Source organism: Chroicocephalus ridibundus, unplaced genomic scaffold (genome assembly GCF_963924245.1).
Source record: "Chroicocephalus ridibundus unplaced genomic scaffold, bChrRid1.1 SCAFFOLD_308, whole genome shotgun sequence".
Taxonomy (NCBI): domain Eukaryota; kingdom Metazoa; phylum Chordata; class Aves; order Charadriiformes; family Laridae; genus Chroicocephalus; species Chroicocephalus ridibundus.
In genome coordinates this window covers 57,637-128,244 of record NW_026961208.1, presented here as the reverse complement: position 1 = coordinate 128,244, position 70,608 = coordinate 57,637, and the positions used below count along the sequence as shown (strand labels likewise).

Here is a 70,608-nt window from a genome sequence, read left to right as displayed (position 1 = left end):
TCCTCTGACCTTTCACGAGAGATATGCCACAGAAATATCACTCTTCCCCTGTACCTTCATTACCACTATTTTTCCTGGTATCTGGTGTATTTAGTTCCTCTAATCTTTCATATATTTGCCCCTGTCCTGATACAATGACCATTTCTACAGGCATCGTTTCAGATGCAGACTGTCTGGGCAAAGGCCCTTTCCATTATTCTCCAGTTGTCTCCTGCCTTTGCTCTATGCTCACTCAGATACCTCTCACCTATGCTGCTGCTTTGAGCTTCAGGGAGTTAAAAGCTTGACTGTCTTTACACTGTCTAATTGTCTCCTAAGCCTAATTGTCTCCTCTTTAATTATCTTTCTATCTATCTTTTTGTATCTACCTGCCTCAACTATTTCTCATTAAGATTATCCCTTGCAGAAAGGCAACCTCATTAGTGGTAGCTTCTACTCAGCATATGATTACAAAGTGTGTTTTATTGTTTATGCAAAGTTATTGTGCTTCGCTTTGCTTTTCTGAAGAAGAGGATAAATTCTCCTGTGCCTGTGTCTCTCAGGTGTGCAGGTGGGAGATGGGGCAATGGGGCTGTAACCTCCAGCTGCAGAGAGCAGTGGAGAAGTCTGATGCAAGGAGCAGTGATGGCAGTCCCAGGTGGGCAATGTCAGAAATGGTGGGGGGTGGGAGGTGAGGAGCAAAGCTGCCCACACAGTGTCAGACCCCAAGGCACTGCTTTTCCTCCCTGTCCAGACCTCCTGAGGACACACTCTGCATCAATAGCACTTGGAGAATGCTTCTATGACCTCTTCTTTACAATGAAAAGGAATAAAATATACCCTTGAAAATCAAGAAATCATTTTTCATTAGAGGCTCCTGGAAGTCCTCCTCCTTAACTACACCACAAAAACCTCTCTAATTAGCTGTACTAGTCTTGAAGACTTGAAGGAAATTACAAAGAGAGAAATACCTTGTTAGGGCTTTCTGTCTTTTAATGAGCCCCATGGGGTATTTGCTGCTGAGTCCATAGACCTCAGATATTGAGAAAAGATTGATCAGAGTGCTCAAGAAATCAGAAGCCAAACTCAAAGTACCTGGAAGCATTAATGGGCCCCACTGAGGGCCACTCCTGACAAAGCCTCCCCAGGGACTCGTTAGAGCAGATAGCTGGAGGCTGTGATTGCAGGTGGGCAAAGGCAGAGTGCAGGTGGCTGTAATGCTGAAGAAACCCTTGGTTTGTTTGATGCAGCAGAAAGGCCAGGCAGATCTTGTCCCTCACTTGTGGCCCAGGGCTCTTCCTGGGGCAGAGGGATGTGAGTGGGAGCAATGACAAGTGTAGGAAAATTCTGTGACACCTCCTGGCCTCTCAAAGAAGGGGCAAGGATGAAACAAAGTCCCGAGCTTCAAAAGAGTCATAGACTCATAGAATCATTTAGGTTGGAAGGGACCTTCAAGATCATTGAGTCCAACTGTAAACCTCACACTGCCAAGTCCACCACTACACCACACCACATGTGCCACATCTACACATCCTGTAAATACCTCCAGGGATGGTGACTCAACCACTTCCCTAGTCAGTGTGTTCCAGTGCTTGACAAACCTTTCAGTGAAGAAATTTTTTCCTACTATCCAATCTAAATCTTCCCTGGCACAACTTAAGGCCATTTCCTCTCTTTGTATAACTTAAGAGAAGAGACAACACCCACCTTGCTATAATCTCATGTTAGGTAGTTGTAAAGAGTGATAATGTGTCACCTCATCCTCCTTTTCTCCAAGCCAAATAACCCCAGTTCCCTCAGACACTCCTCATAAGACTTGTGCTCTAGACCCTTCTCCAGCTTTGTTGATCTGCTTTGGAAATGCTCCAGCACCTCAGTGTCTTTCTTATAGTGAGGGGACCAAAACTGAACACAGTCTTTGAGGTGGGGCCTCAGCAGTGCATAGGACAGAGGTACAATCACTTCCCGAGTCCTGCTGGCCACACTATTCCTGATACAGGCCAGGATGCTGTTGGCCTTCTCGGCCACACTGGGCACGCTGCTGGCTCATATCCAGCCATCTGTCGGCCTATGCCTCCAGGTTCTTTTCTGACGGGCAGATCTCCAGCCACTTCTTCAGCCTGTAGTGCTGCATGAGGTTGTTGTGACCCAAGTGCAGGACCCGGCACTTGGCCTTGTTGAACCTCAGGCCATTGGCCTCTGCCCATCAATCCAGTCTGTCCAGATCCCTCTGCAAAGCCTTTCTACCCTCAAGCAGGTCGACACTCCCACCCAACTTGGTGTCGTCTGCAAACTTATTGAGGGTGCACTCGATCCCCTCATCCAGATCATTGATAAAGACATTAAAAGGAACTGGCCCCAATTGTAGGCCCTGGGGAACATCACGTGTGACCAGCTGCCAACTGCATTAAATTTCGTTCACCACCACTTTGGCCACTCTTTGGCCCAGCCATCCAGCCAGATTATCACCCGGCATAGAGTACTCCCGTCCAAGCCATGGGCAACCAGTTTCTCCAGGAGAATGCTTTGGGAAGTGGTGTCGAAGGCTTTTCTAAAGTCCAGGTAAAGAACATCCACAGCCTTTCTGTCATGCACTGAGCAGGTCACCTTCTTGTAGAAGGAGATCAGATTTGTCAAGCAGGACGTGACTTTCATGAACCCATGCTGACTGGGCCTGATCACCTGGTTGTCCTCATGTGCCACATGATGGCACTCAGGATGATCTATTCCATAATCTTCCCCAGCACCGAGGTCAGACTGATGAGCCTGTAGTTCCCAGGATCCTCCTTCTGGCCCTTCTTCTTGATGGCTGTCACCTTTACTAACCTCCAGTTAACTGGGACTTCCCCAGTTTGCCAGGACTGCTGATGATGGAAAGAGGCTTGGTGAGCATCTCCGACAGCTCCCGCAGTACCTTTGGGTGGATCCCATCTGTCCCCATAGATTTGTGTATATCTTAGTGCTGTAGCAGGTCCCTCACTATTCCCCTTGGATTATGGGGGCTTCACGCTGCTCCCCATCCCTGTCTTCCCGCTCAGGGACTGGGTACCCAGAGAACTACTACTCTTACTATTAAAGACTGAGGCAAAGAAGGTATTAAGTACCTCAGCCATTCCCTCATCCATTTTCACTATGTTTCCCGTCACATCCAATAAAGGATGGGGGTTCTCCTTAGCTCTCTTTGTGTTTCTAATGTAATCATAGAAACATGGTTTAGTGTCTGTTATGACATTAGCCAGATAAAGACCTAGTTGGGCTTTGGCCTTTCTAATTTTTTTCCCTGCATAACCTCACAACATCTTTGTAGTTCTCCTGAGTGTCCTGCCCCTTCTTCAAAATGTCATAATCTCCTTTTTTCCTCTGAGTTAAAGGCAAAGCCCTCTGTTCGGCCAGGCCAGTCTTCTTCTCTGCCAGCTTGGTTTTAGGTGCATGGGGACAGCCTGCTCCTGCACCTTTAGAAGTTCCTTCTTGAAAAATGTCCTGCCTTCCTGGACTTTTTTTGCCCTTCAGGGCTGCCTCCCAGGGGACTCTGTCAACCAGGCCTCTAAAAAGGGCAAACTAAGATAACCAGGTCCGAAGCCCAGAGAGTTATTGCCATTAGGCGCTCCTGATGGTGGAGGGAGGGGAAGCCCAAAAGAAGGAACTCCTTGACACTGCTATGGTTCAATATTTTGCATCCAAGCTGTAGTGAGTAAGGGCAGACGTTCAGTGGAGGAAACAATGCTTCAGGAGGTTAAAAGAAGATGAGACAAAGCCAAAGAATATAGAAGGGTGAGAAAAGAGGTTCATGGGGACATTCAGGCAGAGGCTGGAAGGAAAACAGAAGATAGGAGAGGAGAATAGGCCAAGAACAAGAAGACATCCTTTAATGTACAAAGAACAAAAGTATGAAGTGAGTTAGAGTAGGACTGCACTATAAAAATTGCGTTTGAGCTCTTTACCCAAGAGCCTCTTTATAGTTGATGGAGAAAAAAAATTGGTGTTTCTTAATTGTTCTTGAGAACATCCACCCACCACAGCGATGCCCATGTTCTGCCCTCTTGTGCTGGCCCTTCAGCTCTCAGTTGACTCATCTTCCACCCCCAGGCAGAGCCCCATGTGTTCCTGCTGCTCTCTCCCAGAAAGGGCAACTTCCCCTCTGGGTCCAGACCTATGGCTTGACCAGTACCAGACCCAGAGTTTCTCTAGGAGGGGCTATTTGTAGTGCCCTGCAACTCCTCATGCTGTTCTCTTGTGAGACACCCCTGTCAAGATGAGCCAGCTGCATGCAAACATTAAAAGCTGGGCAAATGGTGCTTCAGGCCATGGATTCCTTGAGAAGCTCTGGGATTCGGCCAATGGAAGTCACTTGAAGTTTTACAAGGAGAAGTGTTCAGCCCTGCCTTGGTGGGTGCCGGGAAGAAAGGGGGAGAATAAGCCCATACATCAGGACAGGCTGTGTCCCAGTTCCTTAGCCCAGCACTGTGGGGGCTCCAAGCAGTATTGCAGTAACCTGGGAGTGCTTGAAGGCTGCTTTCAGAGGTGATGGACCTTTTCTTTCTCGTAAGGTACAGCATGAGAAAGAAATAGCGATGCAACGTGCAGCTGGGGAGGTCCAGACTGCACATGAGGAAAAAGAAATGTCACTCGAAGGGCAGTGCTGTGGTGTAACAAGTCACCCAGAGGGAGATGGGATCAGCCCATGGCTTTGTGTTTCAAGGAACAGCCAGGGAGGATGGAGAGATATCAGTAAAGGAAGGAAGATGCTGAGGTGAGAGCAAGGTGTGGTAGCAGGGTGGATGTCTACAGCCTGCAGAGAAAGAGGTGCAGGTGTGGGACACTGTAGGACAGCCTGTGGTGGAGCTGATAGAGGGATGAAGAAAGCCTGAAACGCACCAACAGGGATGAGCTCTTTCTGCCCTTGGCTGTGGCTGTTGCCTCTGCCACTGATGCCTGTGAGGAAGCACTTTATCCTGACAGCATTAGTGTCTTATTCCCTCCCCTGCCCCACCCAAGAGCCTGGCAGCTGTTGTTCTGTAGTCCTACCATTGAGCATCCCCACATCTCACTGCCCCGGGAAGAGCCCTGAGTTACTTTTGAGGGACAGGATCTCCCTTTCAAGGGGCTGAGGGTCACGGCTTGGCCCTTTGGCTGAATGGAACCCATCCAGGTTTACTCCGAATGTGCTCCACCTGTACATTCCCTTTGCCTATCTGTCATCTCTGCCTCCAGTTGACTGCTCTAACCAGCCACTGGGGAGGCTTTGTCGGTAATGGTCCTCAGTACGACCCATTAATGCTCCAGGAAACTTTGGGTTTTGAATCTGACTTGGACTTCATCTTCTTCTCAGGGTCTGAGATTCATGGACTTGGTACCAAACCCACCAGAGGGGTCATTAAAAGGCCTTGGGCTGGTCCTCTGCATCTGAGCTGGGCTGGGCTCCTGGCATGGAGGGAGCTCATGGCAAGCGGGCAGCGCTGCAGAGAGACAGCTCTGCCCAGGAGCAGCTCCTCTGCCAAGCACAGCAGGGCTGAGGGCACTGCCTGCAGGCAGCGAGGGCAGAGGAGGGAGGCAGAAAAAGGTTTAAAGGCAGTCAGGAGTGGGAGGATGCTGAGTGCTCAAGAGAGGAGAAATCTTTGCAGTCCTTGACACAGTAAGTCTCTGGGTGCAGGGCAATGCAGCTGCAGTCCATGGAGGGATCTCCTAAAGCTGGCATAACCCACAGCCTGTGGGCTCTCTCTCTTCTACAGAGGAGGAGGACGTGCTCCAGAACAGGGCTTCCTTGATGCACCATCAGAGGGACAGGGCATGAGAGGGACAGGGACGGCTGCAGGGGTGTGAAGGTGGTTGTGCAGCCAGGGGTGCCCAGGGCTGTCCCTCAGAGCAGGGTCCCTGCACTGCAGAGATCTGTTTGCCGGGGCAGGGAGTCTGTCGCCTGCCTGGGGAGCTCCTCATGGCACTGTGGGGAGAAGCTGTGGGTAAAAGGAGTGACCTCTGCCAGAGCAGGGTCCTTCTGTTTTTGAAAAGGTGCTGTGTGGACCAGGGCAGCTCACAGCTCCAAGTCACACCAGGACATTGGCAGAGGCAGCATTTCAAGAGCAATGCTCAAGGCAGTGCCTTGATGAAAGATGAAGATCTTTCCAGGATTTGTGATCTCAGCTTGCTTCTAAGGGAAAGGGGCTCTAAAGGTTAAGACTGAGCCTCCTGAACTGTTACACTGAGGGATCAACAGATCTGCCAAAAGCCTCATAAGTGCCTTTCCCAAGTCCTCTACCTACAGACAGCACCAGCATCACCTTTGCTTGCGGCATCAGTGCTTATCTGAACTACTCCTTAGGACCTGCTGACAGGGAGATGCCTCTGAGCAGTGCCCTTCTGCCAGGAGGTGCCTGCAGGGCAGAGCTGAGCACAGAGCAGGTGGGATGGGGTCTGTGAGCACTGGCAGGGAGGAGACTTGGAGACAGAGAAACAGCTCCCAGCAGGGAGAACTCCAGGCAGCAGAGAGCCAGGCCACCCCTCTGCATCACTCTCTGCTCAGCTGCACAGGGAGAGGGAGAAGAGTTTGGAGAAATGGACTTTGAAACTGGACTCTTCTGAGCTCCCAAAAGTCCATTTCTTCTTCAAGAAAGTTTCTAGTGAGAACAATCTCTAACAGAGAGATGTGTATGCAGAGGGCACCTGTGTGGTGACCAGCAGGTCACTCATGGGTAGACCTGTTCTCCTGACTCTGCATTAGGGCACAGGGAGCCCATTTGTTGCTCAGCACTCACCAGTGATCAGGCTGAGAGCAATGCGAAAGATGAGGATTTTTGCCCCTTCAAAGAAAGCGCCGTCACTCAGCAGCAGAATTCTGAGCTCACAAAAAGAACTTGAATGAAGTTCCCTTAGAGAATTATTTTTTAGGGGATTTTTTTGGGAAATCATTTTGCGTTTGCTCAAAAAGTCTGCCGTAACTTGTCAATGTCTTCTCCTCTTTCAATGGTCAGCCATGCCCAGAGTGAATGTCCAACAGCAGTTCCATCAGCCAGTTCCTCCTCCTGGCATTCGCAGACACACGGGAGCTGCATCTCTTGCACTTCGGGCTCTTCCTGGGCATCTACCTGGCTGCCCTCCTGGCCAACGGCCTCATCATCACCACCATCGCCTGTGACCACCGCCTCCACACACCCATGTACTTCTTCCTCTTCAACCTCTCCATCCTTGACCTGGGCTCCGTCTCTACCACTGTTCCCAAATCCATGGCCAATTCCCTATGGGACAACAGGGCCATCTCCTGTGCAGGATGTGCTGCACAGGGATTTCTCTTTCCTTTTCTGATGTTAGCAGAGGTCTATCTCTCACCATCATGTCCTATGACCGCTACGTTGCCATCTGCAAACCCCTGCACTACGGGACCCTGATGGGCAGCAGAGCTTGTGTCCACATGGCAGCAGCTGCCTGGGGCAGTGGGTTTCTCAATGCTCTGCTGCACACGGCCAGTACATTTTCCCTGCCCCTCTGCCAGGGCAATGCTGTGGACCAGTTCTTCTGTGAGATCCCCCAGATCCTCAAGCTCTCCTGCTCAGACACCTGCCTCAGGGAATTTCAGCTTCTCGTGTTTAGTGCTTTTGCCTTTTTGGCATGTTTTGTTTTCATTGTGCTGTCCTATGTGCAGATCTTCAGGGCCGTGCTGAGGATCCCCTCTGAGCAGGGACGGCACAAAGCCTTTTCCACGTGCCTCCCTCACCTGGCCGTGGTCTCCCTGTTTCTCAGTACTTCAGTGTTTGCCTACCTGAAGCCCTGCTCCATCTCCTCCCCATCCCTGGATCTGGTGATGGCAGTTCTATACTCCGTGGTGCCTCCAGTTGTGAACCCCCTCATCTACAGCGTGAGGAATAAGGAGCTCAAGGATGCAGTGTGGAAATTGATAATGGGATGATTTTCAGAAGCATTAACCTGATTGTTGTCTTCTGCAAATAACTCATTACATTTCCAGGCAGTCTTTGCTAGTTTTTGTTGGTTTTGTTTGTAAGTTTGTAGAGTTTGTTTGGATTGTTTTATTTATTATAACATTGTCCACAAAAAAATGTCATTATTTTATGCCATTTCTAATTATGTATCTAATCACCTTCTGTGTGACCCACAGACTGTGTGAAGGAGGAGACATGCTCTCTCTGTGTTTTAAGAAAATAAAGGACCTTCAATGTATTGTTTGATCCTTCCTTTGAGACCTTCTCTTGAGCTGCAGGGGCAGATCCTGTGTGCAGAGGTGGAGGGGAAAACAGTCCCGGCACCGGAGCACTAACAAGGAGCACCAGCGCTTGGTCTTCCCAGAGCTGCTCACTTTCCACTTCAGCGCTCCCCTTCTTAGCTTGTCTCTTGGTATAAGGCCTGAGTGCTCTTGAAGCTTGGCAGCAGTTTTGCGGTGTGGTGGTCCTGTAGCTGCAGGCAGGGACAGGGAATGAGCACTTCTGTGACAGAGCTGGCCTCCAAAACAGCATTTCCATCATACCAGGGGATCTCCTCAGGGCAGTGCCTGAAGGCTCAGGTCTCTTTCCAAAATGTCTCTCAAGCACGTGGACAGTAACATGCCCAGGAGAAAAAACATCAGTAAAGAGTGAAAGTGAGTGAGTGTGTAGGGTGGGAGCACACAGCAGTGTCCTTGCACAGCCAGGCTCCTGGGAGGGACAGGAAGGTCCAGCAGAGCAGGGTCTGGTCTGTGCCTTTGCTCACTGGACACCCTGGGGATGCTTCCCCAGGGCAATCATCACAGACCAGCCAAGAACCACCACCATTTCCAGCACTGGCTGCTTATCCCTGCTCGGAGATGTTGCTTATCCTTCCATGTAGGGACACGGAGTGACTGGCTCAGAACTCCGTGTTTGCATTGTACAGACGAGGCGTAAGCATGCCCATCGTGTGGGGGTGGTGGGAAGAACCTGAGTCACTGACTCCAGTCTGGGACTTTCCCAGTGCCTGACGGTGACATGATCATCATCCTGGGAGTTTGATATGGTTTTGTACATATCGTATATATTTCATTGTTTTCTTATTAATATTTGTTAGGGATGGAGCAATACACTTCACTTGTAGAGAGAAGCAGCAATACATTTATTGACATAAATCAGGGATTTAACAAAGTTTGATGCTAAATGCGACAGTGTTTTAACAAGATTTGAGATGGCAAGGCACACATGGTTATTTACTGCACAGAGGGCAGGGTCAGACAGAGCTCTCAGGGAGACCCTCCCATTGAGTCATGAGGTTCAGAGAGGACCCCCTTGCTTTCTGAACTCCTTCTCAGAGAGGAGTCTTTGGGCACCTAGTCCCAGACTTGGTCAATGGTTTATGCCTAAAGGATTATACATGCGCAATCAATCCTTTACATCACTTAGCTAAGATTTCAAAGATTATATGCTATTAGTCACTTACTGAGGATCTGTTGTGGCATGGAATCTTTCAATCTTGAGAAGTAAACGTAGCCTTGAGTGGGCGTTTCTGCTCAAGGGGAGATCCTGGCGTGCAGCCCACTCAAAGGGCTCTTGGACTGTTCCCTACTTATGGGGGTAAGATGATTGACCTATAGTCATATTTGCATATTGACCACCGTGCCAGTATTGCTCAAGTTAGCCCTTGGCTATTGTGTTGCTATCTGTCTCACCGAAACCATGTTGAGCCTGGTCCTGGAGAACAGGAGAGGCGCCTGAGGACTGGAGGAAAGACAATGTCACGCCAGTCTTCCAAAAGGATAAGAAGCAAGACCCGGGAAACCACAGGCCAGTCAGCCCCCGCTCCATGCCTAGGGATGTGAGGGAACAGCTCATTCGGGATGTCACCTCTTAGCACGTAGAGGAACAGAAGTTTATGGGGAGTGGTGAGCATGGATTCATATAAGGGATGACTAGTCATTTCTCCTAAACAAAGCAGCCTGAAGAGACTTTTCATGTCTCAAACACTCGCAGTACCAGACCTTCTGTCATGGAACTGATAAGGCCAATACCTGCTTATCTCTTGTGCGACTCATGAGAAAGAAAACTGGCGCCTGGACGACCAGTTTTAAAGAAACACAACAGCCCTGTTTTCTCTCCCATGAACAACGAGCTGTTTCTCCAGAAAAGACACTATGCCCGGTGTTGACCTTTGCCTCATTGTGCGTCAAATGCATATTAAAGTTCACACCCCTGCATATGCTAAAGAAGATTATCGAGATCATATTGGATCAATTGGATTTTCCCACCCTGACCCAAATAAACGTTCAGCAGTGGAAATAGCAGATTGCCTTTGCCTGAAATAACCATTTGCTCATTCCAGGGGGATGTCAGCTGAGTGATCCTCACTTCTCTGGACCAGTTAGACCTTGCAAAGTTGTCCCCTCTTCTCCCCGAACTCTGAGGATCCAGTTGCATCCAAGTTCCACCAAAGTTGGTGGAAAGTCTCCATCTGGCTCATGAAGATTTTTAAAAATCCCTCAGCCATTAAAATGCTGAAAAGGATGGGTGGGTAGAGTCCAGACAATTCTGGCCCCCCACAGGAAAAGTGCTGCCTGCGTTTCAGAGCCAATCCGTGAAATGCCCCTCCGTTAGGAATGGACCCAGGGGAGCGATCACCAGGAAAGGGGGCCTCAGCTCCCCCCGACCCTCCTCTTCCTCAGGTACACAGTACCTTAAAGCTAAAGGGTAGGGTACCTTTAAGGCCACAGGCCCCCCAGCTGCCAGAATAGCCATGTTTGGTTATTTGCATAGCCATCACAACGGCCTCCTGATGCCTTGAGCTACCTCACCGTGTTCTGTTCCGGACCCTATAAATACCGGCTCCCCAGCAGTTGCCCCCCATTCGCTGAGCTTCTGGGTCCTCAACTTCCAAGACAGTTGGCAGACAGAAGACCCAAACGGGCAAAGCGAGCGGGTGCCTGCTTCTACGCGGGCGAGAGAAGACACTGCGAGAGGTGCGGAGGCAGAGGAGGCGTCAGAGGGGAGGCACTGTCAGCTACTCGGTGGTGATGGCCTTCGTTCATGTAGCTGGTGGTGTGGAGCCCATGCAGGTGGATCCTCCTCGAGATGAGGAGGAACCCATGCAAGTGGATCCTCCTCGAGATGAAGAAGAACCGATGCAGGTGGATCCACCTTCAAGATGGCTCTCCCGGCACCACTCCATCGTGCCAGGGCTCCCCTCCTCACCACCATCATCACGGGGCCGCAGGAGTGCCTGGCCAGCGCCCTACCGTCGGCCCGGCCTCCGCACCTGGCACTAGCTGGGAGGACCACCCTCTGCACCTGGCCATCCAGCCGGCTCACCTTTTCCACCTCTCCAGCATCAGCAATGATTTGTTGATGACTGCGGGTCTTGTGAGCCTTTCCTTCCCGTCCCTCACCTTCTCCCAGACGCCCACCCCTTCCGAAGGGGTACCATCTCCTCTGCTCTGAGCTCCGAGAAAAGGGGACAAGACAACATGGCTTCATCAGGCTGCTGCACCGGGAGAAGTCCCTCAGAGGGCCACTGAGGTCCCTGGGGCCTGGAGGTGGGGTTTCTTTGGCCTGAGGACGAGGAGGCTGCTCGACGGGAGGTTGGAGATGAAGCCAGACCCTCCACGGCAGCACATGGAGAACACCACCACATCGAGCAAAGACGCCAGAGAGACAGCCATTCCCCTGGAGAAGCAGAAAGCCACAGGTCTGCCGGGAGCAAGTGCTGGCCTTCAGCAGTAACGCCCCTTTTACCTCCCTTGTTACTTCTTTTCAAGGCTCACAACCACCATTTTTTTTTTTTAACAAAACATACCAAGAAAGTCACAGTAAAAATGCTTTCCCTCTCTCTTGTTTGGTACTTTCGCAACTCTGTCTGGGCTCCTCTGGCCCTTGTGGTCTCCCCAGCCCAGGAGAGACGTGGGTGTGGGTGGTGGGGGCCCAGCCCTGGGCCTTGGGGACAGTGAGGGGACGGGGCACAGGTGGGCAGGCCGAGGGGGACTGCCTCGGGTCTTGAGGGTGGTGAGACCCTGGAGCAGGAGACCTGGAGAGGTTGCCCCATCCCTGGAGGTGTTTGAGGGGAGATTGGCTGGGGCTTTGAATAACGTGGTCTAGTGAGAGGTGACCCGCCGTATCCCCCAACAGTTCCCCCTTTTTGTATTTGTGCTACAAATGCCGCCCCCATCACCCGCTGCAGGGCCCTTTGCAGCAGGGAGATGAGACACGGCACCATCCTTAGCACAACTACAACTATCAACAATATTATTAATCCTGCTTTGACTATTGAAACCAGCCATCCCGAGAGTCCCCAGTTTTGCAAAAGGTGATCAAGAGAGAAGAACCCATCCTCTTCCTTTAAAGCTTTTTCGTTCGTTACATCAACTCTTGTATGCATGCATGAATAGATCGAGAGTGGTCTGATAAGTTCATGCAGCACATCCCATCAAAATCTTGGCAACCATGACCTTGAGCCAGCAACAAAAAAATCTATTGCAGCTCGATTCTGCAGTGTGGCATGTCTAACTGAGTCTACATCTAACAGTAAACTACTCAAAACTAGAGAAGTAGCATTAGATTGCTCAGCCAGCCAACATCCAAGCTTGTTAGGCGTAGCGAGCGCTTCAGCTGACGCCACCCCAGGGGCTAAAAAAGATGCCGCAATTATTTCTCCAGGGTTCCAAAATTGTACACTGTCATTGCAGCTGTTTCTGAATGCATGAGCACTTTGTTTTGGGCGCCTATAGTGCTGCACAATCATAGATGTATTTGGTGTTAGTAGGGTTAATCTTCCTAAACTACAGGGGCCCCCTTTAATATGAGAGGGGGTACCAGGCCATGTTCTATCTCCGCAGATGAGAAAGATTCCTGCTGGCAAGCTAAGAGGGTGATTAGTAGATTTAGAGATATTGGTTGATGTGTAGTTGCACCAAGCAGATTCATTTCTATAAACAATCAGGCTAGAATTAACACATTGAATGTTTGACTAATTTTTGCCACTATAATTAAAATATAAGCAGTAATCCATTTCAACAGAACCCAGTAATTCTAGTTCTTGCGGTTCGAGGTTACTGTGTTGCAGATAGGGTACCCAATCATCCCAGTTATCAACTACCTCACCCCCTTTTGCAAAGTGCTGCAGAGACTCCAGCACAGGCCAGGCGTCTAAGGGCTGTCCCACCAGACACGTTGAGAATGGATTCTCCGGTGATGAGGCTGACAAACAAAGCGTGTCCTGGCCCGTTAAGTTAGCCAGGGTGACCCATACATTATTCTTTGGTTGAGGTGGATTCCAAACCCTTGAGGAGAGTGCAGTAAATATGTTAAGGCAGATGGTGAGCAAGATAGCCGGAGTCATCCTGCCGGTTCGCTTTGTTCCCCCGTCCCAGTTATCTTCAAATACAGGTGGACGTATCTTGCGGGCACCCACCGTGGTCCGTGATCTGTGGAAACACAAGCATAACCCCTTCCCCACGTGATTAAGTCATGCGGGCCCAACCACTGTCCTGTCCTGAGGTCCCGCATCAGCACTTTTGCTCCAGGACCCACCCGTTCCCGGGTCACAAGAGAACAAAAGTGCCGAAGGAGAGGTGGCATCACAGCAGGAGTATCATCAGCAAGCCGCAAAAAGTTCAAGACATATACAGCTTTAGCTAATCGTGCTTCAGGGGTTTCCCCTAGCATTCCCCCTTTTTGTTTGTGTAAAAGGCGTTTCAGGGTACCGTGTGCACGCTCAACAATACTCTGACCCGTGGGTGAGTGGGGGATGCCTGTGACATGTGTCACGCCCCAGAGTTGTAAAAAACAAGCTACTTTTTGTGATACATAAGCAGGACCATTATCAGTTTTGATCTGTGGTGGGACACCTAAAACAGAAAATGCTGCCAATGGCTGGCATAAGGCGTCCCAAGCTGATTCTCCAGCGTGAGCAGTGGCAACGAGGGCAGAAGAAAAGGTATCAATTGATACATGTATATCCCTCAAACGGCCGAATTCAGTAATATGTGTGACATCAGTTTGCCAAAGCTGTAAAGCACGTAATTCTTGTGGATTGGTGCCATAATATATAGGTACATGTTGATCTTGACAATCGGGGCAGGCTGCAATAATATTGCGAGCCTCAGCGTTACTAAGATTAAACTGACGTTTTAAAGCACGATATCCCTGATGATAAAAACTATGCGATGCTATCACTTGCTATTTAACATTGGGCACAGGTCCCAGGGCCACTGCAGACACTAAAGGATCAGCTTGTGCATTGCCTTCTACGGTAAATCCTGGCAACTGGGTATGACTTTTAATATGCATCATGTAATATTCTTGCTGTCGCTTTTGTATTGTTATACATAACAGTTTCAATGCACCAAACAGCAATTCATTGGTTACATTACCTAAAACAGCCTTATCTAAACGTTGTACCAGTCCAGCCACATAAGCCGAATCTGTCACAATGTTGACAGGGCTGGGGAAGTTCTGAAACATTACAGTCATCGCCCGTAATTCTACGACTTGGGGCGAACCTTCTTGATGTTCGATCTTATGTTGCCACTGTGTTCCTTGTCTCCAGACAGTGGCAGCTTTTCCAGTTTTTCCTGATCCATCTGTGAACACCGTGGGGCCCTGCACTGGGTTTCTGCGACTGAGATTTTTCTGTGCAAAGGCCATTTGGGTGCCCAATTTGATCAGTGGGTGTGAAGGTAAATGGTAGCTCACCTGCCCTGTATAATTGGTCATGGCTGCTCGTAGGGCAGTGCTGTTAGCTAAGCACCGTTCAAAATAATCCCTCTGGACAGGGACTACAAGCTGTTCGGGGTCTCTTCCCATCAGTTCTGAATATCGAGTTCTAATTTTTATCATAACTTGTGCTATTAGCTCAAATAGACCAGGGGCTGTTTTCTTCATCTTGTTAGGCAAAAAAATCTATTTTAAAACATGTAAGGGATCATCCCATTGTTCACACCATTGAGCAATCACAGCAAATGACACTAATTGATCTACTAACACAAAGGCCTGCACCGAAACCGCTAAGTCAAGTCTCCATACGTGTTTACTACTAATAGCTTGTTCTATTTCAGCTACCACTTTTTTTGCTTCCTCAGTTAACATTCGTGGGGCTAAAATATTAGTGTCACCTTTTAATAGCTCAAAGAGAGGTTGTAATTGGGAAGATGGAATACCAACATAGGGCTGAATCCAATTAATCATTCCTGCTAATTTTTGTACATCATTCAATGTTTTTACTTCTATTTGTAGTTGGATAGGTTGTGGCATGACTGTCTGAGCTAATGCTTTCATTCCCACGTATAATCACGGTTGTTGCCTTTGTACCTTTTCTGGGGCGATTATTAAGCTATATTGACACAATGATTCCCGTGTTTTCTGTTCCATTTTTTCTAACTCTTGCGGTGTTGCAGCCGCTAGCAGAATATCATCCATGTAATGGTAACAGCAATCAGATGGGAACAGGGCACGTACTGGACTCAACGCTTTTGCTACAAACCATTGACAAATTGTAGGTGAGTTTTTCATACCTTGTGGCAACGCTTTCCACTGATATCTTTTGGTAGGCTCCATGTTATTCACAGATGGAACAGTAAATGCAAATTTTTCTTTGTCTTGTTCTGCCAGAGGGATGGTAAAAAACCAATCTTTTAAATCCATTACAACAATTTCCCACCCCGTAGGTATCATAGTAGGTGAAGGTAATCCCGGTTGTAGTGCTCCCATTGTTGCCATGACATCATTAATCTTTCTCAAATCATGCAACAATCTCCATTTCCCCGATTTCTTTTTCATAACAAATAATGGGGTATTCCAAGGGCTATGTGAGGCCTCTGTGTGTCCTGCAACAAGCTGTTCCGTTACCAGAGACTGCAGGGCCGTTAATTTCTCTTGGCTAAGGGGCCACTGATCAACCCACACTGGTTTTTCTGTTAGCCATTTTAGAGCTAAAGTGGGACAAGTCCTCTGAGTCCTGCCACTCCCAAGGCATTGGAGGTTAATGGCCAAGCAGCAGGCCACTCCCGTAAAGAGACGATCGTCACATCTGCTCCAGTGTCTAATAATCCAGCCAGTCGGACCTTCTTGGGAGTGGCATCACTAAGTTCAAGAACACAATGCATTTGTGGGCGTTGATCAGATACCGTCTGCACCCAATAGACTTGTGGTTTTCCTGTAGAGCCAAAACCACCGTTACCACGTGTAACGTTGTCTGTTTGTGGAACACAACTTCAAAATGGGACTAACTGAGCAAGTCGAGTTCCTTTCTCAATAGTCACAGGTGGTGTAGCTGTCGATACCATGGCACATATTTGTCCTGTGTAATCAGCATCAATCACTCCAACATGTACCATGAGGCCTTGTAAGGTGGTACTAGATCTTCCTATTAGTAAGGCACTTAAACCTTTGCCAATTGGCCCCCAAGCGTCCGGGAGCACCTTGTGTACGATGGGGGTGGCTCCCCAGAGTCCACCACTTCAGTCCCTTCCTCACCCGTTATACGACTGCCCTCCTCATCGTCTGACTCAGGTGGCAGGGATGGAAAACATAGACTCGAGATGGGGTTAGTAGAAATAGGAGGAGAAGGCCATGCCTCTGTTTCCCCCAAGGCTGGAGCAGGGGGTGTGGAGGGACGCACCAGTCCTTCAGGGTGGATAACACCCAGCCCTCTTTGAGTCTCTTTTACAGCTGCTATTTGGTCACAAGGCAACACGTACTTATATTGTTTATCTTTCGTGTTCATCGGGAGCAGTCCCTTATTTTCTTTAACAGCAATCTCCCGCCCCTTCATATCATCAACGGGAGGTTTTAAGACCAAGGGCTCAGGGGCTGCAGGCGGCTGTTCACTCCCTTCCGCTAAATCTTTCTGCTCCTTAAAGTTCTTTAATGTCTCTAACAAAAGTCGCCATGTAGTTAACAGTTCAATAGCCATTTTTGAGCCACGCGTAGCTTCCTCAAATAATGTCTGCCCGAGGTTCATCCATTGCGTTACACTAAATGCCGTAACCGACGTTACTTCTACTCCCTGTTCCTCTCCCCACAATAGCATTTTTCGCAAAGTCACTTCAGGGAGGATTACATCCTGTCGCTTCAACAGCAGCGTCCATGTGGAGAGTAGAGTCTGCTCTTCCTTAGTTAACTTCTCTCCCATGTCCCCAGTGGCTCACCTACTACAGGTGTCTTCTTAAATATGATCCGGATCCGTCAACAGCTCTGCCCACTGTCTTCACCTTCACTGGGCTCCATCCCCATGACTATTCCCAGTCGTCTTCTTCCTCAGCATCACGTCGGGGTCACCAATTTTTGTTTCAGTCAGGACGGACAAACGACAAGACTCTCCTTGAAGGGTTAAGTTAAGCTCTCTTTTATTGCAAACTCGGCTGTCTTATATATCTAATCTTTTGTTCACGCTCCATTCACGCGTTCTTTTTATGCTTTCAATTGGTTAGGTTACATAGCACACGCGCTTGTAGCTACAATGCGATTGGTTATTGAAATCCTGTTCACATTCCTCAAAATCCGTCTTTCTCACAGCCTAGTTTCTCCTTGTTCTCTGAAGCGATCTTCTTCTTTCTCCTTTTTGTTACATTGTCCTTATATGACGCAACTCGCAGCCTTCTTATGGGTACACTGCAATCTCTGTCTCTTCTGTGAAGGCGTCTACGGACCCGCCGTATCCCCCAACATGCAGCAAAGGTGGCCAATGGCTTTCTGGGCTGCACTAGAAGAGCACTGCCAGCAGGTCAGTGGAGGTGATTCTTCCTCTCTACTCAGCCCTGCTACAGTTTGTCTTTCTTGTTTTCTACCCTATTATCTTCACTTAGAGGTAGCCGTAGGGCTTCAGGTTACTGGTTGTAAATAGGATAAAGGCCTCTCATGAATGTGTTCACAGTCAGTGTCACAGAAGTCTAAACATCATCTGAACAGGTCTTAGCTCTTCAAACCTTCCAACCCCTACTGTTCTGTGATGCTGTGATTCTTTGATTCCATTGTCATTGCCCAGAGGGGCTACCACAGATGTAGACTGCTCCAGTGCAGGTATTTATATTTAAGCCGATCAATGATGTTTTGCTTTAGTGGTTTTTCGTTGTGGTATATGCTGCTGTTGTTAGGGAAATCACAAAACACTTGAAGGACAATGGAAGGATTACCACCTTAGTGGCCCTCCAGTGAGCTGGTTCCTGTTTGCCCTTGTCTCACTGTCACTGGGCAGGGTGTGGTGTAAAAGGTGCTGAGCAGAGCAGGATAATCACTTCTTCTGGCTGTGCTCCTGCTCATAGCGCCTCAGATGCTGTTGGCCGCCTTTGCTGCTGGCTCTTGTTTGGCCTGATAAAACTCAAGGAGCCCCAGGGCCATTTCCACAGAGCTGCTGCCCAGCCACGCAAAATGATCCAAAATGGATCAGAGCAGCCCTGCTCTGACATCAGCCTGGTCCCTCAGCTGCCTTGGATTCATCCCATCTGGTCCAATGGACTACCAAAAGTTGACCTTACCCATGTAGCCCCTGACTTGATCTGCATCCACTGCTGGATTTCATGTGGGGTTCTTCCCCTTACGCACGTGGAACTGGGAGACCTTGCTGGTGAAGGCTCGGGCCAAGAGTACCTCGTACCTATCTACACCTACTCTTTGCAAATTCAGCCATGACCACACATTATCATTGTTTCTTCTTTAGCTGTTCCTGAAAGAGCAAGAGCTCACCGTTGTGCCCCTCAAGTCCCTTGCAAGTGTCAACTCTACGGGAGTTCTGGCTTTTCTAAAACCAACCATATTTCTGAATTCCTCCTTTGTTTTCATCCTTGCAGCCAGCTCTTGATGCTTCTTTTTTTTCTATGGAGCTTCCCCGTGAGTGTCTTGTTTCCCCCAGCTCTTCTTCTGATAGCTCTGCTTGTTGTCCTGACAATGGGTATGACCACAGTCTCGCACTTGAAAGACGCTGGCCTTGCAGACCACTGTACTGCAGACCCTCTGCTGCCCTTCTGTGCTGCTCACGTGGGCTCCCTTAAAAAAGTCACAAGACTAGGCCAAAGTCTGCTCCTCTGAGGTCTGTCATCTGCATTCTTGTATTCTCCTTCTCCCTGGGAGGTGAGACCCCACTATTTCATGGTCACGACAGCCAAGGCTGGCACTGGTTTTCGTAAAACTTGTGGGTACCAGTGCTGATGGAGTGAAAGATGGAGCTACAGACTGCAGTGGAGAAAGCTCGGACTTGAACAAGGCTGCTGTAGTCCCAGGTGGCTGAAGAGAGAAATGTGGGTTGGGACAAGGACTGCCCATAGAGTGTCTGACGTTTGGGGTCTTTACTTGTTTGTATTTTCATCCTCCATTGGAGATGTTGGCTTTCAATACCATTTGGAGATTGCCGCTATCACTTAATGTGTAAGAAAAGAAATGAAGAAAACTGGAGCAAAAGGAAAAACCTTTCTTACTGTTTTCTATTACTGAAATATTTTAACTTCTGAAATTTCTCTGATTAACCAGAAAACAACTATAGAGTTAAGAAAATCATGCCTACAGGCTTGGCTTGTCAGTGAGTTTTGCGTGTTAATGAGCCCTCTGGTGCCAAGTTCCTGAACTGCAGATCCTGAAAGCCCAAGCCTCTGGAGAAGTAAAGTCAGCAGCAAACCTCCAAGTTTCTGAGGGTGCTACTGGGCCCCAGCGAGGCTAATCAATGGAGAGAGACCATGGAGGGAATGACCAGGAAAGGGAACCTCCCTGGGAAGGGAACCTGTGGCTGGTGATGCAGGAAGTCAGGGGCATTGGTTACAGGTTGAAAATCAAATCTGGAGGTTCCTGTGAAAGCCCCTGATGTGTTTCATCAAGCAGGATGTTCAAGCGCTGATGGCCATCCCCTAGCAATGGGGATCCTTTCCCTCATGGGATGCTCAGGGCTGCTTCTGGGGGCAGGGAGGTGTGGGGATGTGTGATGCTGAGTGCAGGACAGTGGTAGGAGTCTTCCCAGGCTCTAGGCAGTGAGTGGGTGGGTGAAGAGGCAAGAAAGCCCTGGAGCTGTAGTGATCTGGTGTCTTCTCAGGCACCTCAATTGAAGATAAGTTAGCCACAGTAAAATACACAAGGATCTGGGCAATCCCAGCCCCCACAAAGGGCCCCCCAAAGCCCCCCCTCACAAAGGAGAGTGGGATCCCACCACAGGCTGCCCTACACTGTCCTATGCCGGTGACTATTCCCCTGTACCCTTGAACTCCTTTGCAAGTGTTCTAGCTCTTTGTGAGCTCTGGCTTTCCTAAATCCAACTCTATTTCTGAATTCCTCCTTTTTTTTTTGGTGTTGTGTTGTGTTGTTTTTTTTTTTTTAAATCCTCGCATCCATGTCTTGCATGTTTCCTTTCTTCTGTGGAGCTTCCCCATGACTTTCCTGTTTCCCCAAGCTTCTCTCCTGATAGCTCTGCCTGTTGCCCTGATGATTGTTCTGCACACTCTCATACTTGAAGAATTGCTGTACCAAGCTCCGCTGCCCTTCTGTGCTGCTCACACGGGCTCCCCCCTAAAAAGTCGCAAGACTAGGCCAAAGTCTGACCCTGTGAGGTCTGGCACCTGGCAGGAGAATAAAATTTCTCCTTCCCTTTGGGAGGTGACCTAACAATGTCATGATCACAATAGCTAAGTCTCGTTGCTGATGGTTTTCACATCCATGTCCAGCTCTTAGAATGATAGAATCATAGAATCTGTAAGGTTGGAAGGAACCTTGAAAGGTCATCTAGTCCAAGCCCTCTGCAGTAAGCAGGGGTATCTTTAACCAGAGCAGGTTGCTTAGAGCCTCATGAAGCCTGGCCTTGAATGTCTCCAGGGATGGGGCCTCCTCCACCACCTCTCTGGGCAACCTGTACCAGTGTCTCACCACCCTCAGTGGAAAGAACTTCTTCCTAAAGTCTAATCTAAACCTGCCTTGCTCTAGTTTAAAACCATTGCCCCTCATCCTATCGCTACATGCCCTTGCAAACAGCCCCTCCCCAGCTTTCTGATAGGCCCCCTTCAGGTTCTGGAAAGCCACTATAAGGTCTCCCCAGAGCCTTCGCTTTTCCAGGCTAAACAACCCCAACTCTCTCAGCCTGTCTTCGTAGGAGAGGTGCTCCAGCCCTCGGATCATCTTCGTGGCCCTTCTCTGGACCTGCTCCAACAGGTCCATGTCCTTGTTTTGCTGAGAGCTACGGAGCTGGACACAATACACCAGGTGGAGTCTCACGAGAGTAGAGTAGAGGAGGAGATTCCCCTCCCTGGGTCTCCTGGCCACAGTTCTTTTGATGCAGCCCAGGATGCGGTTGGCCTTCTGGGCTGCAAGCACACATCGTTAGCTCATGTCCAGCTTTTCATCCACCAGGACCCCCAGGTCCTTTTCCACAGGGCTGCTCTCTATCACATCATCCCCCAGCCTGTATTGATAACGAGGGTTGTCCCGACCCAAGTGCAGGACTTTGCACTTGGCCTTGTTGAACTTCGTAAGTTTGCTCAGGCCCACCTCTCTAGCTCGTCCAGGTACCTCTGGATGATATCCTGTCCCTGTGGCATGCCAACCATACCAATCAGCTTGGTGTCATCAGCAAACTTGCTGAGGGTGCATTTGATCCCACTGTCTATGCCATTGATGAAGATGTTGAACAGCACCGGTCCCAGTACGGATCCCTGAGGGACACTGCTTGCCACCCCTCTCCATCTGGACATTGAGCCATTGACGACTCTACCCTCTGGAGAAGACCATCCAGCCAGTTCCTTATCCACCGAACAGTCCACCCATCAAATCCATATCTCTCCAACTTAGAGAGAAGGACGTTGTGTGGGACTGTGTCAAAGGCCTTGCAGAAGTCCAGATAGATGATATCCATAGCTCCCCCTTGTCCACTCATGCAGTCACGCCGTTGTAGAAAGCCACTAAGTTGGTCAGGCAGGACATGCGCCTGGTGAAGCCATACTGGCTGTCTTGAATCACCTCCATGTCTTCCATGTGCCGTAGCATAACTTCTAGGAGGATCTGTTCTATGATCTTCCCAGACTTTTCATTCTGAAGCCTGAATCAGCCTCATGTCCATGGTACAAGACACAAAGACAAGAGGCAATGGGATGACAAAAGAGAGGGTCAGGGCAGATACAGGGAGAAACTTTTCTTCCAGCATAAGGATAATCAAGTGCTGGAAGCTGTTTCCCAGGGAGTGTGCACTGGATCTCTTCTAGCAAGTGACCAGGATGTGTTTGGAGAAAGCCCTCGGTAATCTTATCTGGCCCTGCAGGAGGCTGCTTGAGACACCTCCCGACGTCCCATCCAGCCTAAATATGACTGTCCTTTCTTCCCCTTCATTTTTTCAAATTAGGGAAAGCCCTCAGGTTGTCTCTGACCACAGAAGCAATTCACATCAGGTGCCAGGGTGCTTCACAGGTGCCCCCAGACAGCCCTGACCACATCCTTTTCATTCCTGGAAACCACAGTTGCTTCTCTTCTTTTATCCAAATCCCCTCCAATATGAACGGCTTCCTTGTTCATCCATTCCCCCTTGGCCATGCTTTTCTTTTTTCTTACAACCTTGGGGTATATCTGAGGTGGTTGGTGTGCTGATTTTCAAACTCAGGTGGCAACTCCATTAAGCAAATCATTCTCTTTCATTACCTGTAGCATCCTGCAATTCCCCATATTCTTATCTGGTTTGAGGCACTGTCCAAAAAACCTGCAATGTTGACCATTTGGACTTTGAGTCCAGAGGGACCTTGACACAGCTGGGGACTTGGCCAAATGAAACCTCCTGAAGTTTCATAAGGCAAAGGGGGCAAGGTGTGCACTGGGAGCAGAACAAAGGCGGTGCACTGGGACAGGCTGTGACGCGACTGGCTGAGGAGTGTCCTGGGCAGAAGGGTGTGGGAGTTATGGTGGATGCCATAGATGGATCCCATTGTGAAAGGAGGATGGAGAAACTGGAGAAAGTCCAGAGGAAGTCTGTCGGGATGGGGTTAGGGGCCTGAAGCACATGAGCTGTGTGGAGAGGCTGAGACAACTGGTCCTCTTTAGTCTGATGAAGGGGAGGCACAGGGCAGCCTAAGAGCAGGTGACATCTTCCTGGAGAGATGAAGGTGGAGACAATCCACCTCCAGGATGTTTGGCAGAGGCAACAGCGGCAAGCATCCTCCATGGAGATTTATACTGAATATTAGGAAAAACGGACTAGGCAGACGTTGACCTGCAGCAGGACACCCATCGACTCTCTGTTATCTCCATCTTTGGAGGTTTTCAGCTCCCCAGAATGTCACCCAACCAGACCCGGGGATTGACAACCCTACCTTTTGGTGAGAGGCTGGACCGGAGGCTTCCCCATAAACCCCTTTCCCAAAAACCCTTCCATGAGCCTATGCCTTGCAGTGTGCCCCAGGAGGACAGATTCAGCTACAGGTGAGGGTTTCTTCAGCTTCTGGGACAATTCATTGTCCTGTGCTCTGTAGGTGTCTCATCCTACCTTTGATTATTTACATTTCCTGGCCAGGCTCCTTACCCATGCAGTGCTTTAGGCTGTGAAGAAGCTCAAAACCAACTCTTTGACTCGGTTACTTTCATTTGACGTGCTGAAACGCAGGGCAGACGAAGGCAGTTCTGAGCTTCTAGGATCTCTGCTGCACGGTTAGGACTCAGCAGACTGGAAATGCAGGTAGCGGTGTTGTGTCAGTGTACTCCAGGGGTCAGGAGCAGTGGGTACCGGTCACAACACCGCATGAAGAATTTGCCTTCCTTTGTGCCTTTCCAGAAATCTGGGATCTGTACCTTGGCCTCTACCAAGTACCCTATCCCCCCCCTCCACCTCTTACTGGAACCAGGGAGAAAATATATGAAGCGGGCATGAATTCAGGGCAATTCTGTCTACAAGGTGTCATCTTTAAATGATAACAAAGAGATAGCAGTGAGAGCAAAACCACCGTTAGAAGAACTTCATGCCAGAGGCCAACTACTGAAAATGACACCCACTTTGACAAGTAATAGTAACTGTCAGGAAGGAAATAAAAGAACTTTAGTTCATCATCATGAAGAATAAGAGTTCCCTTGCAGCAATGTCCAATTTCTCTTCTTAGTGATACTACCACGAATTCCAAAACATGCTTGAGAGCTTCTCTGTTTTCCCTTGTCTCTGAAACTCAGCCTTCTCAGACCTGGAAAGGACTACTTCAAATCTCTGCCACCCAAATCTCTCCCATTGTTTCTCATGCTTTTACCCCAAGACCTTTCTTCCCATCACTTCCGCACACTGTGGAGTCTCTTGTTTATCTGGGTGAAGTCAGGGTCCTCTCTCGCACAGCCTTGCCTAAAAATCTTCTCTAGTTCGTGATCCCACTTCTATCACCTCATGTTATGTACAGCTCCAGACCCCTTCTGCAGAGCTCTATGGACTGGTCAGGTTTCCTTTTTTTCCTGCTTATTCACCTTCAATCTCTTTTTTTGCTGTATTCATACCAGTTGTTGTCTGATGTAACGCATTTATCTCCTCACAACTTCACCTATTTCCAGTTGCAGGCTGAGACATCCATCATGAGATATCAGTCATGACCAACCTATGTCTTTAAAAAGTGGAGAAGCTGAAAAATGAGATTTAGCTACTCAAAGGGAAACTGCTAAACTCGTGGAAGGGGAATAAAAAACAAACCCCAAAAACCCAGGGAACCAGAAAATAAGCCAATTCAATCTGGGTTTACCTCGACGGCGCAGCAACAGAAAAAGCTTCTCCGCACCTCCACTTCTCTGCGTTCAAACCTGTGCCTGTGCCCCACGTGTATCCCCGTGTTAGACAAGGTTTGCCCTGAGAGGCTGAGCTCACACTGTTTCTGCTGTCTGCATGATGGTTCACATCCAGAAGGGGCCTGGAGACAAAGCTTGTATTTGAGCTGCGTGCATGAGAAGGAAAAAAGGACTGGGTCATGTCACTACACTGCAAATCTCTGTATTTGTACAGATTCATTTCACCTCAATGCCTAAAACCTGGTTGAGTGATTCTTACCACAGCTGCCTTGGGTGGCTGTGTGGCCAATAGCACAAATAACCCCTTCCAGCGGGAAGTATCTCCTGCCCTTGTGTGAGGTTAATGCACTCCCTGATTTCTCTGAAGCCCTACATATAACCCAACAAAATCAGGATTAAGACAATAATATCATCTCCCACCAGGACCGAAAGACCGAAGTCAGAAAGGCTGTGAGGAATCAGTGCTATGGCTTGGAGTAGCCATGGACAGGGCCAGGCGCTGCAGGGTGATTTCCTCCTCTCAAAGCTGTAGAATGGCAAATACGGAGTGAGGTCAGTAGAGCTACTCCAAGCGGTCATTGCATGAGAAATATGCCATCCACAGCCTGGATATCTGGGTAACTCAGCTCTTGTCAGAGTTGATGGAGAAATAATGAGTATATTCTATGAGAACTGAAAAATGGTTCATCTGACCCAAGGGTCTGACTTGGTCGACAGACAGTAGTGCCTCCAGATGATGAGGAAGCAGAAGGCAGCTGCTCAGTCCCTGAGGGTGATATCAGTGTGCTAGTCTGTCCATCCCAGTTGTGCTCCCACTATGTTCAGATTTTTGTTGGGTTTTTTTTTTCTGTTTTCTTTTGTTTGGATTTTTTTTTCTGATGCTTTTACCATGATATCCATTTTTAAAAAGGGTAGAAACGAGGACCCTGTGAACTACCGCCCTGTCAGCCTCACCTCTGTGCCTGGCAAGATCATGGAACAGATCCTCCTAGAAGCTATGCTAAGGCACATGGAGGACAGCGAGGTGATTCGAGACAGCCAGCATGGCGTCACCAAGGGCAAGTCCTGCCTGACCAATCTAGTGGCCTTCTACAATGGAGTGACCACATCAGTCGACAGCAGAATAGCTACAGATGTTGTATATCTGGGCTTCGTAGGGCCTTTGAAATGGTCCTCCACAACATCTTTCTCTCTAAATTGGAGAGATATGGATTGAATGGATGGACTGTTCAGTGGATGTGGAATTGGTTGGATGATGGCATCCAGAGGGTAGTGGTCAATGGCTCGACATTTGCAAGGGCATGTAGCGATAGGATGAGGGGCAATGGTTTTAAACTAGAGCAAGGCAGGTTTAGATTAGACTTTAGGAAGAAGTTCTTTCCACTGAGGGTGGTGAGACACTGGTACAGGTTGCCCAGAGAGGTGGTGGAGGAGGCCCCATCCCTGGAGACATTCAAGGCCAGGCTTGATGAGGCTCTGAGCAACCTGATTTAGTTGAAGATGTCCCTGCTTACTGCAGGGGGCTTGGACTAGATGGCCTTTAAGGGTCCCTTCCAACCCAATACATTCTATCATTCTATGAGTCTGTGATTCTATGAGTCCATACCCACCCATCACCCTCCTTGTGGCCCAGTCCCTGAGCAGATAAAAGGGAGCTTCATTCATCAAATTTCTCTCACAGATTTCCTACCAATATTTTGAGGGGAGAAATGTTCCTCAGAGGAACTTCTATATTTATAACGGTGCATTTTGCATCTCTACTTCTGCTGCTCTGTTTCTTCTTCTTCTTCTGTATATTCTGTCTTCAAAGAGCTCTCCAAGGAAAAGATCCATTGAATCCTAGAATGGGGCAGGTTGGAAGAGACCCCTGAACAGCATTGTACTGGGTCTGGCTGGGATGGAGTTAACTTTCCCCATAGCAGCCATACCCTGCTGTGCTTCCTCCTCGTGCCTGGAACGGTGTTGATCCTGCACCAGTGTTTTCGCTATCGCTGAGCAGTGCTCGCACTGCCTGAGGGCTGTCTCTCCAATGCCCTCTAAAGGTAGTACACTCGGGGTGGGCAAGTGGTTGGGATGGGACAGCTTTACTGAATTGACCAAAGGGATATTCCATGCAATATGGCAACATTCTCAGCAATAAAGGCTGAGAGAAAGGAATTCGGAGGACATTCGCTATTAAGACATTTGTCTTCCGTAAAACCCGCTACATGTACTGAATCCTTGCCTCCCAGGCGGTGACTTGACATTGTCTGCTGATGGGAAATAGAGAAAAAAAATCTTCCTCGGTTTGCCTTTTCTTCTGCATGTGGCCTTTGCTTTTAAGTTTTTTCTTTTTTTTTAATGTTTTTTATTAGTTGATTTTTCCCTCCTTCTACTTGCTTTTATTTTGACCCATTATTTTTTTCACCTTGTTTTGTCCTCGTCTCTTGCTGAGAAGCACACAGGTTGTTCCTGGCATCACGCACAGCACTGTCAGGGCTCTGGCAGGGCTGTTCAGAGACACGAGTCCTTCCCTGGCACAGGCAGAGGCCCTGCAGCAGACTCCCTGGCCTCCTGTTGCCACTCCCAGAGGCCGGCAGCACCTCAGCCCCGCGCTGTGTCTCCCTGCTCGGCACCTCTCTGAGATGCCCCACGGCGTTAGGAACGGACACAGGGACCTGGGGTCAAGGAAGCCCATCCCAGTGCTGCATTCAGGGGGTTTCCCTGGGGACGTTACTCTCCAAATGAAGTGACCTCCAGACACTGTCTGTCCCACAGGCCTTCATTGAACCCCTGGGAATAGCTGATGGTGTTTGGGCTTACTCGGGTTCATCTCCCCACACGCACATGATGTGCATGCTTACATCTCATTCCTACAATACAAACATGAACTTGTTCAGAAGACCAACCAACCTCTCCAAGCTGGGACGAGAGGCCAGTGGTGGTTGTTACTGGAGAGGTGTGTGAGGATTGCCCTGGGGCATCTTACCCCTGGTGTCCAGCACACACAGGGACAGAGAAGAACCTGCTCTGCTGGTCCTTCCTATCTTTCCCAGGAGCCCTGGCTGAGTGAGGAAGCTGCCGCTTGTCCCCAGCCTGCACACTCACACAGTTAAGCTGCACACAGGTGTTTTCCCTTGCAGGGCACTTTCCTGGGCATTTTCTTGACAGCAACTTTGGAAGAAGGCCTGAGCCTTCAGGCACTGCCCTGAGGCAATGCCATGGTGTGAGGGAGGAGCTGTTGGGGAGGCCAGCTCTGCCAGAGAAGCACCCGGTGCCTGTCCCTGCCTGAGGGGACAGCACACAGCAGGAGTATGAGCTGCCAGAGCACTCGGTCCTTACAGCAGCGCCAGCGCTCAGCAGGAGAGTGTGGAAACGGAGAATAAGTCTGAAAAGAAGGCGGCTGGTGCTCCCTGACAGTGCTGCTGTGCTGAGACACTTTCCCCTCCACCTCTGCTCACAGGCATAGCCCTGCAGCTCCAGAGTGAGTTCCAGAGGGAAGATCTTGGGCAAACAAGTCACTAGAAGGTTCTTTATTTTGCTTAAATACACAGAGAGCACAGGTCCTCTTTTACAATGTCTGTGGGATTCACAAATTAAGACAGATGCATAATGAGAAAGAGCAAAATGATGAGAATTCTTTGTGGACAGCATTATACAAAGAAAACCAATGCCAAAATCACAAACTGAAACCAAAACTAACAAAAGCTACAGAAGAAGGGCTTGCCGTGTAACAAGTTACATTCTGAGTGGTTTCCAAAACAAGACCCAGAAAGTTTATTGCTTCTGAAAATCATCTGGTCATCAGTTTCCACAGGGTATCCTTGAGCTCTTTGTTCCTCATGCTGTAGATGAGGCGGTTCAGTGCTGGAGGCACCACTGAGTACAGCACTGCCACCACCAGGTCTAGAACATGGGAAGAGATGGAGGGGGGCTTGAGGTAGGCAAACATGCCAGTGCTGACAAGCAGGGAGACCACGGCCAGGTGAGGGAGGCACGTGGAAAAGGCTTTGTGCCGTCCCTGCTCAGAGGGGATCCTCAGCACGGCCCTGAAGATCTGCACATAGGACAGCACAATGAAAACAAAACAACCAAATGCTAAACAGACACTAACCACAACAAGTCCAACTTCTCTGAGGTAGTCTGAGTCTGAACAGGAGAGCTTGAGGATCTGGGGGATCTCACAGAAGAACTGGTCCACAGCATTGCCCTGGCAGAGGGGCAGGGAAAATGTACTGGCCGTGTGCAGCAGAGCATGGAGAAACCCACTGCCCCACTGCCATGTGGACACAAGCTCTGCTGCCCATCAGGGTCCCATAGTGCAGGGGTTTACAGATGGCCACATAGCTGTCATAGGACATGACAGTGAGGAGAGAAAACTCTGCTGACATGAAAAAGAGAAAGACCTGTGCAGCACATCCCCTGGTGTCACACAGGGAATTGTCCATGGATTTGGGAACAGTGGTGGAGATGGAGCCCAGGTCAAGAAGAGAGAGGTAGAGAGGAAGAAGTACGTGGGGGTGTGGAGGCGGTTGTCATGGGCGATGGTGGTGATGATGAGGCTGTTGGCCAGGAGGGCAGCCAGGTAGATGCCCAGGAAGAGCCCGAAGTGCAAGAGCTGCAGCTCCCGTGTGTCTGCAAATGCCAGGAGGAGGAACTGGGTGATGGAGCTGCTGTTGGACATTTCCTCTTTCTTGGCATGGGGGCCTTGTCCAAAGGAGGAAAACAACAGGATAATAATTAGGACAGGCACCTTATAGCAAAGACAGTCTCCTTTTCTTTGTGTTTTTAATTTTCTACCATCACGCCTGGTAACTGTTCTTTTTAGGGGAAGAAATCCTCATTTTTATGACTGAAAATGTGGAAAATGTGGACTCTTAAGACAGGACAGGACACAGGGCTCTAATCCCTGTGGTTTAGTACAGAGTCAGGAGAGCTGCAGTGTCCATCAGTCTTTTTTCCATCTGCCCTGTGCTTCTGCTTGTGCTGCCTTGAAGATGACTTCACACACAAATTCCGCTCAAAAAAACCCCCAAACAAATAACTGAACTCATATGGGAACAGCGGAGCACTGTTTGAAAGGACAAATATACAAATTCTTCTCTTTCCCAAAGCAGAGTTAGAGCTGTGATGGGGAGAGCAGGACACAACCCCTCACAGAGAGAAGCAAAGGACTCTGTGAGGAGAGTGCCGACCCCCGAGGAAAGGCTCAGCCCTCCCTAGGATCCCACAGGAGAGCTCTGCCTTTCTGGGGGCAGCTGGCAAGCCAAGAGGACAGGCAAAGCAGAGAGTCTGGGGTCCCTAGGATGGGATGTTCTGAGGGGAGAGTCAGCTCATTGCCCAGCAGAGAATGCCCAGAAGACATCCCCAGTGAAGGACCAAAGGAGAGCTGCCTGAGCGCCCCCTCCCCAGTGTGTGTTGGCAGTTTCCCCCAGCCCTTGCCCATGTCTCTGCTGCCTGGAGCTGCCCCTGCCAGGAGCCGCTTCTCTGTGCCCAGGTCTCCTCCCTCTCCCTGCTCCCACAGCCCATCCCACCCGCTGGGGGCTCAGCTCTGCATTGCAGACCCCTCCTGGCAGCAGGGCACTGCCCAGGGCCATCTCCCTCTTTGTGGCTCCTCAGGAGGAGATGAGAGAAAGCCTGATGCTGGAAGCAAAGGTGCTGCTGGTGCTGTGTGTAGGGAGAGGAGGGGGTGAAGGCGCTTTGTGAGCTTTCTGGCAGATCTGCTGGTTCCTCAGTGGAACAGTGACAGCTCCTTTCCCTCAGGAGACAGCTGAGAGCACAGACCCTGCAATGTCTTCATCTTCCAGGCAGCCCCTGCCTTGTCTTTCCTCTGTAAATGCTGCCTCTGCCAGTGTTCTGGGGGTGATCTGCAGCTGTGGGCAGCCCTGACCCACACAGCACACTCTCAAAAGAGCCAAAGGACCCTGCCCTGAGGGGAGTCTCTCCTTTTCCCCAGAGCTTCTCCCCACAGAAGCTCGGGCGGGGGGGAACTCCTTGGGCAGGCTGAGAGCTGACCCTGGCAAGCAGCAGAGTCCCTGCCCCGGCACAAAGCCCCCTGGGGTGCAGGGACCCTGCTCTCAAGGACAGCCCTGGGCACCCCTGCCTGCACACCCACCTGTCTTCAAAACCCTGCCACAGTCCCTCGCAGAAGGCAGCCCTCCTTCATTGTCGCTGCCATGGTGCAGCAGGGCAGCCCTGCTCTGAAGCACGTCCTCCTTCTCCACACCAGAGAAGCCAGGAGAGCCATCCTGACAGCTCCTCTCAGTCAGCCCTAGAACATCCCTCCAGGAGACTCCCCTGCCTTGCCCTACAGCCAGAGACTGACTGTGTCAACAGGGGTGAAGATTTCCCCAAGAACAAGCTCAGAACTCTCCTCCCACTCCCGACTGTCTTTGTCCTCTCTGTGCCTGGCTCCTCTCGGGTGCCTGCAGGCAGTGCCCTCAGCCCTGCTGCGCTTGGCAGAGGAGCTGCTCCTGGGCAGAGCCGTCTCTCTGCAGCGCTGCCCGCTTGCCATGAGCTCCCTCCATGCCAGGAGCCCAGCCCACCTCAGCAGCAGAGGACCAGCCCAAGGCAGCCCTTTCTCTGCCCCCTCGGGGCTCCCTCCAGGTGTCCCTGGGGCTCCAGGGGAACCTGCTGGAAAACAGGCTGAAGCAATCACTAAGCTGGGGAGAGGTTTTCCTTCCTGAACTGTCATTTCACATATCCGGAAAACAAGGAGTCTCAGGAATCATATTTTCTTTCCCTGTCATTTGGCAGGACACACAGACAGGGATGGGAAGTCATCACCTTTCTCCCTCCTGCTGAGTGAAGGGATTCAGCCAAGTCAATTGAAGCATCTCATCCTGATCTGTAGCCCTGGGGCCAAAAGGGGACTCAGCTCCCTCCCATTCCTGCCACAAACCCACAGGAGGTGGGATTCTTCTTGCCTCAGTTCAGGTGTGCACAAGATGAGCACCTGCATGTGAGCTGTTTGTGTCCACTCCCTTGCTAATTAGTGGAGAGTGAGGGTGTTGTTCAGGTGGGAACACCTGGTGAAATTTGAGGTGACACCAGAGTTTGCCCAGGATATGTGCAGGTGACTGCAAGCTCTAATGCCGCAATGCCGAGATACAAGGCAGCATCTGGGGGCACCATCATGGAGCCTGGTGAGGAATTCCTTTGGTAGATGGAAATGAAAGAAGATGTTACATTTAGGACAGCTAAAACCTTCACTATTCCTTACATCCACAGCACCTACAGAGGTAGCCAGCTGACCAAATGCAGCTAAGTCCCTCTCTTTCTCTTCTCCACCAGCTGTATTTCCTAGATCTCCACTGACTGTAATGGCAGACGTCTCATGAACATTCCCCCATTGCTCAACCTAATTCAGGACAGCTCCTCAGTGGCCATATATGGCTTGTTGTGCCACCTGAGATGCCAGCGCCCTCCAGAACAACTGCAGGTTGCTGGCACGGACAGCACAGCACCTACAGGAAAGCTGTTCCTGATCAGAGCAGATGCATGACAGAGACCCCAGAGAGCTTTGCAGATTTGGTTCCTTTGGGCAAGCCTATGTGGCAGCCCAGGCAGGTTTGGTTTCTGTTGATCAGCAACTGAACCCCACCACTGCAGTGAGACCCAGTCTGACCCATCTCCACCCAGTTGATGCAGAGCTGTAGGAATGTATCTGAGAGAAAAAGGCCATGTGAGCCAGCCTCCCTACTATGAGAGATTAGATTAAGAACAAAACAGGTGGTAGAAGAAGGAATTAGTACGTGGGAAAAACGGGAACTGAGAAGGCAGAAAACATGTTGTGCCAATGACTAAGCAATTTATGACGCGAATTCTTGTAACCAACCTGATGTGTGAACTGCATGCACAGCGTGTGGACAGTGTAACTAGCTAATCAGAAATAAGCGACTCACGTGTACGGCTACAATGCAGGGTATAAAAGATGATGATCTGTGCTTAATAAACGGCTTCTGTTGATTCACATTGGATCGTCTGGAGTCCAGTTATTTCTCCTGACAGAGCAGGTCATGAACAAGAAGCCCATCACACCGAGGGCTCAACCCATTTGGCTGCTCCCAAACTCTGCTCATTCTTCTTCCAATAATCCTTTGCTGAGCCCCTTGGTGATACAACCAAGGAACAGGCAAATGATTGTCACAGTGCTCCTCAATCACAGCATCTTCACACCCAAGGACATTTTCAGCAGCACCTTGTCCTCCTGGAGACCAACTTCCCCTCCACCACAGACCTTTAGGTGCAGCAAAGCCTTCTCCTGGCAGGGCTACGGAGCCCAGCCCTGCTTTTCTGGCCTTTTGGGGAACAGGATTTTCTCCTTTGGTGCTTTCACATTGCTGCCCTCCGTCCCCTCCAGCACGTTTCTGGTCTCATGCAAAGCACTGCACATACTGGGTCTTGGGGACTTGCTACTGGGTTTGCCTGTGACAAGGCCCCAGTGCTACAGCTGAGGGGATGCAGACCAAAAGTGCACCAACACCCTCAGCCTGGGGCACAAACCGGAGGAGCTGGAGTCCCATGTACTACCACAGAGTTTTGATATTGGTGGAATAAATGGTGAGGAGTGCTGGGAAAGCTCAGGCTGCTTGTTGTAAGAGACGGACTGTAAATTCCCTGATGAGGGGCAGAAGGTCCTCCAAGCCTTCAATGGAATGCCTCCAGCACTCGCAAGGAGATGAATAATGCAGGCCTGGCCTTCAAAGAACTGATAAGGCTCACACTCCTGGCACCTGAAAGTGTGGGAGAACTGTCTTGTGAAGCCAGTGTCACTCGTGTGGTGAGCTTGCTAGTTCTCAGTTCTCAAGGCCATTGTGTCTGATAAGTCACCTTTGCTTCATTATCCATGAAATACATATGAAAGCGCACACCCTGCATATGCTAATGAAGATTGTAGAGATCAGGCTAAACATGTATGACCATAGTTCTTCTCTCCCCACCCAAATCATGCTACACGTCACCCGGGAGGGGAAGATATCTGAGATGGAACTGCCCCATAATGAGTGGGGTGGGCCATGCTAATTCAGCAAATATAAAAGGGGAGGAAGATGAGTATGATGGGGGATTCACAGAAAAGCACTCCTGCAAGATCTCCCCCTCCCTGAGTTTTGTCAGGCTCAATGCTGGAACTGGGATTGGTGAACTCTTCATCTTTTCCCGCTATCTTTTCTTTTCTCTTAGAGTTGTTAAGTAGCAATTAGAGTAATTAATGGTTAGAGTTGTTAAGTAATGACCTTAAGTACTGCTTGTCATAAGTTGTTGTCTATCTGCTGTTAACTAACACATTGTATACTCCACCACTTGCCATAATTTGTCATATACCTAACTAATTATCATGGACCTGTTAAGACCTATACTAATCACTTTGGGAAACTAATAAGTGTTTGTATACGGACCTTGAGATATATCTCACCTTAGTCCACGCCACTGGGGATTTACAAATCTGGGTCACTTACCCGCCCTCCTTCCTGAGAGTGGGATGTGACACTAGTGGTGCTGCCATGGTGCATACGGGCTTTTCAGGAGAGACAGGCCAGGAAGGTGTGGAGACAAATGCCCTCCATGTGCAGGATCTTGCTGTATTTATGGAGCTCCTCTATGGGATGTGCAAGAGGTTGGGTGAGCCCTTTGTGGGTGAGGATCAGAGGAGAGGCCTGTTAGTGTGCCATCCTGGTAGGAGACATAGCACCTGCAATCAGGGTAAGGAAGCAGAGAAAGGCTTATTCAAGAAACCCAAAGAATCACCAGGTCTTACTGGGGATTTTAATGACCGTGGCACTCACTGGAAGGGCAGCACAGCAAGGCGCATACTGTCCAGCAGGTGTCTAACCCTAATCCCACCCTGCCCGAACCGTAACCTAACCCTGCCCTAAACATAACCCTGACTTTATCTTAATCCTAACCCTAATCGTAGCCTGGCTCTAGCTCTACCCCAACCCCAGGTCATAACGCTCAACTCTAACTGTAACCCGCACCCCAACCTTACCCTTACCCTAACCAAACCCCAACCCCTTTGAAATCTAACCCTAAACCATCCGAACTCTAGCTCTAATTTAAACCTGAACATGAACCTTAACTAACCCTCACCTAACACTTTTCTTAACCTATCTCACATGGCCAACAGCACGTGTGCAATGAAATCTGGTATCAGTGCTGGCTCAAGGCCTGAGCAGTCACCTTTTGCTTCCTCATGATCTGGAGGCTGGAGGCACCACTGTGTGTCACCCAAGTCAGACCCTTGGGTCAGATGAACCATTTTTCAGTTCTCATAGACAATGTTCCTTGTTTATCCATTGACTCTGACAAGAGCTGAGTTACCTAGATATCCAGGCTGTGGATGGCATCTTTTTCATGCAATGACTGCTTGGAGTAGCTCTACTGACCCCGATCTCAATCTTACAGCTCTGACTGGAGGAAAGTACCCTATAGCGTCTGGTTGCTCCAAGCCACAGCACAGGTTCTTCATAGCCTTTCTGACTATTCAGTTGTCTGCTCCTGGTGAGAGATGGCATTACTGTCCTAATCCTAACTTTGTTGGGTAACCCAAAAGGACAGACTGGAGGTTCTTGGGTTACATGTAGGGCTTCAGAGAAATCAGGGAGTGCATTAACCTCACACAAGGGCAGGAGATACTTCCCGCTGGAAGGGGTTATTTGTGCTATTGGCTACAGAGCCACCCAAGGCAGCTGTGGTAAGAATCACTCAACCAGGTTTTAGGCATTGAGGTGAAATGAATCTGTACAAATACAGAGATTTGCAGTGTAGTGACATGACCCAGTCCTTTTTTCCTTCTCATGCACGCAGCTCAAATACAAGCTTTGTCTCCAGGCCCCTTCTGGATGTGAACCATCATGCAGACAGCAGAAACAGTGTGAGTTCAGCCTCTCAGGGCAAACCTTGTCTAACACGGGGATACACGTGGGGCACAGGCACAGGTTTGAACGCAGAGAAGTGGAGGTGCGGAGAAGCTTTTTCTGTTGCTGCGCCGTCGAGGTAAACCCAGATTGAATTGGCTTATTTTCTGGTTCCCTGGGTTTTTGGAGTTTGTTTTTTATTCCCCTTCCACGAGTTTAGCAGTTTCCCTTTGAGTAGCTAAATCTCATTTTTCAGCTTCTCCACTTTTTAAAGGCATGGAATTATGCTGGAAGTTGTTAATCAGGCTAACACCCATGATTCTGACAGTCTTTATAAAATTGCTCCTTGTGCTGTGGGTGTCCGGGGAGGAGCAGTGGCAGCACCAACATGCCCACCTGCTCTCCTGGGGCTGCTTACGAACTGACTTGTGACCAGGTGAGAGTGGCAGAAAGGTGTCCAGAGAACAATATCCAGGTGGTCTCCAGGGGAATGACAGAGAGGAAAAGGGAACACCGCTGCCTCCTGCAGCATCACAGACTGAGAAGCACGTTCCTGCCTGTTGGCTCCTGATAACGGTAAATCCCTTTTGGCGTGCCCTGAAACGCTGAGGTAGCGTGGCAGTACAGCTACTGCCAGCAGCGGCTGCAGTCCTCTGTCCAGCTGGACTGGGGTCACTGGAATGGGCTTCCTTCAGCTTTGAGAAATGCTGCCAGTCAGAGAGCCACCACAGAAGTCACCCTCGGGCAGTTCCCCGTGAGCAAAGCTGGCCTGAACTGTGCTCTACCTGCGATCTTGCCAAGCGCGGAGACATCTGAGAGCTAAAAATAACAGGCTGTATGTTTGAGGATGTTTTGAAACAAGCAGGAAATGCTGGTATGTGGATAATTTGCAGTCAAATGGTTGCTTTGAGTTAAAGACTTAATTTAAAATAAAAGTGGGTATCTCACAGTTTTGCTTTTTTCTTTTTGTTTTAATAAAGCATTTCAATTTTGTGTACATTTATATGAATAAGTAGGTAGATTAGAAAACAATCATTGTGACTTTTCCCTCACGCAAACCCTAACAGTATCTTGGAAATTTTGAACTGAAATCTATCTCTCTATGAAATAGACAAAATTCACAGGGAGAAGGCAGGAATGCCTTGGGAAAAAGAATCAAACTATTAGGACCCCATGGTTTTCTGAATTCCTCTGGAGGAAACTGCCTTACGTTTTTCGCTTGGCTAATCCAAATGCTTTTGTCACATGCTTTATGACTGGCTGCCCTTCTCATCAGAGCTTAAGAAGGCTTCTCAAAGGGAGTTAGGGAGAGCTGGAGAGACAGAGTCATCACCCTCAGCCCTCTGCCTGAACCTCAAACTGAGATTCTTAAACATCTCTCAGCTGAGAGCCTTCTCCATAAGAAGCCACTGGCTGTTGTGGTGCTGCTTGATTGTAGCTGATGCCCTTCAGGTGTGCCCAGTGGGAAGCCTTTCTGCTCTGGGAAGGGGGGCAATGCAAAGGGAAGGCTGGGTTCCCCAGGCAGCAAGAGCACTGCTCTGCTTCTGCAAGGGATTGCAGGGTTGGGATTGGAACGAATGCGCCCTCGGCTGAATTTGTAAGCTGTCAGAAATCCAAGTGACAGAGCAGCAGGTTTGGGAATGTTGAATTATTCATGACTCATTCAGAAGCTATAGATGCCTGACCTGTGCAGGAAAATTGGGTGTCATGGGGATATCACATGCTTTTAATCACTTTCTTCTCCTTATGATTGAAAACTGCATAAAGCAGTTTGATTGCTTGCACAAAAATCTCTTTTAGCACCCTGAAAACTGGTAATTTAAGCAGAAACTGCTGCTTCTCTGTCTTGTTAAAATGTGCCATGGATGCATCAGTGTCACTGGATTCTTTGGCAGAGAGAAGCCTGTGTTACTTCTGATGGGATTCACCCTTCACTAGGCAAAAACTGATGATTCGGATCTAAGATAGTCTTCCAGATCTTAGCGTGTGGACGCAGCGTCAGGGGATGAGCTCTCCCACGTGAGAAGAGTTGGGATTAATCTCTCTCTCTAAGGTCTAAGAATCAAGTCATACCTTGCCTTACTTTGGTTTGTTTGCCTCTCCTTGCCTAGCCTTGCCTTGCTTTGTCTTCCCCTTTTCATCCTTCCCCACTTTTAACCCTATTCCTTCTTAATGTTCTTACATTAAATGCACCTCTTATGGACTCCGGACAAGGAACGTAAGCAAGGCTGTTCTTAAAGGCATTAGTATTTGTCTCTTTTCTTCCTTTTTTCTCATCTTGCACTAGGTGTTCTATTTAATAAAATCACCTCTAAAGGAGAAAGTCAAGCTTCTTTTACCCATATGACAAAAACAACCCAGTCATTCAGGCTCAAGGACTCTGTTCTCTCTCTTTACAAACTTCCCCTCCGCAAACGACCCACATTAGATTTCCAAACATTCGTGCATACCTTGGTCAAACTCGCCTAATCCTGCAATCGCGCGTATGCTGATGTTTGTAGTCTTTCTCTAAGCTTGAAGTGTCTGTGATGGTGGACAGGCCACCAGCATGCTCTGAGAGCCTGTTATTTGAATTGCTCTGTGCAGAAAAAATGCCCCAAAGAAAAGGCCTGGAGAATCACACCGGTGGATCTGGATTCATTCTTCTGGGATTTTCTGACCACTCCAGCCTGCAGGGCTTGTGTTTCACAGTATTCCTGGTCATCTACCTCATGGTCCTCACAGGGAACAGCCTGATTGTGCTCATCACAGTGGTGGGCTCAAGCCTCCACAGCCCCACGTATTTCTTCCTGAGGAACTTGTCCTTCCTGGAGATCTGCTACACAACAGTCACTCTGCCAAAAATGCTGGTGGGGTTCCTGCTGGAGGATGGCAGGATCTCCTTCCTTGGCTGTGCTGCCCAGCTGTATTTCCTGGTTTTCCTGGGCAGCATTGAGTGCCTTCTGGCTGTCATAGCCTACGACCGCTACATAGCCATCTGTGACCTCCTGCACTATCCCCTCCTCATGAGGAGGGGTCTCTGCATCAGACTGGTGGTGGGGTTGTGGGTGGCTGTCGTACCAGTGCAAGTAGGACAGACCTACCAGGTGTTCACTTTGCCCTTCTGTGCATCCCATGACCTTCATCACTTTTTTTGTTATGTGCCCCCTGTGCTGGAGCTGGCCTGTGCAGACACGTACTGGAACCAAGTGACGCTGTACACCATCATCCTGGTATTTGCAATCTTTCCCTTCTCCTTAATAGTTATTTCTTACATTAAAATTATCAGGACAATTCTGAAAATACCTTCAGTTCTGCACAGACACAAAGCCTTTTCCACCTGTTCCTCACACCTCGCGGTGGGGACACTCTTCTATGGCTCGGCCACAGTCATCTACTTAAAGCAACGGTCAAGGGATTCCATAGACACCGACAAATACCTTGCCCTGTTTTACACAATTGTGACCCCAATGTTTAACCCTGTCATCTATAGCCTGAGGAATAAGGAAGTGAGAATTGCCTTGAAGAGACTCCTATGGGCTATGTGGATTTCTGTCACCTACAGCAATCATTTCCTTCTTGTCCCAGATACATGTTGTGGTCCCCATGTCCTGGACCACTTCTTCCTTGTGGGGGTGAAACACTGGAACAGGTCACGCAGAGAGGTTGTATGTACCCAGTCTCTGGAGACATTCAAAGTCTGGTTGGACAGGGCTCTGAGCAACCTAATTGCAGATGTCCCTACTCACTGCAGGGGGGTTGGACTAGATGACCTTTAAAGGTCCCTTAAAACACAAGCCTGTTTATTATTCTGTGATTTGGTGGGTTTGCACCAATGCTGAAACTCTCCTGACATGAAACCACGACCCTCATAGGCTTTGCTTTCATAACCTGCTTCTAGGCTGTCTTCCCCTTCCTGTTCATGCTGGAATGCTGTGTATGCATCAGAGCTGCACTTGGGGGTAGCTCTCCTGCCCAGCATGGGCAGGCAGAAGGCCTTCTCCACCGTCTCCTCTCACCACACTGGAGCCACTCCTTTCTACGGCACCCCCAACACTGTCAGTGGGATGCCCAGAACAGCCCTTATGAGAGAGTTTAACAAAGCCCTGTTTCAACACGCACCTCACCCCTGCTCAATCCTCTCATCTACAGCCTGAGGAGAAGGAAGGATGGGGGTTGGGAGGAACTGACAGAAACAGCTTAGGAAAGCTGTCAGCTGCAGAGAGATCCCATTGGAGTTGAGGGCTTGTAGGAAGAAATCACTTCTGGTTCTCTTCTGAAGTGGCCCTGAGGGCCTGGACAGGTAAGATTGTCTCCTGGGCACTCCTCTGGCAGCGTGCCATAATGAGAAGACTTCTGGTGTCATGGAGAGGGGGAAGGCTGGCCACTGCCATTGTGAGATCTCTCTCCAACACCTTGGAAAGGCCAGAGTCATCTGAGAGGTTCCTGGGGCCTTGGAAAAGGCAGACGTGAAACCAGTGTTCCAAAAGGGCAGGAAGGAGGATTGGGACAATTACAGACTGGCCAGCCTCACCAAGGAAGGGGATATGACAAGTCCTCCTGCAGCCATCTGCAGGCATTTGAAGGAAAAGAAAGGGATCGCAGAAGACATGTGGGAGGGAAAAGAAGGGGGTGTTGTGGACCCGGACTTTAGCAAGGCCTTTGACATGGTTGTCTGTAGTCTCCTTATAGCCAGGTTGTTGACAGCCGGGCTGAAGAAGTGCACGATGTGGTGGGTCGGAAGCTGTCTGAATGATGAGGGATTGGTACAAAGTCCTTCTGGCAGCCACTTACTAGTGGCATCCATCAAAGACCAGCCCTTGACAATTACTATGGAACATTATTATCTCTCTGTATCATGGCAGAAAATGCACTTTCACCTCCTTTGTAGATGATGCCAAGCTGGGGGAGCCCTTGAGGAATCCCACCCTGTTAGCACTGTTGGTAGCAGGAGAGTTGTGAAGGATGACTGTGGTGGGTTAAACATGGCAGGGCACGGAGGGTTGGAAGGGAGAAGCGTAGAGGGATGGCACCTTTGGGGAGGAGCGGACAGGAGAGGTGACCCAAAGCTGACTAACAGAGAACTCCATCCCACCTGCATCATGCTCAGTATAAAAGCTGAGGGATCACAGGGCTCAGGCTCTTTTTCCAATGTCAGATGCCAGCTGGAGGAGCGGTGCTAGAGGAGGCTGGGAAGCAAAAGCGTGGTTGTGATGTGACAATTCAGGGCAGCACTTGGCCAGGGGCTGGTCCCAGGGAAATGGTGCTGGAGCCCCGGTGGTCCTGCTGTGGCCGGGACATTAATGGCCCCTCCGAGCAGGGCGGGGGCTGGTGCACAAGGAGATGCCCTGAGCAGGAGAGGGAAAAAACTAAATGCCCCAAGTGGGGCAGGAGCGAAGCCAGTCACCCCGATTTCAGCAGAGACACAAAGAGCCACCTTGAGTGGGGCAGGAGTAAATCCAGGCACCTGGTGTAGGGCAGGGGCAAAAGAGCGGGGAAAAAACATCTGTCCTGAGATGACATGATGAAAAGAAGCCACCCAAGAATGGCTGAGGCCACACTGGATGCCCAAAGCGAAAGATATAAAGAAGAAAGCCTCCCTGAGTGGAGCAGGAGGAAAACTCCCTGCCCTGAGCTGAGCAGGAGGAACCCATTGCCCTGAGCAAGAGTGGGGAAAACTAGAGGACACAGGCGGTGCAGGGGCCCAACTGGTGAGCTCAAGGGGGGCCGGAATAGCAACCAGCTGCCTCGTTGGGGCAGAAGCAACACTCATTGCCCTCCAGGCAGGTCATGGGGTTAAACCAGATGCTGAAAAGCCACCCAGAAATTTTTTTTTGGAGCTGCAGGGTGGGAGAGCAGCTGGGTGGGGGCCTGGCGGTCACCCAAGGTGCACCCAGTGCAGTTGCTCAAGGTGGTGCTTTGGTAGCACTAGTTCAGAGTCAGCCTGTGGCTGTATCTTGGGGGTAGGTTAAATTGATTGGAAATGAAACTGTAAGAAACCAGGTGCTTTGCTGCACGAGTCTTGCAGATGCAGTCCTGTAGCTGGGAAGAATGGAAAAGAAGCCCTCAGCCCCCCGACTGTGGCAGCCAAAGCTGTGAGGGGGCTCGCTGGCAGCTCTGGGCAGGTTTTTATGCCTGGGGCTGGTGCGGCTCCAGGCAGAGGTGGGAGCTCCACGGGCAGATGAGCAGCCCTTGGCCAGCAGTGCCTGGGGCAGCCCAACAGCTGCTGGCTGGTGGCTGCAGGAGGTGCCCAGGCTGTGGCAGCTGCGGGGCCGCAGTGTGTCCCCGTGTGTGGCGGGGTGGCCCCTGTCACAAAGGGGCAGTGATGCGGCACCCGCCTGCTGCTTGTGAGCTCACCTGGCCAGGGCTTGCCATCCTCAAGAGTGGGCCAGCCAAAGCTCCTTGGGCTGAGCTGGCCTTGGGACAACTCAGCTCCTTCCTTTGCCACTTGCTTGGCTGCTTTTTCCCAACCATTCATCATTTACTGCCCACTTCTCCTCACCTTCCATCCTCTTCCAAAGGTAGCGATGATTTGACCTTCAGGACAGATCATACGGGAGGTAGATATGGTATCAAAGTATCGGCTGGTCTATACCTTCGGAGCTTTAGGATGAGCTCTTACAGCTTTATAGGCTGGCCAGATACACACTATGGGTAGAGTTCCTATTTGCTAACTGTTATTTCTTTACCATATGCTAGGGTGGGTAAGCAGGGGTGGCAGTGTACTGTGAGGCTTTGGGCTCCATATGGAATGAGAAGAAGCCCATCCTGATGGATGTGGTAGGAAGAGAGACAGAAAAGGAGCACAGCAAAGGCAGCTGTTAAGGCAGTGGCTGAAAGCCGGTCCCTCCTGCGTCCAAGGGGTTTAAGTGTGGGCTGGAGAACCAGAGGGCTCTGCTGCTAATGCCAGCCAGAGGGAAGCAGCAGGTCCTCTTCAGAGAAGGTGACACCCAGTGCAGTCTTCCCAAAGGGCCTTGGTAACTGCTGTCAGTTGGATTCCTGCGACAGGGACAGCAGGGCCATCAGCTGCAGCTCTGCAGCGGTTGGAACTACCACTGAAATAGTTCTGGTGGCGGATGCTGTTCTCTGGGTTTAGTTTGGGATTTTTTGTAATTTAGTTTGTTGAGGTGCAGCTATTTCTTTGCACTCAGGTGTCAGGATTAGCACTGGTCTTCTCTTTCTGGAGCGTGTTCTGGCATCCTTCGTCATCCAGAGCTTTCCCTGCTGTTCCTGAAGAGGAGCAATGGCCTCAATGGGGCCACCCATCATTCCTGTGAGTGACGACTTCACCAGCAGGCTTGGACTTTGTGAATCCCCAAAGGCAAGGGATGTGGCTGGTGCTCCGTCTCTGAATGTTGATGTACTGACAATCAAGAGGGAAGTCTGGGATGAGTCAGTCATGACTTATGAGCCAGTTTTGACATCTCATGTCATGGCTTCTCATCATGATGAGACATGAGGGATGCCCTCATCCATCCCCCAAGTCCATTCAGCACCCAAGCACATCATAAAGGCCTTTCAGCCTTCAGTTCCCTGACTGTGTTCTGCATTCCAGTTTGGGAAGAAAAGGCCTATTTTCACCCATGGCACTGAGGAAACTCCCTTTTATTGCAGAGATACCACAAAGGAGGCCAGCATTACCATGGTTCCATCCCATCTCCCGAGTGTTCCATCCCATCTCCCGTGCTCAGTGTAAAAGCTGAGGGATCAAAAAGTCAGCTCTTTTCTTTAATGGCTCTCTTTATTCAGTGACTGATGTCTGAGGAGGACCCTGTTTGTCTGCCTTTGATCCTGATCTGTGCATTCCTGAATCTATATCCGATATCCAGTTCCTATCTGTTGCTGAGTCCAGTCGTTGATTTCCCCAGTGCCTGCCATTGACATCTCCCTGGGAGCTTGAAACGGTTTTGTATACATTGTATCTATTTCATTATTTCCTTTATATTTTATTATTAATATTTCATTAATATTTGCCTGTGCAAAGAAGTTGTCCGAAGAGACCCCCAACACCAGCTGGTCAGTATGCATCCTGCCATGCTCACCTGTCAGTGAGTGTCATTAAAGTCTCCAATAGCACTTGGGGTCATGGATCTGAGGACTTCCATGGCTTGCTTAAGCAAACCTTTCTCCACTTCCTCACCCTGATTGCAGGTGCTTTGTCTCCCACGAGGGTGTCACACTAACAGGCCTCTCCTTTGACCCTCACTCACAAGGGCTCACGTAACCTGCTGCACATCCCATAGAGGAGCTCCACACATATAACAAGCTCCTGCACATGGAGGGCATCTCCCTCCTCATCTTCCTGGCCCGTCTCTCCTGAAAAGCCCCTATGCACCATGGCAGCACCACTGTGAGCTGTCCCACCACCCCTTGCCACTTATTCCACCAACGTACAAACTCTAGGATGGCACATGGGACTCCAGCTCCTCCTGTCTGTGCCCCAGGCTGAGGGCACTGATGCACATTTGGTCTGCAGCACCTGAGCTGGAGCACTGGGGCCAAGCTTAGACTTGTCACAGGCAAACCCAGTACCAAGTGCCCAAGACCCCACACCTGCTAATGCTGTGCTCGAGACCAGAGACATACTGGATGTGATGGCAGGCGGCAATGTGAAGGCACTAAACGAGGAAACGCTGCTCCCTACAACACCATAAAAGCCAGGCTGGGCTTTGTAGCCCTGGAAGAAGCAGGCTTTGTTGTCTGTACTGTTGCTGAAGACTTGTGGTGGAGGTGAAGCTGATCTCCAGGGTGACAAGGTGCTGCTCAAAATGTCCTTGGGTGTGGATAAGCTGTGATCCAGGAACACTGTGAAAATCATTCACCTGTGTCGACTGTATCATCAAGGGCCTCAGCAAAGCATTGTTGAAAGAAGAACTGGGAGAGTTTGGGAGCAGCCAAATCATTTGAGACCCCAGTGTGATAGGCTTCCTGTTCATGACCTTCTCTGCATCAGCTGAATGGAGATGGGTGAGACCGTGCCTCACTGCAGTGGTGGGTTTCAATAGCTGATCAACAGAAACTGAACCTGCCTGAGATGCCACATAGGCTTGCACAAAGGAAGCTCCTGTGGGTTTGTGGAAGGAACAAGAGGGAGTCCTCTTCTAGCCCAGGACCTCAAACCCAGGACGAGATGCCTCAAATGATTCAGCTGCATCACTGCACTCACCAGGAGTAAAGAACTCTCTGGGTGTCCTGTGTAATGGTGCGACAAGGAAAGGCTATTCTCATGCCTAACTCTGCCTCTGATAATAGAAATGACACAGCTGGAAAGAAGTGTCTCTCCCCAGCTGAGGAAGGGAACATCAGTGCTGACGTCAGCCTGTTTCCCAGCAGGTTCTCCTGAAGCCCCAGGGACACCTCAAGGGAGGCCAAAGTGGGCAGAGAAAGGGCTGCCTTGGGCTGGTCCTCTGCTGCTGAGCTGGGCTGGGCTCCTGGGACAGAGGGAATTCATGGCAAGCGGGCAGCACTCCTTCCACAGCACTGCAGAGAGACAGCTCTGCCCAAAGCACAGCAGGGCTGAGGGCACTGCCTGCAGGTGCCAAGGGGAGAGGAGCAAGGCAGAGATGTTAAAGGCACTCTAGGAGTGGGGGGATAGCTGAGCTCTCACTGCGGGAGGAATCTTCACAGCCCTCTGTATGGTAAGTCTCTGGCAGCAGGATACCGAGTTTGGTGTTCTTTGGAGGAGACCTGGTTCATCCCACAGCCTGTAGGACCTGGCAGGATGATTCTCACAGATTCTCAAGTAGAGGAGGAGGACGTGCTCTGGAGCAGGGCTTCCCTGCTGCACTTCAGTAGGTCAGGGCACGGTGGTTTCCTTGTCTTTGGGATGACTGCAGGGATACAAAACTGGGTGTGCAGCCAGAGGAGCCCAGGGCTGTCCTTCCGCAGACGGTCCCTGCACCCCGGGGGATCACTGCCAGGGCATTTCCAAGGAGACTTTTCAAGAGGATGGTCAAAGTGGGGATTACCTGAAAGGAAAGGAGTCTGTGCTTTGAGATGAGTCACCTTGTTTGGCTGGGTGGACAGTGGGAGATGGGACTTTGTTTTTCCACTCTTGTGAAGGCACGGGGTCGCCAACTCCCTTTGAGTTATCTGAGCTGCTCCTTTGACCCTGTGCAGGCAGAGATGCCCTGGAGCAGTTCCCTGCTGCCAGGAGGTGTTTGCAGGGCAGAGCTGAGCACATCGCAGGTGGGATGGAGTTCTCTTTCTGTGAGCACTGAAAAGGAGGAGACTTGGGCACAGAGAAGTGGTTCCCAGCAGAGACAGCTCCAGGCAGCAGAAACATTGTCAGAGAGGGAGAGGGAGGAGATCCCAGAAACGTGAGGGGAGGGGGGATTCAGGCACCCCCCTGCCATCCGCTGCAGTGCAAGCACCTTTCCTGCAGCAGCTCCCAGGTCTCCTCTCCCACACAGTGTAGCCCCCCAATCTCAGCGTCACGAACACTTGGCCATCAGTTTCCTTCCCAACAGCTCAACCAACAAAGAGGGAGATGGGGATTCAGCTTCAGCTGAGACACAAGCACTTGGGTCCTGCCATGCGGCTTTTTCCATGGAGGAAAAGCAACAAAATCCTCTCGCGGACTTTGGAGCTAGGCACTAGAGTGTGCCTGACTGGAAAAGACCTTTTAGGACACCCCATCTTAAAGACATTTGACTCTTTCCCTGAGGGGGCCCTGCTGAGCTGCAGGCTGCCCTCCAGAAGGTCACAACTCTCCCATGGCATCTCTGTGTTTTCTAAGTACCGAACAGAGAAGACACCACAGCGCCAAGGCCAAGGAGATGCCACGGGACGGCTGTAGGTCAGCAGCTGCAATGAGGCCTCTGTGTCCCTGGCTGGGAGGGGAGAGATGAGATTCCTCTGCTCTCAGCAGTGTCTGGTCTTTTGGGGGGAACACCTGAGTGTTACTGTCCTCAAGCTCAAAAAGGTGCCTGCCCAGGGCAGCTGGGAGCAGGGCTGAGGGACAGGTCAGCTCTCCACACTCTTCACTTAGGGATAGTCCCTTTGCCTGCCAGCACCCAGAGGATTTCACTTGGAGTGCAGCAGGAATGCTCCAAAACTCCTCAGCTCTTGTGTGACAACTGGAACAAAATCCACAAAACAAATTCCCCTCAACTTTGCTCTGCAGTCAGGTCAATTAGGAGTGCCAATGCTGAAAAGATCTTCGATATCAAAAGTGGATATAGGCTAAGATCACCCCGTCTTCCTATCGACCAATTGCTGTAGGCAGGATTGAATCCTGCAGAGCCCCCTGCTCCCAGTGGCACCCTCAGCCAGCACCAACCACAGCTCATGAAAGGGACCTGCCAAAGGTCGACTTGAAAGGGGAGAGGAAGTTTCAGAAGTTTTTCTGAGAAACTGAATAGACTTTGGTCTCCTCCTTGAACAGGTCCCCATGTCCAGAGGACAAAAATGTCCAATGACAGCTCCCTCACCCAGTTCCTCCTCCTGGCATTCGCAGACACACGGGAGCTGCAGCTCTTGCACTTTGGGCTCTTCCTGGGCATCTACCTGGCTGCCCTCCTGGCCAACGGCCTTATCATCACCACCATCGCCTGTGACCAGCGCCTCCACACCCCCATGTACTTCTTCCTCCTCAACCTCTCCCTCCTCGACCTGGGCTCCATCTCCACCACTGTCCCCAAATCTATGGCCAATTGCCTCTGGGACAAAAGGGCCATCTCCTATGCAGGATGCGTGGCACAGGTCTTTCTGTTTGTCTTTTTCATTTCAGCAGAGTTTTATCTTCTCACTGTCATGGCCTATGACCGCTACGTTGCCATCTGCAAACCCCTGCACTATGGGACCCTGATGGGCAGCAGAGCTTGTGTCCACATGGCAGCAGCTGCCTGGGGCAGTGGGTTTCTCCATGCTCTGCTGCACACGGCCAGTACATTTTCCCTGCCCCTCTGCCAGGGCAATGCTGTGGACCAGTTCTTCTGTGAAATCCCCCAGATCCTCAAGCTCTCCTGCTCAGACTCCTTCCTCAGGGAAGCTGGGCTTCTTGTGGTTAGTGTCTGTTTAGGCTTTGGATGTTTTATTTTCATCATGCTGTCCTATGTGCAGATCTTCAGGGCCGTGCTGAGGATCCCCTCTGAGCAGGGACGATGTAAAGCCTTTTCCACGTGCCTTCCTCATCTGTCTGTCATCTCCCTGTTTCTCAGCACTGCCATGTTTGCCTACCTCAAGCCCCCCTCCATCTCCTTCCCAGTTCTAGACCTGGTGGTGGCAGTGCTGTACTCAGTGGTGCCTCCAGCACTGAACCCCGTCATCTACAGCATGAGGAACCAGGAGCTCAAGGATGCCCTAAGGAAACTGGCTCCATGGACGTTGTTTCACCATTAATAAATTGTCTCCCCTTCTCTGCATGTTTCCTAGACTTTCTGTTAGGCAATAAGCCTGCTTTTTTCTCTTGCAGTAATCCTGCTTCTATATAATTTTCTGTGTTTGTACCACTTGTCTTGAGGTTTGTTCCAGTTGTGGCTGACCCTTGCACAACACTGTGTCACAGGTGACCTGCCTAATAGCAGCTCTTCAAGAAAAAGGCATCTCCTAGGTGCAGTGCCTGGATGCTAGGTGCTTCCTCCAAAGGTGCTGCCAATAAAATGTCCAATGAACGGGTCTTTCAAAGAGTCTGTTTTCCCTGTGTTTGGGGTTAAGGTCGCTGTACTATTGGGTTCCGTTGGACCAAAAGTTCTGGTTTGAAAGGCTCTCTTCTTGTCTCCAGTGGTAGTGGAGATGGTGCATGAGCTCCCGATTACCTCCTCAGGCTGCTTCACATGCGTCAGAACTTTTGGCATACAGCAGATTCTATGGAAATGAATTTGGACATGTGAGGAGAGGATGGGGACTATCCATGTGCCCTCAGTTGGGAGTGAATGAAGATACAGGGGATGAAACATCCACAGAGGTGAAGTACCCCACAAGCCAAACACTAAATTGAGGTATGCACAAACAAGGACTCTGCAATGCCCAGAAAGCCAGTGTGGATCCAGTAGGCATGGGAAAGGGAGGCTGGAGAGGTGTGGGAGCTGCCTGAGGACCCTCAGGGCCAAGGAATGTCATGCTGTCCTGGGGAGTGGGACTGATGGGAGCAGAGGAGGGGGCAAATTCAGTCAGGGTTGGGGGTCACCTAAAAAGGTTATCAGGAGAGGCAGAGAGTGACTAGCCTGTTTTCCTCATTCCCTTGAGGCCAGCACTAGCCTGGGGCTGATGGGGAGGCTGAGATCCTTGTCTGCCCCCCAGGAGCTGTGTGCCCTTCAGAGGAGCGGGGGCTGTGGAGTGAGTGCCGAGAGCTCTGCAGCAAATGTGGTGGGCACTGCTGTGGGACCAGCCCAGCCTGGGCAGCTGTGCTTGGCTGGGCAGAGGAGAGGGCAAGGGATCTGCAGAGAGATGAGGAAGAGCTGGGATGGGCTGGTAAAAGCCTGGGAGAGGAAAGCATCAGTGTACAGCTAAGTTGTGTGAGTGTGCAGGGTGTGGGCACTCCAAGTGTGGCCTCACCAGTGCCGAGTAGAGGGGAAGGGTCACCTCCCTCCATCTGCCAGCAATGCTTTTCTTGATGCAGCCCAGGAGGCTGTTGGCCTTTGTCATGGTGGTGCATTGCTGGCTCATGCTCAGCTGTTTGTCCTCCAGGACCCCAAGGTCCTTCTCTGCAGAGCCACTATCTAGCCAGTCAGCCCCCTGCATGATGTCCACAGTGTGGCTAGATCACAAGTTGTTCTCCCCCAGGGACTTTCTCAGCAGCAGCTTGTCCTTCTTGCAGATCAGCTCCACCGCTGCCATAGGTCCCACAGTGCTTCAGAGTAACCTGGGACAGCAAACCCCTCTCCTGCCAGGGCTGCACAGCCAAGGCCTGTTTCTCTCTGGCCTTGGGGACTGCAGCTTTTACTCTAGTTGTGGGAATCTCATTCATCATTTTGTGTTCACATGCCATCTACTCCAGCATGCCTCTGCAGGGTTTCTGGCAGGAAGTGTGGCCTGTGGGGGACCCACACCGGAGCAGGCTGCAAGTGCACATTGCTGGCTCATGTTGATCTTCTTATCCACCAGCACACCTAAGTTCCTCTCCTCAGGGCTGCTCTCAAGCCATTCTCCACCCAGCCTGTATTTGTGCCTGGGATTGCCCCGACCCACGTGCAGGACCTTGCACCTGGCCTGATTGAACTTCATGAGGTTCACACAGGCCCATCTCTCAAGCCTGTCCAGGTCCTTCTGGATCACATCCCATCCCTCCAGCTTGTCAACTGCTTCACACAGCTTGGTGTTGAAACAAAGAACTCTACTCAACAGCACTTGGATACTATGAAGTCCGTGTACTTTATTCGGCACCCAGGTCAAACTGCATTACGGACAAGTTCCCTAAGGGTGTTCCCACCGTTATCGCAAGCTTTTCATGAGTCTTTCCCCCTTGGCGCGGCGCCAGGCTCCAAAATAGCCATATGTCTGGAGACTGGTCCCACGCCCAATGAGCCAGGAGGGAAAACTGTACCTTTTTCTAAAGGCCTTTGGGAACTGCTTGCATAGCCCCAGAGAACGTGGGACTGCAGGCTTTCCTGGCGCCTTCAGCCTCAAAACCACCCTTTCCCACTTGGCGCCGCGACAGGTTCCAAAACGAACATATGTCTGGAGATTGGCCCCACGCCCAAAGAGCCAGGAGGGAAACGTGTGCCTTATTCTAAAGTTCTTTGGGAACCGCTTGCGTGGCCCCACAGACCCTGGGGCTGCAGGCTTTCCTGCTGCCTTCAGCCTCAAAACCACCATTTCCCACTTGATGCGGAGCCAGGCACAAAAATAGCCATATTTCAGGAGGTTGGTCCCACGCCAAAAGAGCCAGGAGGGAAACCTGTGCCTTGTTCTAAAGCTCTTTGGGAACCCCTTGCGTGGACCCACACATCTTGGGGCTGCAGGCTTTCCTGCTGCCTTCAGCCTCAAAACCACCCTTTCCCACTTGGCGCCGCGCCAGCCTCCAAAATTTCCATATGTCCGAATGTCTGGAGATACCACCCACGCCCAAAGAGCCAGGAGGGAAACCTGTGCCTTCTTCTAAAGCTCTTTGGGAACTGCTTGGGTGGACCCACAGACCTTGGGGCTGCGGGCTTTCCTGCTGCCTTCAGCCTCAAAACCACCCTTTTCCACTTGGCGCCGCGCCAAGTGGAAAATTTCCATATGTCCCGAGATCGGGAGATTGCTCCGACACCCAAAGAGCCATGAGGGAAAACTATGCCTTGTTCTAAAGCTCTTTGGGAACCGCTTGCGTAGCCCCACACACCTGGGGGCTGCAGGCTTTCCTGCTGCCTTCAGCCTCAAAACCGCCCTTTCCCACTTGGCGCCGTGCCAGGCACAAAAATGGCCATATTGCTGGAGATGGGTCCCACGCCCAAAGAGCCAACAGGGAAAACTATGCCTTGTTCTAAAGCTCTTTGGGAACCGCTTGCGTAGCCCCACAGACCTGGGGGCTGCAGGCTTTCCTGCTGCCTTCAGCCTCATAACCACCCTTTCCCACTTGGCGCCGCGCCAGGCACAAAAATGGACATACGGCTGGAGATGGGTCCCCCGCCCAAAGAGCCAGCAGGGAAAACTATGCCTTGTTCTAAAGCTCTTTTGGAACCGCTTGTGTAGCCCCACAGACCTGCGGGCTGCGGGCTTTCCTGCTGCCTTCAGCCTCGACACCATCTTTTCCAACTTGGCGCCGCGCCAGACACAAAAATGGCCATATTGCTGGAGATGGGTCCCCCGCCCAAAGAGCCAGCAGGGAAAACTATGCCTTGTTCTAAAGCTCTTTGGGAACCGCTTGCGTAGCCCCACAGACCTGTTGGCTGCAGGCTTTCCTGCTGCCTTCAGCCTCGACACCATGTTTTCCCACTTGGTGCCGCGCCAGGCAAAATGGCCATACGGGTGGAGGTGGGTCCCCTGCCTAAAGAGCCAGCAGGGAAAACTATGCCTTGTTCTAAAGCTCTTTGGGAACCGCTTGCGTAGCCCCACAGACCTGTTGGCTGCAGGCTTTCCTGCTGCCTTCAGCCTCGACACCATGTTTTCCCACTTGGTGCCGCGCCAGGCAAAATGGCCATACGGGTGGAGGTGGGTCCCCTGCCTAAAGAGCCAGCAGGGAAAACTATGCCTTGTTCTAAAGCTCTTTGGGAACCGCTTGCGTAGCCCCACAGACCTGGGGGCTGCAGGCTTTCCTGCTGCCTTCAGCCTCAAAACCACCCTTTCCCACTTGGCGCCGCGCCAGGCACAAAAATGGCCATATGGCTGGAGATGGGTCCCCCGCCCAAAGAGCCAGCAGGGAAAATTATGCCTTGTTCTAAAGCTCTTTGGGAACCGCTTGTGTAGCCCCACAGACCTGATGGCTGCAGGCTTTTCTGCTGCCTTCAGCCTCAAAACCACCCTTTCCCACTTGGCGCCGCGCCAGACACAAAAATGGCCATACGGCTGGAGATGGGTCCCCCGCCCAAAGAGCCAGCAGGGAAAACTATGCCTTGTTCTAAAGCTCTTTGGGAACCGCTTGCGTAGCCCCACACACCTGGGGGCTGCAGGCTTTCCTGCTGCCTTCAGCCTCAAAACCACCCTTTCCCACTCGACGCCGTGCCAGGCACAAAAATGGCCATATGGCTGGAGATGGGTCCCCCTCCCAAGGAGCCATCAGGGAAAAATATGCCTTGTTCTAAAGCTCTTTGGGAACCGCTTGCGTAGCCCCACAGACCTGGGGGCTGTGGGCTTTCCTGCTGCCTTCAGCCTCGACACCACCCTTTCCCACTTTGCGCCGTGCCAGGCACAAAAATGGCCATATGGCTGGAGATGGGTCCCCCGCAAAAGAGCCAGCAGGGAAAACCAAGCTGGGTGGGGTGGCACCAAGCTGGGTGGGGTGGCTGACACACCGGAAGGCTGTGCCGCCATACAGAGAGACCTGGACAGGTTGGAGATCTGGGCAGAGAGAAACCTTATGAAGTTCAACAAGGGCAAGTGTAGGGTGCTGCACCTGGGGAGGAACAACCCCATGCACCAGTACAGGTTGGGTGCTGACCTGCTGGAGAGCAGCTCTGTGGAAAGAGACCTGGGAGTCCTGGTGGACAACAGGATGACCATGAGTCAGCAATGTGCCCTTGTGGCCAAGAAGGCCAATGGCATCCTGGGGTGCATCAAGAAGAGCGTGGCCAGCAGGTCAAGGGAGGTCATCCTCCCCCTCTACTCTGCCTTGGTGAGGCCGCACCTGGAGTACTGTGTCCAGTTCTGGGCTCCCCGGTTCAAGAGGGACAGGGAACTGCTGGAAAGGGTGCAGCGGAGGGCTACAAAGATGATTAGGGGACTGGAACACCTCTCTTATGAGGAAAGGCTGAGGGATTTGGGTCTCTTCAGTCTGGAAAAAAGACGTCTGAGGGGTGACCTTATCAACGCTTATAAATACTTAAAGGGTGGGTGTCAGGACGATGGGGCGAGGCTCTTTTCAGTGGTGCCCGGGGACAGGACAAGAGGCAATGGGCACAAACTGGAACATAGGAAGTTCCACCTAAACATGAGGAGGAACTTCTTTACCCTGAGGGTGGCAGAGCACTGGAACAGGCTGCCCAGAGAGGTGGTGGAGTCTCCAACTCTGGAGATATTCAAAACCCACTCTGGAGACATTCAAAACCCACCTGGACGTGTTCTTGTGTAACCTGCTCTAGGTGACCCTGCTCTGGCAGGGGGGTTGGACTAGATGATCTCCAGAGGTCCCTTCCAACCCTATGATTCTATGATTCTATGATTCTAAAGCTCTTTGGGAACCGCTTGCGTAGCCCCACAGACTGCGGGGCTGCAGGCTTTCCTACTGCCTTCAGCCTCAAAACCGCCCTTTCCCACTTGGCACCGTTACAGGCACAAAAATTGCCATACGGGTCACGGTGGGTCCCCCGCCCAAAGAGCCAACAGGGAAAACTATGCCTTGTTCTAAAGCTCTTTGGGAACCGCTTGCGTAGACCCACACACCTGGGGGCTGAGGGCTTTCCTGCTGCCTTCAGCCTTGACACCACCCTTTCCCACTTGGCGCCGCACCAGGCACAAAAATGGCCATACGGGTGGAGGTGAGTCCCCCTTCCAAGGAGCCTGCAGGAAAAACTATTTCTTGTTCTAAAGCTCTTTGGGAACCGCTTGCGTAGCCCCACAGACGTGGGGGCTGCAGGCTTTCCTGCTGCCTTCAGCCTCGACACCACCCTTTCCCACTTGGCGCCGCGCCAGGAACAAAAATGGCCATAAGTCTGGAGATTGGTCCCATGCCCAAAGAGCCAGCAGGGAAAACTATGCCTTCTTCTAAAGCTCTTTTGGAACCGCTTGCGTAGCCCCACAGGCCTGTTGGCTGCAGGCTTTCCTGCTGCCTTCAGCCTCAAAACCACCCTTTCCCTCTTGGCGCCACGCCAGGCACAAAAATGGCCATATGTCTGGAGACTGGTTCCACGCCCAAAGATGTCGTAGGTCTCTGGGCAATGCAAGCGTCTTAGCAGAGATGTAGCCGGGGTCATGAGAACAATTCTGAGAGACACTGGGAACAAGCCCTAGAATTCCCTCCTTGCACTTTCCATGTTGGAGACACAGCAAGATGATTTTTTGATTGTTTTGCACCTATCTCTTTGAAGAATGTAGCCAAGGAGATAACAAGGTGACTTGAAGCAGATCCTATTGAGTCTGAGAACAGTCCCCATTTTTCCCTGCTGGCACTTTCCATGTGGGAGATATGTCAAGATGTGTGTTGGTTTTGAGGGCAACTCCCTGGAGAGAATGTTAGCAAAGACTTAACCAGGAGAGTAGAAAGCAGTATTCAAAGATAGGCAGAGCAAGTCCTATATTTCCCTCCTGACACTTTCCATTTAGGACATATAGCGGGATGCTTATTGGTTTTGAGGAAATCTCCCTGGAGACTGTAGGCAGGAAAGTTTCTGGCACATTGAATGCCATTCTTGGAGCACTGCGATCTATTCCTGCAATTCTCTCCTGGCACTTTACATCTTGGAGATAGCGTAAGATTTTTGTGTATATAGGTCACAGCGCTCTACAGGGTGAGAGACACTGAGAACAAGCTCGACAATTCCCTCCTGGCACTTTCTTTGTAGGAGATACCGCAAGACGTTTCTGTAGATTGGGCACTGCGCTCTGCACGGTGTTAGCAGAGACTTTCCCGGGGCAGTGAAACCCTATGTCAGAGACACTGAGAAGAAGCCCCAATGTTCCTTCCAGGCACTTTCAGTGTGGGTGCCTTCTCCACGTGGTTCCTGGTTTCACTGCAGCGCTGAAGAGAATGTTAGCAAAGAGGTAACCGGGACAGTGAAAACAGTACTCAAAGACAGGGAGAGCAAGCTCTCTCTTGGCACTTTGGATGTGGGACATACAGCGAGATGTTTGCTGCTTTTGCGTTTGGCTGTTGGGAGATTTACAGCACAAAGATATCTAGTTGATTTGAAGCAGTTCCGAGAAAGTCTAAACATAATCGCCACTTCTCCCTCCTGGCACTTTCCATGTGGGAGATATAGCAGGATGTATATTGGTTTTGAGGACAACTCAATGGACAGTGTAGGGAGAAAAGTTCCTGGCTCCTTGAATGCCGTTCCTGGAGACACTGCGATCAATGTGGGAGATATGTCAAGATGTGTGTTTGTTTTGAGGACGGCTCTCTGGAGAGTCTTAGCAAAGAGGTCACAGGGATAATCAGAGCAATTCTCAGAGACACTGAGAACAAGCTCGACAGTTCCCTCCTGGCACTTTCCCTGTAGGAGATACCGCAAGACGTTTCTGTAGATTGGGCACAGCGCTCTGCAGGGTGTTAGCAGAGACTTTCCCGGGACATTAAAACCCGACATCAGAGACACTGAGAAGAAGCCCCAATGTTCCCTCCAGGCACTTTCAGTGTGGGTGCCTTCTCCACGTGGTTCCTGGTTTCCCTGCAGCGCTGAAGAGAATGTTAGCAAAGAGGTAACCGGCACAGCGAAAACAGTACTCAAAGACAGGGAGAGCAAGCTCTCTCTTGGCACTTTGGATGTGGGACATACAGCGAGATGTTTGCTGCTTTTGCGTTTGGCTGTTGGGCGATTTACAGCACAAAGATATCTAGTTGATTTGAAGCAGTTCCGAGAAAGTCTAAACATAATCCCCACTTCTCCCTCCTGGCATTTTCCATGTGGGAGATATAGCAGGATGTATATTGGTTTTAAGGAACTGTCCCCGGAGAGTGTGGGCAGAAAAATTCCTGGCTCCTTGAATGCCGTTCCTGGAGACACTGCGATCAATGTGGGAGATACGTTAAGTTGTGTGTTGGTTTTGAGGACGTCTCTCTGGAGAGTCTTAGCATATAGATCACATGGATAATCAGAGCAATTCTCAGAGACACTGAGACCAAGCTCCACAATTCCCTCCTGGCACTTTCCCTGTAGGAGATACCGCAAGACGTTTCTGTAGATTGGGCACAGCGCTCTGCAGGGTGTTAGCAGAGACTTTCCCGGGACATTAAAACCCGACATCAGAGACACTGAGAAGAAGCCCCAATGTTCCCTCCAGGCATTTTCAGTGTGGGTGCCTTCTCCACGTGGTTCCTGGTTTCACTGCAGCTCTGAAGAGAATGTTAGCAAAGAGGTAACCGGGACAGTGAAAACTGTACTCAAAGACAGGGAGAGCAAGCTCTCTCTTGGCACTTTGGATATGGGACATACAGCGAGATGTTTGCTGCTTTTGCGTTTGGCTGTTGGGAGATTTACAGCACAAAGATATCTAGTTGATTTGAAGCAGTTCTGAGAAAGTCTAAACATAATACCCACTTTTCACTCCTGGCATTTTCCATGTGGGAGATATAGCAGGATGTATATTGGTTTTGAGGACAACTCAATGGACAGTGTAGGGAGAAAAGTTCCTGGCTCCTTGAATGCCGTTCCTGGAGACACTGCGATCAATGTGGGAGATATGTCAAGATGTGTGTTTGTTTTGAGGACGGCTCTCTGGAGAGTCTTAGCAAAGAGGTCACACGGATAATCAGAGCAATTCTCAGAGACACTGAGAACTAGCTCCACAATTCCTCCTGGCACTTTCCCTGTAGGAGATACCGCAAGACGTTTCTGTAGATTGGGCACAGCGCTCTGCAGGGTGTTAGCAGAGACTTTCCCGGGACATTAAAACCCGACATCAGAGACACTGAGAAGAAGCCCCAATGTTCCTTCCAGTCATTTTCAGTGTGGGTGCCTTCTCCACGTGGTTCCTGGTTTCACTGCAGCGCTGAAGAGAATGTTAGCAAAGAGGTAACCGGGACAGTGAAAACAGTACTCAAAGACAGGGAGAGCAAGCTCTACATTACTCTCTTGGCACTTTGGATGTGGGACATACAGCGAGATGTTTGCTGCTTTTGCGTTTGGCTGTTGGGAGATTTACAGCACAAAGATATCTAGTTGATTTGAAGCAGTTCCGAGAAAGTCTAAACATAATCGCCACTTCTCCCTCCTGGCACTTTCCATGTGGGAGATATAGCAGGATGTCTATTGGTTTTGAGGACAACTCAATGGACAGTGTAGGGAGAAAAGTTCCTGGCTCCTTGAATGCCGTTCCTGGAGACACTGCGATCAATGTGGGAGATATGTCAAGATGTGTGTTGGTTTTGAGGACGGCTCTCTGGAGAGTCTTAGCAAAGAGGTCACAGGGATAATCAGAGCAATTCTCAGAGACACTGAGAACAAGATCGACAATTCCCTCCTGGCACTTTCCCTGTAGGAGATACCGCAAGACGTTTCTGTCGATTGGGCACAGCGCTCTGCAGGGTATTAGCAGAGACTTTCCCGGGGCAGTGAAACCCTATGTCAGAGACACTGAGAAGAAGCCCCAATGTTCCTTCCAGGCACTTTCAGTGTGGGTGCCTTCTCCACGTGGTTCCTGGTTTCACTGCAGCGCTGAAGAGAATGTTAGCAAAGAGGTAACCGGGACAGTGAAAACAGTACTCAAAGACAGGGAGAGCAAGCTCTCTCTTGGCACTTTGGATGTGGGACATACAGCGAGAGGTTTGCTGCTTTTGCGTTTGGCTGTTGGGAGATTTACAGCACAAAGATATCTAGTTGATTTGAAGCAGTTCCGAGAAAGTCTAAACATAATCGCCACTTCTCCCTCCTGGCACTTTCCATGTGGGAGATATAGCAGGATGTATATTGGTTTTGAGGACAACTCAATGGACAGTGTAGGGAGAAAAGTTCCTGGCTCCTTGAATGCCGTTCCTGGAGACACTGCCATCAATGAGGGAGATATGTCAAGATGTGTGTTGGTTTTGAGGACGGCTCTCTGGAGAGTCTTAGCAAAGAGGTCACACGGATAATCAGAGCAATTCTCAGAGACACTGAGACCAAGCTCCACAATTCCCTCCTGGCACTTTCCCTGTAGGAGATACCGCAAGACGTTTCTGTAGATTGGGCACAGCGCTCTGCAGGGTGTTAGCAGAGACTTTCCCGGGACAGTGAAACCCTATGTCAGAGACACTGAGAAGAAGCCCCAATGTTCCTTCCAGGCACTTTCAGTGTGGGTGCCTTCTCCACGTGGTTCCTGGTTTCCCTGCAGCGCTGAAGAGAATGTTAGCAAAGAGGTAACCGGGACAGTGAAAACAGTACTCAAAGACAGGGAGAGCAAGCTCTACATTACTCTCTTGGCACTTTGGATGTGGGACATACAGCGAGAGGTTTGCTGCTTTTGCGTTTGGCTGTTGGGAGATTTACAGCACAAAGATATCTAGTTGATTTGAAGCAGTTCCGAGAAAGTCTAAACATAATCGCCACTTCTCCCTCCTGGCACTTTCCATGTGGGAGATATAGCAGGATGTCTATTGGTTTTGAGGACAACTCAATGGACAGTGTAGGGAGAAAAGTTCCTGGCTCCTTGAATGCCGTTCCTGGAGACACTGCGATCAATGTGGGAGATATGTCAAGATGTGTGTTTGTTTTGAGGACGGCTCTCTGGAGAGTCTTAGCAAAGAGGTCACAGGGATAATCAGAGCAATTCTCAGAGACACTGAGAACAAGCTCGACAGTTCCCTCCTGGCACTTTCCCTGTAGGAGATACCGCAAGACGTTTCTGTAGATTGGGCACAGCGCTCTGCAGGGTGTTAGCAGAGACTTTCCCGGGACATTAAAACCCGACATCAGAGACACTGAGAAGAAGCCCCAATGTTCCCTCCAGGCACTTTCAGTGTGGGTGCCTTCTCCACGTGGTTCCTGGTTTCCCTGCAGCGCTGAAGAGAATGTTAGCAAAGAGGTAACCGGCACAGCGAAAACAGTACTCAAAGACAGGGAGAGCAAGCTCTCTCTTGGCACTTTGGATGTGGGACATACAGCGAGATGTTTGCTGCTTTTGCGTTTGGCTGTTGGGCGATTTACAGCACAAAGATATCTAGTTGATTTGAAGCAGTTCCGAGAAAGTCTAAACATAATCCCCACTTCTCCCTCCTGGCATTTTCCATGTGGGAGATATAGCAGGATGTATATTGGTTTTAAGGAACTGTCCCCGGAGAGTGTGGGCAGAAAAATTCCTGGCTCCTTGAATGCCGTTCCTGGAGACACTGCGATCAATGTGGGAGATACGTTAAGTTGTGTGTTGGTTTTGAGGACGTCTCTCTGGAGAGTCTTAGCATATAGATCACATGGATAATCAGAGCAATTCTCAGAGACACTGAGACCAAGCTCCACAATTCCCTCCTGGCACTTTCCCTGTAGGAGATACCGCAAGACGTTTCTGTAGATTGGGCACAGCGCTCTGCAGGGTGTTAGCAGAGACTTTCCCGGGACATTAAAACCCGACATCAGAGACACTGAGAAGAAGCCCCAATGTTCCCTCCAGGCATTTTCAGTGTGGGTGCCTTCTCCACGTGGTTCCTGGTTTCACTGCAGCTCTGAAGAGAATGTTAGCAAAGAGGTAACCGGGACAGTGAAAACTGTACTCAAAGACAGGGAGAGCAAGCTCTCTCTTGGCACTTTGGATATGGGACATACAGCGAGATGTTTGCTGCTTTTGCGTTTGGCTGTTGGGAGATTTACAGCACAAAGATATCTAGTTGATTTGAAGCAGTTCTGAGAAAGTCTAAACATAATACCCACTTTTCACTCCTGGCATTTTCCATGTGGGAGATATAGCAGGATGTATATTGGTTTTGAGGACAACTCAATGGACAGTGTAGGGAGAAAAGTTCCTGGCTCCTTGAATGCCGTTCCTGGAGACACTGCGATCAATGTGGGAGATATGTCAAGATGTGTGTTTGTTTTGAGGACGGCTCTCTGGAGAGTCTTAGCAAAGAGGTCACACGGATAATCAGAGCAATTCTCAGAGACACTGAGAACTAGCTCCACAATTCCTCCTGGCACTTTCCCTGTAGGAGATACCGCAAGACGTTTCTGTAGATTGGGCACAGCGCTCTGCAGGGTGTTAGCAGAGACTTTCCCGGGACATTAAAACCCGACATCAGAGACACTGAGAAGAAGCCCCAATGTTCCTTCCAGTCATTTTCAGTGTGGGTGCCTTCTCCACGTGGTTCCTGGTTTCACTGCAGCGCTGAAGAGAATGTTAGCAAAGAGGTAACCGGGACAGTGAAAACAGTACTCAAAGACAGGGAGAGCAAGCTCTACATTACTCTCTTGGCACTTTGGATGTGGGACATACAGCGAGATGTTTGCTGCTTTTGCGTTTGGCTGTTGGGAGATTTACAGCACAAAGATATCTAGTTGATTTGAAGCAGTTCCGAGAAAGTCTAAACATAATCGCCACTTCTCCCTCCTGGCACTTTCCATGTGGGAGATATAGCAGGATGTATGTTGGTTTTGAGGACAACTCAATGGACAGTGTAGGGAGAAAAGTTCCTGGCTCCTTGAATGCCGTTCCTGGAGACACTGCGATCAATGTGGGAGATATGTCAAGATGTGTGTTGGTTTTGAGGACGGCTCTCTGGAGAGTCTTAGCAAAGAGGTCACAGGGATAATCAGAGCAATTCTCAGAGACACTGAGAACAAGATCGACAATTCCCTCCTGGCACTTTCCCTGTAGGAGATACCGCAAGACGTTTCTGTCGATTGGGCACAGCGCTCTGCAGGGTATTAGCAGAGACTTTCCCGGGGCAGTGAAACCCTATGTCAGAGACACTGAGAAGAAGCCCCAATGTTCCTTCCAGGCACTTTCAGTGTGGGTGCCTTCTCCACGTGGTTCCTGGTTTCACTGCAGCGCTGAAGAGAATGTTAGCAAAGAGGTAACCGGGACAGTGAAAACAGTACTCAAAGACAGGGAGAGCAAGCTCTCTCTTGGCACTTTGGATGTGGGACATACAGCGAGAGGTTTGCTGCTTTTGCGTTTGGCTGTTGGGAGATTTACAGCACAAAGATATCTAGTTGATTTGAAGCAGTTCCGAGAAAGTCTAAACATAATCGCCACTTCTCCCTCCTGGCACTTTCCATGTGGGAGATATAGCAGGATGTATATTGGTTTTGAGGACAACTCAATGGACAGTGTAGGGAGAAAAGTTCCTGGCTCCTTGAATGCCGTTCCTGGAGACACTGCCATCAATGAGGGAGATATGTCAAGATGTGTGTTGGTTTTGAGGACGGCTCTCTGGAGAGTCTTAGCAAAGAGGTCACAGGGATAATCAGAGCAATTCTCAGAGACACTGAGACCAAGCTCCACAATTCCCTCCTGGCACTTTCCCTGTAGGAGATACCGCAAGACGTTTCTGTAGATTGGGCACAGCGCTCTGCAGGGTGTTAGCAGAGACTTTCGTGGGACAGTGAAACCCTATGTCAGAGACACTGAGAAGAAGCCCCAATGTTCCTTCCAGGCACTTTCAGTGTGGGTGCCTTCTCCACGTGGTTCCTGGTTTCCCTGCAGCGCTGAAGAGAATGTTAGCAAAGAGGTAACCGGGACAGTGAAAACAGTACTCAAAGACAGGGAGAGCAAGCTCTACATTACTCTCTTGGCACTTTGGATGTGGGACATACAGCGAGAGGTTTGCTGCTTTTGCGTTTGGCTGTTGGGAGATTTACAGCACAAAGATATCTAGTTGATTTGAAGCAGTTCCGAGAAAGTCTAAACATAATCGCCACTTCTCCCTCCTGGCACTTTCCATGTGGGAGATATAGCAGGATGTCTATTGGTTTTGAGGACAACTCAATGGACAGTGTAGGGAGAAAAGTTCCTGGCTCCTTGAATGCCGTTCCTGGAGACACTGCGATCAATGTGGGAGATATGTCAAGATGTGTGTTTGTTTTGAGGACGGCTCTCTGGAGAGTCTTAGCAAAGAGGTCACAGGGATAATCAGAGCAATTCTCAGAGACACTGAGAACAAGCTCGACAGTTCCCTCCTGGCACTTTCCCTGTAGGAGATACCGCAAGACGTTTCTGTAGATTGGGCACAGCGCTCTGCAGGGTGTTAGCAGAGACTTTCCCGGGACATTAAAACCCGACATCAGAGACACTGAGAAGAAGCCCCAATGTTCCCTCCAGGCACTTTCAGTGTGGGTGCCTTCTCCACGTGGTTCCTGGTTTCCCTGCAGCGCTGAAGAGAATGTTAGCAAAGAGGTAACCGGCACAGCGAAAACAGTACTCAAAGACAGGGAGAGCAAGCTCTCTCTTGGCACTTTGGATGTGGGACATACAGCGAGATGTTTGCTGCTTTTGCGTTTGGCTGTTGGGCGATTTACAGCACAAAGATATCTAGTTGATTTGAAGCAGTTCCGAGAAAGTCTAAACATAATCCCCACTTCTCCCTCCTGGCATTTTCCATGTGGGAGATATAGCAGGATGTATATTGGTTTTAAGGAACTGTCCCCGGAGAGTGTGGGCAGAAAAATTCCTGGCTCCTTGAATGCCGTTCCTGGAGACACTGCGATCAATGTGGGAGATACGTTAAGTTGTGTGTTGGTTTTGAGGACGTCTCTCTGGAGAGTCTTAGCATATAGATCACATGGATAATCAGAGCAATTCTCAGAGACACTGAGACCAAGCTCCACAATTCCCTCCTGGCACTTTCCCTGTAGGAGATACCGCAAGACGTTTCTGTAGATTGGGCACAGCGCTCTGCAGGGTGTTAGCAGAGACTTTCCCGGGACATTAAAACCCGACATCAGAGACACTGAGAAGAAGCCCCAATGTTCCCTCCAGGCATTTTCAGTGTGGGTGCCTTCTCCACGTGGTTCCTGGTTTCACTGCAGCTCTGAAGAGAATGTTAGCAAAGAGGTAACCGGGACAGTGAAAACTGTACTCAAAGACAGGGAGAGCAAGCTCTCTCTTGGCACTTTGGATATGGGACATACAGCGAGATGTTTGCTGCTTTTGCGTTTGGCTGTTGGGAGATTTACAGCACAAAGATATCTAGTTGATTTGAAGCAGTTCTGAGAAAGTCTAAACATAATACCCACTTTTCACTCCTGGCATTTTCCATGTGGGAGATATAGCAGGATGTATATTGGTTTTGAGGACAACTCAATGGACAGTGTAGGGAGAAAAGTTCCTGGCTCCTTGAATGCCGTTCCTGGAGACACTGCGATCAATGTGGGAGATATGTCAAGATGTGTGTTTGTTTTGAGGACGGCTCTCTGGAGAGTCTTAGCAAAGAGGTCACACGGATAATCAGAGCAATTCTCAGAGACACTGAGAACTAGCTCCACAATTCCTCCTGGCACTTTCCCTGTAGGAGATACCGCAAGACGTTTCTGTAGATTGGGCACAGCGCTCTGCAGGGTGTTAGCAGAGACTTTCCCGGGACATTAAAACCCGACATCAGAGACACTGAGAAGAAGCCCCAATGTTCCTTCCAGGCATTTTCAGTGTGGGTGCCTTCTCCACGTGGTTCCTGGTTTCACTGCAGCTCTGAAGAGAATGTTAGCAAAGAGGTAACCGGGACAGTGAAAACAGTACTCAAAGACAGGGAGAGCAAGCTCTACATTACTCTCTTGGCACTTTGGATGTGGGACATACAGCGAGATGTTTGCTGCTTTTGCGTTTGGCTGTTGGGAGATTTACAGCACAAAGATATCTAGTTGATTTGAAGCAGTTCCGAGAAAGTCTAAACATAATCGCCACTTCTCCCTCCTGGCACTTTCCATGTGGGAGATATAGCAGGATGTATGTTGGTTTTGAGGACAACTCAATGGACAGTGTAGGGAGAAAAGTTCCTGGCTCCTTGAATGCCGTTCCTGGAGACACTGCGATCAATGTGGGAGATATGTCAAGATGTGTGTTGGTTTTGAGGACGGCTCTCTGGAGAGTCTTAGCAAAGAGGTCACAGGGATAATCAGAGCAATTCTCAGAGACACTGAGAACAAGATCGACAATTCCCTCCTGGCACTTTCCCTGTAGGAGATACCGCAAGACGTTTCTGTCGATTGGGCACAGCGCTCTGCAGGGTATTAGCAGAGACTTTCCCGGGGCAGTGAAACCCTATGTCAGAGACACTGAGAAGAAGCCCCAATGTTCCTTCCAGGCACTTTCAGTGTGGGTGCCTTCTCCACGTGGTTCCTGGTTTCACTGCAGCGCTGAAGAGAATGTTAGCAAAGAGGTAACCGGGACAGTGAAAACAGTACTCAAAGACAGGGAGAGCAAGCTCTCTCTTGGCACTTTGGATGTGGGACATACAGCGAGAGGTTTGCTGCTTTTGCGTTTGGCTGTTGGGAGATTTACAGCACAAAGATATCTAGTTGATTTGAAGCAGTTCCGAGAAAGTCTAAACATAATCGCCACTTCTCCCTCCTGGCACTTTCCATGTGGGAGATATAGCAGGATGTATATTGGTTTTGAGGACAACTCAATGGACAGTGTAGGGAGAAAAGTTCCTGGCTCCTTGAATGCCGTTCCTGGAGACACTGCCATCAATGAGGGAGATATGTCAAGATGTGTGTTGGTTTTGAGGACGGCTCTCTGGAGAGTCTTAGCAAAGAGGTCACACGGATAATCAGAGCAATTCTCAGAGACACTGAGACCAAGCTCCACAATTCCCTCCTGGCACTTTCCCTGTAGGAGATACCGCAAGACGTTTCTGTAGATTGGGCACAGCGCTCTGCAGGGTGTTAGCAGAGACTTTCGTGGGACAGTGAAACCCTATGTCAGAGACACTGAGAAGAAGCCCCAATGTTCCTTCCAGGCACTTTCAGTGTGGGTGCCTTCTCCACGTGGTTCCTGGTTTCCCTGCAGCGCTGAAGAGAATGTTAGCAAAGAGGTAACCGGGACAGTGAAAACAGTACTCAAAGACAGGGAGAGCAAGCTCTACATTACTCTCTTGGCACTTTGGATGTGGGACATACAGCGAGAGGTTTGCTGCTTTTGCGTTTGGCTGTTGGGAGATTTACAGCACAAAGATATCTAGTTGATTTGAAGCAGTTCCGAGAAAGTCTAAACATAATCGCCACTTCTCCCTCCTGGCACTTTCCATGTGGGAGATATAGCAGGATGTATATTGGTTTTGAGGACAACTCAATGGACAGTGTAGGGAGAAAAGTTCCTGGCTCCTTGAATGCCGTTCCTGGAGACACTGCGATCAATGAGGGAGATATGTCAAGATGTGTGTTTGTTTTGAGGACGGCTCTCTGGAGAGTCTTAGCAAAGAGGTCACACGGATAATCAGAGCAATTCTCAGAGACACTGAGAACAAGCTCGAAAATTCCCTCCTGGCACTTTCCCTGTAGGAGATACCGCAAGACGTTTCTGTAGATTGGGCACTGCGCTCTGCAGGGTGTTAGCAGAGACTTTCCCGGGACAGTAAAACCCGACATCAGAGACACTGAGAAGAAGCCCCAATGTTCCTTCCAGTCATTTTCAGTGTGGGTGCCTTCTCCACGTGGTTCCTGGTTTCACTGCAGCTCTGAAGAGAATGTTAGCAAAGAGGTAACCGGGACAATGAAAACAGTACTCAAAGACAGGGAGAGCAAGCTCTCTCTTGGCACTTTGGATATGGGACATACAGCGAGATGTTTGCTGCTTTTGCGTTTGGCTGTTGGGAGATTTACAGCACAAAGATATCTAGTTGATTTGAAGCAGTTCCGAGAAAGTCTAAACATAATCCCCACTTTTCACTCCTGGCATTTTCCATGTGGGAGATATAGCAGGATGTATATTGGTTTTGAGGACAACTCAATGGACAGTGTAGGGAGAAAAGTTCCTGGCTCCTTGAATGCCGTTCCTGGAGACACTGCGATCAATGAGGGAGATATGTCAAGATGTGTGTTTGTTTTGAGGACGGCTCTCTGGAGAGTCTTAGCAAAGAGGTCACACGGATAATCAGAGCAATTCTCAGAGACACTGAGAACAAGCTCGACAATTCCCTCCTGGCACTTTCCCTGTAGGAGATACCGCAAGACGTTTCTGTAGATTGGGCACAGCGCTCTGCAGGGTGTTAGCAGAGACTTTCGCGGGACAGTGAAACCCTATGTCAGAGACACTGAGAAGAAGCCCCAATGTTCCCTCCAGGCACTTTCAGTGTGGGTGCCTTCTCCACGTGGTTCCTGGTTTCCCTGCAGCGCTGAAGAGAATGTTAGCAAAGAGGTAACCAGGACAGTGAAAACAGTACTCAAAGACAGGGAGAGCAAGCTCTCTCTTGGCACTTTGGATGTGGGACATACAGCGAGATGTTTGCTGCTTTTGCGTTTGGCTGTTGGGAGATTTACAGCACAAAGATATCTAGTTGATTTGAAGCAGTTCCGAGAAAGTCTAAACATAATCGCCACTTCTCCCTCCTGGCACTTTCCATGTGGGAGATATAGCAGGATGTATATTGGTTTTGAGGACAACTCAATGGACAGTGTAGGGAGAAAAGTTCCTGGCTCCTTGAATGCCGTTCCTGGAGACACTGCGATCAATGTGGGAGATATGTCAAGATGTGTGTTGGTTTTGAGGACGGCTCTCTGGAGAGTCTTAGCAAAGAGGTCACACGGATAATCAGAGCAATTCTCAGAGACACTGAGAACAAGCTCGACAATTCCCTCCTGGCACTTTCCCTGTAGGAGATACCGCAAGACGTTTCTGTAGATTGGGCACAGCGCTCTGCAGGGTGTTAGCAGAGACTTTCCCGGGACAGTGAAACCCGACATCAGAGACACTGAGAAGAAGCCCCAACGTTCCCTCCAGGCATTTTCAGTGTGGGTGCCTTCTCCACGTGGTTCCTGGTTTCACTGCAGCTCTGAAGAGAATGTTAGCAAAGAGGTAACCGGGACAGTGAAAACAGTACTCAAAGACAGGGAGAGCAAGCTCTACATTACTCTCTTGGCACTTTGGATGTGGGACATACAGCGAGATGTTTGCTGCTTTTGCGTTTGGCTGTTGGGAGATTTACAGCAGAAAGATATCTAGTTGATTTGAAGCAGTTCCGAGAAAGTCTAAACATAATCGCCACTTCTCCCTCCTGGCACTTTCCATGTGGGACATATAGCAGGATGTATATTGGTTTTGAGGACAACTCAATGGACAGTGTAGGGAGAAAAGTTCCTGGCTCCTTGAATGCCGTTCCTGGAGACACTGCGATCAATGTGGGAGATATGTCAAGATGTGTGTTGGTTTTGAGGACGGCTCTCTGGAGAGTCTTAGCAAAGAGGTCACAGGGATAATCAGAGCAATTCTCAGAGACACTGAGAACAAGCTCGACAATTCCCTCCTGGCACTTTCCCTGTAGGAGATACCGCAAGACGTTTCTGTCGATTGGGCACAGCGCTCTGCAGGGTATTAGCAGAGACTTTCCCGGGGCAGTGAAACCCTATGTCAGAGACACTGAGAAGAAGCCCCAATGTTCCTTCCAGGCACTTTCAGTGTGGGTGCCTTCTCCACGTGGTTCCTGGTTTCACTGCAGCGCTGAAGAGAATGTTAGCAAAGAGGTAACCGGGACAGTGAAAACAGTACTCAAAGACAGGGAGAGCAAGCTCTACATTACTCTCTTGGCACTTTGGATGTGGGACATACAGCGAGATGTTTGCTGCTTTTGCGTTTGGCTGTTGGGAGATTTACAGCACAAAGATATCTAGTTGATTTGAAGCAGTTCCGAGAAAGTCTAAACATAATCGCCACTTCTCCCTCCTGGCACTTTCCATGTGGGAGATATAGCAGGATGTATATTGGTTTTGAGGACAACTCAATGGACAGTGTAGGGAGAAAAGTTCCTGGCTCCTTGAATGCCGTTCCTGGAGACACTGCGATCAATGAGGGAGATATGTCAAGATGTGTGTTTGTTTTGAGGACGGCTCTCTGGAGAGTCTTAGCAAAGAGGTCACAGGGATAATCAGAGCAATTCTCAGAGACACTGAGAACAAGCTCGACAATTCCCTCCTGGCACTTTCCCTGTAGGAGATACCGCAAGACGTTTCTGTAGATTGGGCACAGCGCTCTGCAGGGTGTTAGCAGAGACTTTCCCGGGACAGTGAAACCCTATGTCAGAGACACTGAGAAGAAGCCCCAATGTTCCCTCCAGGCACTTTCAGTGTGGGTGCCTTCTCCACGTGGTTCCTGGTTTCACTGCAGCGCTGAAGAGAATGTTAGCAAAGAGGTAACCGGGACAGTGAAAACAGTACTCAAAGACAGGGAGAGCAAGCTCTCTCTTGGCACTTTGGATGTGGGACATACAGCGAGAGGTTTGCTGCTTTTGCGTTTGGCTGTTGGGAGATTTACAGCACAAAGATATCTAGTTGATTTGAAGCAGTTCCGAGAAAGTCTAAACATAATCGCCACTTCTCCCTCCTGGCACTTTCCATGTGGGAGATATAGCAGGATGTCTATTGGTTTTGAGGACAACTCAATGGACAGTGTAGGGAGAAAAGTTCCTGGCTCCTTGAATGCCGTTCCTGGAGACACTGCGATCAATGTGGGAGATATGTCAAGATGTGTGTTTGTTTTGAGGACGGCTCTCTGGAGAGTCTTAGCAAAGAGGTCACACGGATAATCAGAGCAATTCTCAGAGACACTGAGAACTAGCTCCACAATTCCTCCTGGCACTTTCCCTGTAGGAGATACCGCAAGACGTTTCTGTAGATTGGGCACAGCGCTCTGCAGGGTGTTAGCAGAGACTTTCCCGGGACATTAAAACCCGACATCAGAGACACTGAGAAGAAGCCCCAATGTTCCTTCCAGGCATTTTCAGTGTGGGTGCCTTCTCCACGTGGTTCCTGGTTTCACTGCAGCTCTGAAGAGAATGTTAGCAAAGAGGTAACCGGGACAGTGAAAACAGTACTCAAAGACAGGGAGAGCAAGCTCTACATTACTCTCTTGGCACTTTGGATGTGGGACATACAGCGAGATGTTTGCTGCTTTTGCGTTTGGCTGTTGGGAGATTTACAGCACAAAGATATCTAGTTGATTTGAAGCAGTTCCGAGAAAGTCTAAACATAATCGCCACTTCTCCCTCCTGGCACTTTCCATGTGGGAGATATAGCAGGATGTATGTTGGTTTTGAGGACAACTCAATGGACAGTGTAGGGAGAAAAGTTCCTGGCTCCTTGAATGCCGTTCCTGGAGACACTGCGATCAATGTGGGAGATATGTCAAGATGTGTGTTGGTTTTGAGGACGGCTCTCTGGAGAGTCTTAGCAAAGAGGTCACAGGGATAATCAGAGCAATTCTCAGAGACACTGAGAACAAGATCGACAATTCCCTCCTGGCACTTTCCCTGTAGGAGATACCGCAAGACGTTTCTGTCGATTGGGCACAGCGCTCTGCAGGGTATTAGCAGAGACTTTCCCGGGGCAGTGAAACCCTATGTCAGAGACACTGAGAAGAAGCCCCAATGTTCCTTCCAGGCACTTTCAGTGTGGGTGCCTTCTCCACGTGGTTCCTGGTTTCACTGCAGCGCTGAAGAGAATGTTAGCAAAGAGGTAACCGGGACAGTGAAAACAGTACTCAAAGACAGGGAGAGCAAGCTCTCTCTTGGCACTTTGGATGTGGGACATACAGCGAGAGGTTTGCTGCTTTTGCGTTTGGCTGTTGGGAGATTTACAGCACAAAGATATCTAGTTGATTTGAAGCAGTTCCGAGAAAGTCTAAACATAATCGCCACTTCTCCCTCCTGGCACTTTCCATGTGGGAGATATAGCAGGATGTATATTGGTTTTGAGGACAACTCAATGGACAGTGTAGGGAGAAAAGTTCCTGGCTCCTTGAATGCCGTTCCTGGAGACACTGCCATCAATGAGGGAGATATGTCAAGATGTGTGTTGGTTTTGAGGACGGCTCTCTGGAGAGTCTTAGCAAAGAGGTCACACGGATAATCAGAGCAATTCTCAGAGACACTGAGAACAAGCTCGAAAATTCCCTCCTGGCACTTTCCCTGTAGGAGATACCGCAAGACGTTTCTGTAGATTGGGCACAGCGCTCTGCAGGGTGTTAGCAGAGACTTTCGTGGGACAGTGAAACCCTATGTCAGAGACACTGAGAAGAAGCCCCAATGTTCCTTCCAGGCACTTTCAGTGTGGGTGCCTTCTCCACGTGGTTCCTGGTTTCCCTGCAGCGCTGAAGAGAATGTTAGCAAAGAGGTAACCGGGACAGTGAAAACAGTACTCAAAGACAGGGAGAGCAAGCTCTACATTACTCTCTTGGCACTTTGGATGTGGGACATACAGCGAGAGGTTTGCTGCTTTTGCGTTTGGCTGTTGGGAGATTTACAGCACAAAGATATCTAGTTGATTTGAAGCAGTTCCGAGAAAGTCTAAACATAATCGCCACTTCTCCCTCCTGGCACTTTCCATGTGGGAGATATAGCAGGATGTATATTGGTTTTGAGGACAACTCAATGGACAGTGTAGGGAGAAAAGTTCCTGGCTCCTTGAATGCCGTTCCTGGAGACACTGCGATCAATGAGGGAGATATGTCAAGATGTGTGTTTGTTTTGAGGACGGCTCTCTGGAGAGTCTTAGCAAAGAGGTCACACGGATAATCAGAGCAATTCTCAGAGACACTGAGAACAAGCTCGAAAATTCCCTCCTGGCACTTTCCCTGTAGGAGATACCGCAAGACGTTTCTGTAGATTGGGCACTGCGCTCTGCAGGGTGTTAGCAGAGACTTTCCCGGGACAGTAAAACCCGACATCAGAGACACTGAGAAGAAGCCCCAATGTTCCTTCCAGTCATTTTCAGTGTGGGTGCCTTCTCCACGTGGTTCCTGGTTTCACTGCAGCTCTGAAGAGAATGTTAGCAAAGAGGTAACCGGGACAGTGAAAACAGTACTCAAAGACAGGGAGAGCAAGCTCTCTCTTG

The 70,608-nt window shown here is 50.0% G+C and overlaps 2 protein-coding genes and 1 pseudogene across 2 annotated transcripts; all 3 read left to right on the top strand.

The window, feature by feature from the left end:
* Window positions 1–6,959: 6,959 nt before the first annotated feature.
* Window positions 6,960–7,876, top strand: LOC134509131 (olfactory receptor 14J1-like; annotated as a pseudogene).
* A 23,819-nt stretch (window positions 7,877–31,695) lies between these two features.
* Window positions 31,696–40,187, top strand: LOC134509130 (olfactory receptor 10AG1-like). The gene is made up of 5 exons (XM_063321610.1): window positions 31,696–31,741; window positions 35,001–35,096; window positions 38,039–39,083; window positions 39,333–39,489; window positions 40,113–40,187. Exons 1-5 carry the CDS (start codon window positions 31,696–31,698, stop codon window positions 40,185–40,187), a joined length of 1,419 nt encoding a protein of 472 aa, XP_063177680.1.
* Window positions 40,188–46,819: 6,632 nt separating this feature from the next.
* On the top strand, window positions 46,820–47,973 carry LOC134509129 (olfactory receptor 14C36-like; the record flags this gene model as incomplete). The annotated part of the gene is made up of 2 exons (XM_063321609.1): window positions 46,820–47,746; window positions 47,959–47,973. Coding segments are annotated over exons 1-2 (921 nt in total), but the record flags the coding sequence as incomplete, so codon positions are not given.
* Between the last annotated feature and the right edge of the window lie 22,635 nt (window positions 47,974–70,608).

What these genes read in the sequence shown, in the direction of transcription:
- LOC134509130 (XM_063321610.1), top strand. Translation starts at nt 31,696, where the DNA reads ATGCCGAGATACAAGGCAGCATCTGGGGGCACCATCATGGAGCCTG. An exon ending in GGGCACCATCATGGAGCCTG is followed by an intron (nt 31,742 to 35,000) that starts GTGAGGAATTCC and finishes TCAATCTTACAG; the next exon opens with CTCTGACTGGAGGAAAGTAC. An exon ending in TCTACGGCACCCCCAACACT is followed by an intron (nt 39,490 to 40,112) that starts GTCAGTGGGATG and finishes GGTTGTCTGTAG; the next exon opens with TCTCCTTATAGCCAGGTTGT.